The following is a 72,089-nucleotide window of genomic DNA, read 5'->3' on the forward strand; positions in this document are numbered from 1 at the left end:
AGCCTCCTCAGCTCTAAATTATGGAGTTAAGTTCAGTCTTAAAATTTCTTCCATCTCTGATTCCAAGGCTCAGTATTTAAGACTGCTTATAATAGCAACATAATAAGAACATCAACTGATATTCTGGTACTCCAACATGGCATACTAGATGATTCTCAGCTGTAGCCATTGTCTGGAGAGAAATTTCAAAGACCGAATGAAGAGTTAATCATGGGAGTTCAAGACCAGCCTGGCCAACATGGTAAAAAACCCATCTCTACTAAAAATACAAAATTAACCAGGCATGGTGGCAGGTGCCTGTAATCCCAGCTACTCAGGAGGCTGAAGCAGGAGAATCACTTGAATCCGGGAGGTGGAGTTTGCAGTGAGCTATCATGCCATTCAACTCCAGCCTGGGTGATAGAGTGAATCTCCAGCCTGGGTGATAGAGTGAGACGCCATCTCAAAAGAAAAAGAAAAAAAGTAAATGTGGAAGAATGGACATTGACCCGGTGAGAAACCTCTTTCTTGTTATCTTGTGGAGTTCAAGTTCTGTTAAAAAAAAAAAAAGTATTAATTAGCAACCAATTTCTGAATGAAAAAACTATATACAATCATGCATTGCTTGACAACAGAGATAGGAGAGATAGGGTCTGCAAAATGTGTCAGTAGGTGATTTCATTGCTGAACACCCTAGAGGGAGCCTACAACAGCCTTACCTGGGCTCTTGTCCCTGGTTACAAACCTGCACAGCATCCTGCTCTGAGTACAGCAGGAAACAGTCACATGGTGGTAAAAGTGTGTGTATCTAAACATATCTTGACATAGAAAAGGTACAGTAAAAATAGAGCATTAGAATTGTACGGGACCACTATGGTATATGCCGTCCCTCTGAGACTTGAGCTTTGCTGTGTAGTGCAGTACTGTAGGTATCTGTACATAATACAATCTCTGCAGCTGTCCTCAGGCCCTGGTCAGGGTCTCACACGTGACTTTACCTATCATCACATTTTCTTTTCTTTTTTTTTTTTTTTTTTTGAGACGGAGTTTCGCTCTTGTTACCCAGGCTGGAGTGCAATGGCACGATCTCAGCTCACCGCAACCTCCGCCTCCTGGGTTCAAGCAATTCTGCTGCCTCAGCCTCCTTAGTAGCTGGGACTACAGGCATGTGCCACCATGCCCAGCTAATTTTTTGTATTTTTAGTAGAGACGGTGTTTTCACCTTGTTGACCAGGATGGTCTCAATCTCTTGACCTCGTGATCCACCCGCCTCGGCCTCCCAAAGTGCTGGGATTACAGGCCTGGGCCACTGTGCCTTCAGGAGCTTATGTTTCTTGCCAATTCTAGTTGTGTAGTTGCACAGATGCTTTTGCTAATTTGCCTGTAAGATCTGTACAATACTGAAGAGTAAAAGATTCTTTCTCTTCCATTGTGTGCTCCATAAATTGCCCTGCGACCAATTATCTCAGAAACACTTGATTTTTCTTCATTTCTCTCTCACTCTCTCTCTCTCTCTCTCTCTCTGTCTCCCCGCTCTTCTCAACATTCCTACCACCCCTACATCTACTCCTGTTTTGATGGTGGAGTGGCTTTGTATACCTATGCTGTCCAACACACTAACCACCCATAGCTATTTAAAATAATTTTTAAAATATTTTAAGGTTTCAGTGTCTCAGTCACATTCATCTCATTTCTAGTATCCCAGAGACATATGTAGCCAGTGGCTCCCATATGGGAAAGCGCAGATAGAGAAAATTTCCATTCACACAGAAAGTTCTATCGGACCCCCTATCCCAGGCTGTTTGGGCCTTTAGGTAGGAATAGAGCTTTGAGGTTGAGATTAAGTGAGGAGGGGAGGCTGCCGGTGTTGCATGCAGGCAGCTGGCATTGCCCCCTGCACCACGGGGCTTGCCTCTCAGACTCCAGCTACAGTACCTCTGTTCAGTCATTTTAATTGTCCTATCTGTCTGGGTTAGACTGCAATCATTCCAAATTCAGTTTAAGCCAACGTTGAGATACATACACCAAAATACTCGATACAAGCCGGAGTTATATTAATGGAAATATGGAAGCAAAACGGAGCAGGAGATGGGTGTGGACCACTGAGTGCCACTCAGACAGCCAACGAAATATCATGTTCATTTCTCAGCAGACAGTCTAATCAGAACCCTGGCTCTGGTGCCTGTTCAGAGAAAAACAGAAATAAGGAGAGGACAAAGGACTGTATTGCACAAGATGATTAAAGGAAGTCTAAGGTTCTGATCTCAGAAAGAAAGGTTTAGAGGGACCTGGTGCGTGTCTTCAGACAGCCGGCAGGTAGCCATGACAACGACGAACCCCGCTTGTTCTGGGGCCACAGAACAGAACTGGGAGGAAGGCTCAGGCTGTGCAAAAATAGGTTTTCTGGCTGATACAAGGAAGGACCTTCTAAAATGGCCAGTATTCCCTGAAAATGAAATTGAACTTCTCAGAGAGGTTTCACCTTCTTTTAAAGAATTGTTCAGGATGGGCAGTCAATGGTTAAGAAGGTTGAAGGTGAGATTTGGGCCTTAGACTTACCTGGCTTAAGAGTAAGGACTGTTGGCTGGGTGCAGTGGCTCATGTCTGTAATCCCAGCATTCTGGGAGGCCAAGGCAGGTGGTTCACTTGAGGGCAGGAGTTGGAGAACAGCCTGGCCAACATGCTAAAACCCCGACTCTACTAAAAATACAAAAATTAGCTGGGTTTAGTGGTGGGCGCCTCTAATTCCAGCTACTTGGGAGGCTGAGGCAGGAGAAGCACTTGAACCTGGGAGGCGGAAGTTGCAGTGAGCTGAGATCGTGCCACTGCACTCCAGCCTGGGAGACAGAGGGAGACTCCAGCTCATAAATAAATAAATAAATAGAGTAAGAACTGTCATGTCCCTTCCAGGTCTGTGTTTCCTACGTCTGCATCCTTTGGAAAAGCACCACTCACTACCTCTAAGCACTAAATCAGTTCACATCTCTGAAACAGTCCATGCAAGGTTGGAACCCCAATGCCGTTCAACACCTAATTATATAACTAGCCATCTGCTCAACACACAACATCTCCAAGGAGTTAGTATTGTCTCAATAACTCACAGGGATCTCAAGAAATTACTGCCAGTAAAGGTCACGCTTTTAGCGAATTCGTATTTGTGAGAGCATTTTCTTCTTAGGTCATCCTAATTAAAAGGAATGGCAGGGAAAGGAGGGGAGGGTGTCTTCATTTTCTGGGGCTGCTGAAATGTGGTAACACAAACCAAGTGTCTTAGGAGAACTGAAGTTTATTGTCTCATTTCCGGAGGGTGGAAGTCCAAGATCAAGGTGTCAGCAGGGCTGGCTCTTCCCGAGGGTGTGCGGGAAACCTGTTCGTGGCTCTTCCCTGGATGCTCATGTCCCTTCCAGGTCTGTGTTTCCTACGTCTGCATCCTTTGGAAAAGCACCACTCACTACAGCTAAGCACTAAATCAGTTGATCCATTTCATTCCCTGACCGGGGGAAGCATCACCGCAAACTCTGCCTGTTCTTTGTGGGTGTGCACGTCTGTTCCTATCTCTGAGTTTGCCCTTTTGTAAGAACATCAGTCGTATCAGATTAGGACCCACCTTCGAGACCTGCTTTGTTTTGTTTTACTTTATTTGAGACAGGTTCCTGCTCTGCTGCCCAGGCTGGATGGAGTACAGCGGTGCAATATCAGCACACTGCAACCTCTGCCTCTCCGGCTCAACCATCCTGACCTCTTTTAATTTGATTACTGCTGTGAAGACCCATTTCCAAATAAAATCACATTCTGAGTTCGTGGGGGTTAGGACTCCAATATATCTTTTTGGGGGGAGGGTGTGGACACAATGTAATGCATACCAATGGGAAAGCAAAAGCATCCTTACTGTATACCCAGAGGAAACAGCAAGAAAATAAACAGAAAGTAACCCTAACTGCTAGCTTTTATAATGGAAAATCTAATCAAACAATTTCCTCACTTAAAACATTTCAGTTGCTTCTCATTGCCCTGGGAATCAAGTTCAAATGCCTTTCTGTGCCTCCCAGCACATGGCTCTCCATGGCCTGGTTCCGTCTACCTATCTATCTGTATCTTCATGCGTTCCCTTCTGCACATTGAGCTCTGGGCTTGCTCACCATCTGGGTTTCTGGAATGTGCCTTGACTCGCCAGCTTCAACACTCAGGGACACTTGGGTCCCTCTGCCAGGAGCACTTCTTCCCCACCTTCTCTGCACCTTAAACACCCTCTCCTTTCAAGAGCAGCTTAAACTTTTCTTATCTACCCATAGACTGGGCCAAGCATCTCTGTAGGGAGCAGTTACAGCCCTGAGTATCCACTGGTTGAGACCAGACTCTACCCTACACCCATGCCTTATATCCCCAACCTGAAACAATCCCATGTGCACTGTAGCAATGAGATCAGCAAACTGAGACAAGCACTCACTGGAACAAGCCAAGCAGTGAAGAAAACCACATGCACAGGCAGCCACCCCCCGCCCCTGCTCCGATGAATCTCAAGGATACTATTTTAAATGAAAGGAGCCACACATAAAGGGCACAGAGTATGATTCTGTTGACATGAAATCCAAATGCAGGCAGAGGCACTGTTTGAGGTGCACATGAAGGAACTTTCTGAGAAAATGAAAAGGTCCCTTATCTCACTCTGGGCCTTGGTAACGTGAATGTCTGCAATTGTCCAAAGTCATCTAATTGTATACTTCAGAGAAAAACAATTTAATACTGACTTTTTACTACACTGTCTTTCTCTAAGCATCTCCCTCCAGCCTGACGGGATATTTTCTCTCAGCAGAGGCCTATAGAAGTCATCAGTGCCTCCAGTTTTTAGACGCAGCTTTTCTTGCGATGTGCTCTTCTGAGCTGCCCCTCTGGGTGTGACTTTTGGCGGCAGCTTCTGGACTGACACATTCATCCAGGCTTCCAAAGCCAGGCTGCAATGGCCTCAAGTGATGCCTCTGTTGCCTGCTGAGTAACCAGGCTTGTCCTCATCAGACCTTTGGAAAACACTGGCTCTTGGCTCCATTTATGGAAATTATTCTACTTCCTGTTACATTGCATTTGGGAAATAATTTGGAGTGCCACCGCCCGTTGGTGTCGTTTGTGTCTGCTGGCTAAGCTTCTCTCTGGGTTCTTGGTGATTGCTCAATCTCTGCAAGGAAGGAAGAAAAATGAGAGGTAGAAGAATGATAGATGCGTGCACACACAGAAGCAAAAGCTCCAGTCCCTCTCAGTACAGGCCTTCTCCTCATTCCTCAGCAAAGCACAATGATTCATAAGCATGAAAGGCCCCGGGAAGAATGTTTAGTGTAGCATCGTGTCATGCATGATACTACATGTTTTCCCAAAGGTCTACTAGAAAACTGTATAAACAAACACTAACAAGAAACGGATACTATACAGACAACATAGAACTCTCGCCTTTTTAGGTAACTCAGTGGGAGGATTTAAATGGACCTTTGAAAATCTTCAAAACACAGAGGTTTAAAGAAAGACTGTGCCACTTAAGCTGTTCGGCCCATTGCACTCCATTTAGGAAGTGGATATGTTTCCTCCGGAGCCCTTCACGATCATATTTTAAAAAAAAGACAGATGGGCTGCAATAAACAGCATATTACATTACATTATTTACCAGTAAAATATTCTGCAAAAGGTCGTTATAACGAATTTATATCTTTGCATGATTTTTCATGCAATTGAGTCAGGGGCCCAATCCATTAGAACGTTTAAAGGATTCAAAGAGAGGAAACGTCAGGTAAGGTAAGATATATAATCACACCTTTTTTTGGTTGTGAAGTAATAGAAATGTAAAGCAAGCTTAGGTAAAAGCTTAAAGAAGTAAAAGCGATGGCTCTAATAAAGGAGTTAAATCCGACTTTCAATAGGACAAAGGAATCTTTCTAACTTGCATATTTTTATGTGGTCTTTGTGGTGAGAACAAAGCAAGTCTGGGGAGCTACAAGGATACGGAATTGTTACTTAACAGGTCATCTGAAAGAGTTAGAGGTAAAACAAAAAGGCTTTCCATAAAGCAAATGAAATGATCTGTCAGTGGGGGCAGTACAGGTCACCCACTGTCATCTGCTGGGGCAGGCCCAAGCTTCCAGGCTCGGTGTTGGAGAAGATTTCACCACACGATGTGTCAGTGCAAGTCTGAGAGTCGGGGCCCCAGAGCGTGCCCAGGGATGCAGAGAGAAGCCAAAAGTAGACCAAATTCACATCCCAGAGAGAGCGTTCCTGTGACTGAGGAACGACTGCATTGTGAATTATTATCAGTGTTCTGCATGCTGAGAAGTAGCTGTTCTTCTTTCAACAACTTTATTTCGACCGCATCTGCCATCGCCATGAACATCTGATGAATTATCACCTTGCGCAGTTTTAAGTGGCACAGGGCAAATGGGAAAGACTGCATTTCAATAATAGCTATAGATATGAAGATTTCATTTTAGTAATAGCTATAGATGTGGTTTCAGAAACAGTTAAGGAAGTTGATAGGCATATTTGACCATTTCTAATTCCTCAGTTTGTCTAGAAAACATTCATATTGCACAATATACACAATAGCATAAACAGTACAGGAATAGATTCATAACATACATGTGTGTCTATACCTATACATATATCTGTATAGTCATATATGCAGACATTTATGTACACACATGTGGACGTGTTTATATATGCCTATGTGCAACAGACATCATGGTGAAATATGGAGATGCCTACTCTTCAGATCCCCTGTTTACCAAAGACTTGTTAGGGGACACTAATCAATGTTGTCCCTTTCTGCTCACCACCCTCAACTAAAGAGATCCACCTTGCTCAAGGACGAGTCCCTATTTGGGGCAATCCTTATCCTATGTAACAACGGATCAATGAGGCGTGCAAAGGCCTTGAGTCAACAACTGGATAGGCCGTGCTAGCTTGAGTTCCCACGGAACCTCTGAGGTCTTCGCTGTGGCCACATCCGGTTTGATTTCTCCCTCTACCCGACTCTCATTTCCTTTCTGCTTCCTCACTTTCTTCAACTCCCACAGCTTTGAGCTTGAAGCCACCGGGGGAAAAGTTGAATACAAACCTCTGTTCCTCAAGGTCTGTTTCCCAGGGCACATTTATATATGGAAGGCCATATATGAATACATATTTATAATCTTACCACTGGTGGTGCTAGGGTGGAGGGAGGGAGGGAGGATTGGAAAATGTGCTTCCAACCGTGACGAGGAAATTAGTATACTTGCTAATCTCTTTCCAGCATGGACACTTGAGGGCCAGCCTGATCATAGAGAGTAACAGAGCTCAAGATCTGAACGCGGGTGTGTCCCTTCTCTATAGCAAGGCACACGGAGTAAAAGATGGCCAGTGGAAACCTCAGTCGCCTTTGCTAAAACTTGGAAAAGTAATGAACAAACTGTCACTTGAAAATTATAACAGTGTGTAGTAATAACTTAAATTTTCTTTGAGTGAAAAACATTTTCTAGTATTTACATGATTTTATTTCTTAATATAGCTTCACAGAGCCATGCTTTCCACTCATGTGCAGTCTTTTAGGTTGAAATTATGAAATTAAGAAGGCAATTATTGTCTGGGCACGGTGGCTCACGCCTATAATCCCAGCACTTTGGGAGGCCGAGGCAGGTGGATCATGAGGTCAAGAGATCAAGACCATCTTGGTCAACATGGTGAAACCCTGTCTTTACTAAAAATACAAAAATCAGCTGGGCATGGTGTTGCACACCTGTAGTCCCAGCTACAGGAGGCTGAGGCAGGAGAATTGCTTGAACCCAGGAGGCAGAGGTTGCAGTGAGTCGGGATCGCGCCATTGCTCTCCAGCCTGGGTAACAAGAGTGAAACTCTGTCTCAAAAAAAAAAAAAAAAAAGAAGAAGACAATTATTATTTTGTGATTTTTTTTTTTAAGCCAGAAGAACCCTCTAGGTTCTAGAATGGATATAAATGTTGGTGAGTGGATAGGAAGTCAGTTGGAAACAATGACAGCCACATGGACTCATATGCCAGATGACCATTTGACTTAGGGAGAAAGGAAGGGAGGGAGAGAACATAAGACTTGAGTGGTTCTGATGACTCTTTTCTGGCATGGAGAGGTGTGCACATGGGGCATGTGGTGCATGTCTCTGGAGTTAGCAGGCCATACAGTTGGCTTTATTATCTCTAATATTTTTTTTGTCAAACACATTTGTGATTTATTCTGGTTGTTTGTGGGGTAGGAGGCAAAACTCGACTTCAGAGGCTGGGCTTGGACACTAAACCAAATTGAGAACATCTAAAACAGGTCCTGGCAGAAGCAGTTCCCTATAAGACACATCTGCCAGCATTGCATGGCAAAACCTGGAAGTTACCATCCATTGCCATGGCAACCACCTGCCAACCTGAAAGGTATCACACTCATCCTAGAAATTCCTGCAGAAACCACCCCTTAATTTGCATATAATTAAAGGTGGGTATAAATACGAGTACAGCCCTGCCTCTGAGCTGCTGGTCTTGGACACTGCCTAAGGTGTAGCCCACCTGCAAGGGTCATTCCACCTGCTGGGGCTGTGCACAGCTGCCCCAATAAAAGCTGCTGTTTCATGCCATTGGCTCACCCTTGAATTCTTTCCTGGGCTAAGCCCCAACTTAGGGGCTAGCCTGTCTTGCATCATTTGGATGCCTGTTTATATTCCAAATATTCCTGATTTTGGGGGGTTGGGTGATGGTGAAGGGAGGGATGATTGGGGAAGAAAAGAAACCCTTTATCGTTTTATTTTGTTGGTGTTTTTTTTTAGTCTCACTCTCTTGCCCAGGCTGGAGTGCAGTAGCATGATCTCAGCTCACAAGACTCTCCACCTTTTTGGGTTCAAGAAATTCTCCTGCCTCAGCCTCCCGAGTAGCTGGGATTACAGGCATGTGCCACAACGTCCAGCTAATTTTTGTATTTTGGGCAGAGTTGGAGTTTCACCATGTTGGTTAGGCTCGTCTTGAACTCCTGACCTCAAGTGATCCTCTCACCTCAGCCTCCCAAAGTTCTGGGATTACGGGCATGAGTCACCACAACCAGCTGAAAACCCTTTCAAGAATGATAAACAATTGAAAACTTTAATAAAGTTTTAAAATATAAATTAAAAATTGAAACTCCAAAAATGTTTTCTTTTCTTTTTTTTTTTTTGAGATGGAGTCTTGCTCTATTGCCCAGAATGGAGTGCAGTGGCACAGTTTCGACTCACTGCAACTCTGCCTCCTGGGTTCCAGCAATTCTCCTGCCTCAGCCTCCCAAGTAACTGGGATTACAGGCATGCACCATCATGCCCAGCTAAGTTTCGTATTTTTAGTAGAGATACAGATGGGGTTTCACTACGTTGGCCAGGCTGGTCGCAAATTCCTGACCTCAAGTGATCTGCCCACCTTGGCCTCCCAAAGTGCTGGGATTACAGGTATAAGCCACTGTGCCCCGCCAAAAATGGTGTCTTTACGGTCAGATTTCTATAAAAAGCTAAGAAATTGTATTGTCAAAATAAACATCTTATGAACATACCGATACATTTTGTGACATGTTTCATAGAATACGTGATAAAAGACAATACCTCAGCTTTTAGAAATTCAGAAGTGGTGATAATAAAACACATGAATGGAAAGTTTTCCCATTTTGTTTTCTGCTGTGCTTTGAAGAGCAGTGGAGCACATAGTAAACCTGAATGGCTGCCCAGCGTTCCCTGTAGGAACTCTATCAGGTCAGGAGACACAATAATTCAAAGAAGCTTAAAATTTCCCCAGCATACATCCAAACACATGCATACACACGTGCACGCGCGCGCGCGCACACACACACACACACACACACACACACACACACAGCAAAACATGGAAGCAACCTCTACAGAAGAATGTGGGAAAAGAACTGCATGCCTCTGGAGTTTCTCCAAGGGATGCTTTTATATTCTCAGATGACTACTGAGAACTTTAAGATTATACAGTGCAGAACACCAGAATTCTGCAAGCAGTTCAGAGCAGGGGACAAGGAGGACCTGATGTTTTCATTTAGCCATGTGAGTGCTAAGGGTTGATCTGCCCAACAGCTTTGAGGGTGTGTCTTGAGGGTGAAAAGTCTGATTTGGGAGGTTTTAGAAACAGCAACTGCAGATTATAAGGACAGCAGATGGGACCATGAAGAAATAATGCAGGTAAGCAGCCAGCTAGAAAAATTCAAATAGTCTGAAAACTGAGAAGGATTAACCAAGGTGTGATGATAACCAGAAGATGGAGCCTCAGAATGAAGGGCAGCACTGTGGAAAGGAAAGACAGCCAGCAGCATCGCCTCATGCTGTGGCCCTGGGAAGGACAGCCTAAGACACTGCCCCAGGGCTGGCAGTTGTAACGTGACTCATGATTTTTAAGAGAGCAGTTTTATTAGAGGACGGAGCCAAATTGCAGCAGAAGACTCTCTCTCTGGGAAGTCAGACGCAGGACTTGACAGCTCAGTCTATTTCAAGAAATTTAATATCAAAGAGAAATGAAGATTAGGAAGTATCTTTGCAGTGATCTAAAAAATGCCAGTACTTTGTATATCATAAGATGCATATATTTTCATATTTTAACAGCTTTGAAAGCAGAATGCATCTGACGATTGATGGCATTTTTCTAGTTTAATTGGCAGCATGTTTTCTTTCTCTGTGGTGTATAATGTCGTGGTGCATTTTATTACTGATATTGCTTTAGACTTCATAAAATATGGGCGTATCATGAGTGACTAAGCTAAGGAGGGGAAACCCTCAAGTGGATGTGAAGGTGGATGAGAAGGAAGTGGAAACAGTATCTGGAAGAGTGTCACCATTCAGTAAACATCCGTTGGTGAGAATATGAAAGGGCTAGTGGGAGTGGGTTTTTAAACCCAATCCTATCCAGAACTAGAAAGAGGGAAGCAAGACAAGAGGAGGCTGGTGGATGAGGAGGGGCTGTGCTGTGAAAAGGAGCAATGCGCTCTCCCAGCATGAGGACGTAGGCAGGGAGAAGGGGTTCAGGTGTGTGTCCCTGGCAAGAGGAACTTCTGAGATAGACACAGGAGTTCCTCGTACAGGGGCGGAGGGGGGGCAGGGTGTGTCCTTTGAGTGGATTCTAGCAGTGAGACAAAGGTTGAGGTCGTGGGTGTGGAGGAAATTCATAAGTTTTGCAGGTGGGGTGCTAGGTGGGCCATTGACACATACACAGGTGAGTCATGGCATGAAATATTGGAGGAAATCCAAGTGTCCCCAAGATCCTCGAGGCCCACAGAAGAGTGACCCAAATGTAGCAATAGTGACAAGGATACAAAGAAATTGTGACTTTTAAAAGTGGGTAAGAAAATTAACTTACAGGAATAAATTCCTAGGCAAGGCGAGGAATAAACTCCTAGACAGCACCACCTGCCACGCCCTCGTTGGGGTCCCTCAGTCCTCGTGGAAACCCTGCCATTGCCTTACTGTCTGCAGCTCATGGACGAGCAAACAGGAACTCAAGAAGCTCTGCAACTAATGTCTTATTGAGGAATCACGTAGCTTGGAGGCCTCTCCCCAGAAGCCCGTGTGCTCAGACAGGGCTTCCCGACTAAGTCAATTCTGCAGTGAGATTGTATCAGACGAGGCAGCTACCAGCTGAGAAAGGGAGTCGCTCTTGGACTCAAAAGCAATTTCTCAAAAGGGCCTCATCTCCAGGGACTGTGCTCAGCCCACTATCTGCCTGGAGCTGCTGCTGAAAACTCAAAGACTGCACAGGGCAGGATCGGACAGGACAGGGTCCTGTCTTTGCTTTAAGTACTCTGAGTCTGGTTTCTGGGAGCTGCACGGAGTGGCGCTAGAAGGGAATGGAGTGTCCCCTGCCCCACTCCACACTCTCCAAACACCTCCCTGCCAGATCCCACTTAACTAGTTCATCAGATGCTGGGCAGACACCTGCTGTGAGCATCTCTGAGAGCCCCAGGGCTGCGGGTGGGAGGTGGGGCGCTCTGGGGACAACCGCCCAGAAGGAGGGAGCTGACATTATGGCTGGGAACATGAATATCTGGGGCCCTTGGTCTACTAAAATGTTGCGTAGTATTAATAGTGAACACAAGAAAATACTAAAATTGTCCATGTAAGAATCTTTTGTTTTGCGGTAGCATTTGTCACAATGATAAAAAGATGGTGTAAACCTCTGTTGGTGTCAGCTTAGAAGCGGTGTGCTTATTTTGCTCATAATCCTAAAACGTTCTGTTCTGTCTGGCAGTGAATGTCGTGCATAGGCCAACATGGTGTTGTGGTGTCTTCCTCATGCCTCAGCATTCACTGTTCCTTCTTTTATCCGAAACACAAACCACCAGTGAGGTGGGGAGGTGGGTCTTTTTTTTTTAGTCTTTTTTTAAGAGACAGGGTCTCGCTATGTTGCCCTCACACTCCTTTTTTTTTTTTTTGAGACAGGGTTTCACCATGTTGGCCAGGCTGGTCTTGAACTACTGACCTCAAGTGATCCACCCTTCTCGGCCTCCCAAAGTGCTGGGATTACAGGCACGAGCCACCACATCCGGCCAGCCCTCAAACTATTTTTCTCAAACTCCTGGCTTTGATCCTCCTGCCTTGAACTCTCAAAACGCTGGGGTTACAGGTATGAACTGTCAGATCTGATAAGTCTTATTTTCAGGGGCCATTAAAGAAAAACGTTTACTAAAGTTCAGGTAGCTAGTAAGTAGCAGAATTTGATCTTGATTCCAGGTCTTGAGCTTGAGCCTGGGTTTTTCTCAATCCCAAACTCCTGGATTATGATTGGACAGTATCACCCTCATTGGTTGTAGGCCACTATTCTTAGCCACACACCTTCACCCAGTCCAGCAGCATAAATATAGATGGTCTCATCACCAAAGAAATTAGGGGAAAAAAATAGTACTGCTCTATTGATGCTAATTAGAAACACGGTGCAATCATCAGCGCTTCCAAAGTTCAAAGGAATGGGGTATTAAATAATACAATGTTGCATACTTAATAAAAATCATCACCCTGTATTATTTTAATGAAAACCGTTCTTATTATATAGTTCACTGAAACCAGCCTGACTCACACTCACATCTCATGTTTATCCATGAATCACATTCAGATGGGAAAGTTTAGGTTAAAGATCCGTAAACGGCCGGGCGCGGTGGCTCACGCCTGTAATCCCAGCACTTTGGGAGGCCGAGGCGGGTGGATCACGAGGTCAAGAGATCGAGACCATCCTGGTCAACATGGTGAAACCCCGTCTCTACTAAAAATACAAAAAATTAGCTGGGCATGGTGGCGCGTGCCTGTAATCCCAGCTACTCAGGAGGCTGAGGCAGGAGAATTGCCTGAACCCAGGAGGCGGAGGTTGTGGAGAGCCGAGATCGCGCCATTGCACTCCAGCCTGGGTAACAAGAGCGAAACTCCGTGTCAAAAAAAAAAAAAACATCCGTAAACATAGGCTCTACACTTGGGTTTTCCTGCTTACAACGTTTTTTTTCGTCTACCTTCTGTCAAATAACCTAACAGTTTTTTTACACGGAAGTAAAACTATGGCAACTCTGCCATAGGGCTCGTGACAGCAGCTCGTGGGCCTGCTGCACGTGCTGTGCAGGGCACGAATCCTAGGACCTCGGCGCTTCCTTGGAGGCCGGTCTGTCCACGGCTGCCCCCTGCACTGTCACTTCTGACTTTGCCATACTCTCCGAGGGGCTGGGCGTCATTCTTTCTTGCACTGGTTCTCCAGTCAGCAGAGGAGCTGAGGCCCACAGGAGATGGTCAGAGAGAGAGAGTAGGCACGAAGTTCTGATTCTACCCCATCTTGAGAGGGGGTACGAGGGCAAGCCGCCACGTCAATGCAGGAGCAGATGCTGATGATGAGAAAGGAAAGGAGGGGCTGCTGAGGGAAAGCCGGGAGGGAAGCGGTTTTGTGGCAGTCTTAGTCCAGTCTGGCTGCTATAACGAAAGACCACGGCTGTGTGGCTGATGAACAACACGTGTGTATCCTCAGTGGATTCCTTGTGTATCCTCAGTGGATTCCTTGAGGCTGGAAGTCCAAGGTGAAGATGCTGGCAGATCTGATGTCTAGTGACAGCCTATTTCCTGGTTCACAGATGGCACTTTCTCCCCATGTGGAAGGGGTGGAGCCTCACTCTGTGGTCTCTTTTATAGGAGCATGGATTCCACTCACGGGGCCCCACCCTCATAATCTCATCACCTCCCAAAGGCCCCAGCTGCACATTGGAATTAGGTTCTCACATGTACATTTGCAGAGACATGAGCATTCAGTTCATTGCACTGAAGGTAACACCTCTGTCTATGTAGGACACGCTTACCACCATTCTACCGATGGCACAGGCAAGGAGTTACCCAAACCATGCCATGTCGATGCTGGGAGGAAAACCTAGAGCATACATTCCCAGCCTTCTAGAACTGTGGGGCCAAAGCCTTCTCAAGTGAAAGTAGAGTGATTTCCGAGGAGAAAACGGGCCATTACTGAAGGGAGTGGCTCCTTTTATCCTTCACCTAAGGGCTTTTCCATGATAGAAGATTCTAAAGACAAACAAATTCCCTTTTAAGTCTCTTTCTTTCTTTCTTTCTTTCTTTCTTTCTTTCTTTCTTTCTTTCTTTCTTTTTTTCTTTCTTTCTTTCTTTCTTTCTTTGAGTCTTGCTCTGTCACCCAGGCTGGAGTGCAGTGGCACAATCTCGCTCACCACAAACTCCACCTTCCAGGCTCAAATAATTCTCCTGCCTCAGCCTCCTGAGTAGCTGGGATTACAGGTTCCCACCACCACACCCGACTAATTTTTGTATTTTTAGTAGAGACAGGGTTTCACCATGTTGGCTGGTTTCAAACTCCTGACCTCATGATCTGCCCACCTCGATCTCCCAAAGTGCTGGGATTACAGGCGTGAGCCACCGTGCCTGGCCCTTTTTAAGTTTCTTCTTATCAACTCAGAGAGCCACACTCAGTAGCCTTGAGGAAAAAATCACAGAATGACAGCACGTGACTGGCATTTACCTGGCCAGTGGAGACAGGCAGTGAATATCTTAGAAAACTGCCCTTCTTTTCATTGCAATCGTCTTCCTGATAAAATGAAAACAAAATGGAATTTTAGAACTTCAAGGAAGAGAACATGCTATTTCTTAACCTAGAAGTAGAGATGGCTTGGGGAGCTGATAAAGGGATAAAAGAATTCTCAGACTGTGTCTGCCTGCAGTTTCAGTCAAGTCTCCAGAGGACCAGGAGAATAGATGAAAACAGCTGAGGGTGTCGGGAGGCAGGAGACCCCCTGAGCCACAGATGTGCTCTGTCACATGATGCAGGCACTCACCTGCTCGGGGACAGAAACAAACATTATTCCACAGCTCTAAGCCACTGTTGTTCTATGATCAGATGAGAAGACTTTCAAGCAAAATGTTTTTTTAAAAAATGTCTTTCCTGTTTATTAGATTCTATTATTATTATTATTATTAAGTCAATTGTGCATACACACTTGCAATTTTATTGACAAAGATCAAAAGTCTATTTAAAGCATTCAGTTCAAGACCAGGGTCAAGCACTCAGAGCCTCTAAAAGCTGTCACTCCCTCACCGGGTGGGGTGGCTCATGCCTGTAATCCCAGCACTTTGGGAGGCCAAGGTGGGTATCACTTGAGATCAGGAGTTTGTGACTAGCCTGGCCAACGTAGTGAAACCCAGTCTCTATGAAAAATACAAAAACATTAGCCAGGTGAAGGGGTGAATGCTTATAATCCCAGCTACTCAGGAGTCTGAGGCAGGAGAATCACTTGAACACTGGAAACAGAGGTTGCAGTGAGTCAAGATCGTGCCACTGTACTACAGCCTGGGTGAGAGAGTGAAACGCTGTCTTAAAAAAATAAAAAAAAGAGCCCTCTTCACCTCCATGTTTCAGGCAGAAGGAGCTGACAGAGACTCCAAAAAGCACAGGAGGAAAACCCAGCCACGGAGAAGGAGAGACCCTCTTGGAAACCCAAGAGCCCATGTTGGCTTCTCAGAGAGGCCTGACTCAGAGCCTTGCTTTCTGGATCCATCCCATCCCGAGCTCCTAAATAACTTCCCAGTCTCTCCCTTTCCCTTCACATTCCCTGTGAATTCTTCTCTCACACACTGATGGGTAACGCAGGCTCCCAATGACAAGGTGGCTTCTCCCTGAGGATGTGGCAGGGACCCCGGCTCCCACTCCCCATTACTCATGAGCTCAGGCTGCAGAGAGAGGGAGGGGGACCAGCAGGCCTGTGCTCCTTTGAGGGGGTGGCATCCAGCCCCATCCCAACCACGGCTTCTTCTAGGAGATTCCCTTGATGTCCCGCTACGTAGTCAAGAGAAGCAAAGATTTCTTGATATGCATTAGACATGCAGGACTATTGTGCATTTGAATCATCCGGAGATCTTGCCCACATGGTTTCTGGTTTAAGTGGTGGGGCAGGACCTGAGGACCTGCATTTTTGACAATTCTGGAGTAATGCCAGTCCTGCTGGGCCCTGGGCCACACAGGTGTGGGGCATTCACCTGTCAATATCTGTCCCATTCTTTCAGGCACATTCACTTGTTAACCAGAGACTGGGAGTTTTGTGGATTGCATTCAGAGGCCTAAGGCATTATTGCCAAGACCATGGCAGCCCAGGTCAGTTCTGTAGGAATCAGTTTCTGTCCTTAGAGTGAAGGTGATCTCACCACCCAGCTCCTCAGACAAGCCCTATCAACCCTCAGAAGAAGAGCCTGCCAGCCAGCCAGCCACAATGCCTCTAGAACAGTGAAGTGGCAGATCGGAAGGAATTCTTAGCAATTATGTCAGTTCTGATGTTAACATGAGGAATCTAAGACCACCCTGGGATTGACACAGCAAAGTAGAAATCCCAGCATATTCAGAAATGATTCCAATAATCCCAGCCAGAAACAATCTAAGGTCAGCCATGGATCAGAATACAAAACCAGATTTAGGGCTAGATTCAGCAGGAATGGCTTGAGGAAAGAGAGGAAGGAGAAGCGGCAGGGAGGGGAGACACAGCTGATGGCTTCACTGTAGATTCAGGATGAGGATCAGTTAGAAGCATCTGAAGAAAGGTCAAAGCTGTTATAAAAACATTCATATGCCATCAATCAAAATAAAGCGATGTGGATGAGGCGCCTCAGAACACACAGTTTGGCTCAACTGTAAACCTCTTCAGTAACGTCTCGCTCCCCTTCTCCTGGTCAAGCAACTACATTATTCATCTTCCAATAATAGATTATCACCTTGTTCCTGGAATGACAGGAGCGCCACAGTGCAGGAAAATAGCACAGCTCAGAACACCTGGAAGAATATACACATGACTTTCAACATACGTTAGAAAAAAATTACAACAAAACATCTCAATGACTAAAGAGAGACATTTCTTCCATTCACCATAAAAACCAGAAAGGCTATTTGCAGAAAAAGAGCCAACATATTTTCTTTAAGTCATTGGTAGGCTGTCTCTCCCTCAGGCAGAAATTCAAAGTCACAATATAAACATTCGGTTCAAGTCTTGGCACTTTCTCCAGAAAGAACAATGCCCCTCCCTCTCCCTGGTGGTAGCAGAACTGGGGGGCCTCTGGGCAGAGCCCACTCCCTCCCGCTCTGCCATACTGCCTGCTGGAAGAGTGGAGAGACGTCTAAACTTAGCACATCGCTGTGTAGGCAAGCTTATGCAAGCACGAGGAGACAGTCTAAGCAAGTGTTCTGAAATGAATCCATGTCTTCAGGATCAAGTCTAGGCTGATTTGCCCAGGCGCTCAGCACTCCCCTGCTCTTGTTTTTGAACGCTGTGGTCCTTGGCACCCAGTTAGTTTGTCCTATCTTCATAGACTCTGGGAAGGGGCCAGACACCAACGTGGCTGTCTATGCACACTGTGCGCTGGACTCTCCTGTGGGAGGGCGTGTGGTGGGTGTGCCTGCACATGCCCACGTGTGTGAGTGCTGCTTCTCCTGAAATATTTTTACCTCATTGCACATTCTCCTTCCTGCATAAAATGAACTGCTTCCATTTCTTAACCAAAATGATTCTTGCACGTCATTCAGGATTCAGTCTAAATGTCATTTTCTTATTTTCTTTCTCTTTCTTTCTTTCTTTCTTTCTTTCTTTCTTTCTTTCTTTCTTTCTTCTTTCTTTTTTTCTTTTTCTTTTTTTTGAGATGGAGTCTCACTCTGTTGTCCAGGCTAGAGTGCAGTGGTGCTATTTTGGCTCACTGCAACCTCCACCTCCCTCCTGGGCTCAAGTGATTCTCCTGCCTCAGCCTCCTGAGTAGCTGGGATTACAGGTGCCCACCACCATGCTCAGCTAATTTTTATATTTTCAGTAGAGACCAGGTTTCACCATGTTGGCCAGGCTGGTCTCAAGCTCCCTACCTTGTGATTCACCTGCCTCGGCCTCCCAAAGTGCTGGGATTACAGGCGTGAGCCACTGCGCCCTGGCCTAAATGTCATTTTCCTAAAGGTCTTAAAGGATAGCCTCAGATCACTGGAACCCAAGTAGGAATTTGGATAAATTATCTGATACCCCCTGTTCTTTTTCTTTACACATTTTTGCCATAATACATACCTTTGAATTTTTTTTTTTTTTTTTTTTTTTTTTTTTTTGAGACAGAGTTTCGCTCCTGTTACCCAGGCTGGAGTACAATGGCGCGATCTCGGCTCACTGCAACCTCCGCCTCCTGGGTTCAGGCAATTCTCCTGCCTCAGCCTCCTGAGTAGCTGGGATTATAGGCACGTGCCACCATGCCCAGCTAATTTTTTGTATTTTTAGTAGAGACGGGGTTTCACCATGTTGACCAGGATGGTCTCGATCTCTTGATCTCGTGATCCACCCGCCTCGGCCTCCCAAAGTGCTGGGATTACAGGCTTGAGCCACCGCGCCTGGCCACCTTTGAATTTGTAATTGTTTAATGCCTGTCTCTCACTAGTCTACTGCCTCACTGAGGAGGGAGATGATATCTGTTTCTTTATTGTTGTATACCTAACAGATAACAAAGTGCTTCACACCTAGAAGCCAGGTAATTAATAAATAGTTTGTCAGATAAATGCACGAGCAAGTGAATAGTAAAGATAATTCCATACATATACATGGAAATACATATTATATATATATATATATACTGTAGGGATTATCATTTTTACTTTTGCCATCATGGTTCTAATTTAGGGTTCAGTTTTTATTAATCATAAAATTTATTAATTTTTAGATTTACCATAGTATAAATTAATTATTACTAATACAAAATTATTGCTTACCAGTCAATTGTCACAAATAATTCATTATTATTGTAATAAGGAACTATTATAACTAAATTGTTATACATTATTATTATAGTCTACGAATGCAACAGGAAACAGCATCCCTTATTTTGAATTGGTGAGGGTTCTAAACTGGAGGGATCAGTTCTTCCTAATCCAGTTCCTTTCTACTCCTTCCATGGCATTTTTAAGGAAAACAGGCAGGGACGCATTTAGCATCCACCACGTTTTGGGTAAGAATATTTTCCATCGCTAGTCAGCTTTATTGGCCTTGCTGTGCTGGATGTTGGGAGCTGCGCTGAACATTCGCTGAGAGTAAACCATGAAAACACATCACCTTCCAACTCTGTGCCAGCCTGTGCTGCATGTTTGGCCCTGGGTAGGCTTAGCCTAAGTGACACCAGCCCAGCCCCTCCACAGGCTCCTTCCTCTCTTCCTGGCTCCCCTTCTTCCCTGCTGCCCCCCAACAAGTCTGTCACTCCTGCTGATCAGCCTAACCAAAGCTATGCACAATGGCTGGTGCCCGGAAGGAAGAAGATACGCTGGACACACAAGATAAAACAGAAACTCAAGACCCAGGAGGCACCTCAAGCCAATTAGATCAGAATCCTTTGGGCTTCCCGATGACTCCAATGTACCATGACAGCTAAAATGCCTGGAAAGGGGGTCACATGGTGTTCGGGTGTTAAATCAGACACAGAATGGAAGAAGCAATTGCTCTGCTTAAAAATAAGAGCCACCTATAATGAATGCTATTTTAAGAGGTTTTATATAAGCAAAATAAAGCATACATCCAGTGTCACTTCTTTTTTTTTTTTTTTTTTTTTTTTTTTGAGATGGAGTCTTGCTCTGACGCCCAGGCTGGAGTACAGTAGTACGATCCTGGCTCACTGCAACCTCCACCTCCTGAGTTCAAGAAATGCACCTGCCTCGGTCTCCTGAGCAACTGATATTACAGGCATAAGCCACAACACATGGCTAATTTTTGTATTTTTAGTACAGACAGGGTTTTACCATGTTGCCCAGGCTGGTCTTGAGCTCCTGACCTTAAGTAATCTGCCCATCTTGGCCTCCCAAAGTGCTGGGATTACAGGCAGAATCCATACGCTCAGCCTCTTTTTCTCTTAAAATAAATGTTGCTTTGTTACCGTGAAAATAACATCAGCTGTGTTACTCTATATGAAAATGTTTCCCTGCCTGGGTTTACAGCATCTCCATTCCTCCAGCTATAATTTTATATGATGCCTTGCTGGTATTTTCAGAGTGAAAATATTATATATTATATGTAGTTCTTGTGCCAAAAGGTATAGAAAGTTTTGTAAAACTATGGAAGAGGAAAGAGCAATAGGTTTATTTTAAAATCATAAAAATTTTATTTGTTTTTTTTCCCCCCTCTTTACACTGGTTGCTGTTACTTTAAAAGTCTTCTGGCATTTAACTGGCAATAAAAAGGGCAAAACAAACTGTTCCTTCCTGTAGATTGTGCAATTTTATTGCTCCGTTTTAAAGAGACCAAATGTGCCTTCAAAAAAAATGCATGTTTAACCACCTTCTTTGTGTAAAGCAGTAGGGCTGTTAGTGTAAGAGAGTAGTTCTGTGTGTGCCTGATGTTTTTCAGGGATACTTAGAAACAATCTGAAGTTAAGTGGCATGGATGGTCCTGGCTCCTAAGCCAGACAATTGCTTGCAACCAAATCAAAGACAACTGAGTTTTGTTTGAACCCACTCGCGTCTATACTCAAAGTAAATTCAGAGACACCTGGAAGGTCATAGTGATAATACCATGGCTCTAACCAGAGGAATCAGTGTAGAATTATATATTTACACTAAATTGGGAAGTCAGCGACCAGAATAAATGTTTTCACACTTAATCGATGTACACATTTGTGATCACCTAGGCAATGCTATCCAGGGTAAATTGTGAGTTCTATTTTGCCTTTGGTGATGTGGTGCTTTCTGTTTTCGCAGCATTCTACAAAAATGTTCACATAGATCAAAAAAACTGCAGAGGAATGAGTCAATACCAACATGGTGACTTGCATTCCAACCTGTTACTCAGGCAGAAAACACAATGTGGGTTTCATAGCAGTAAATGTATTTAAAAATGAAAGTTGGAGAATTTGGAGGATAAGAAGAATTTTTTTGAAACTATCTTTTGCCTCCAAGGGAAATAGAGCAATAACCTCCACGATTAGGTAGCTTTTCATTTGTTTCTCGTGTTTCCTCATTGCTCTGTATTTTGTGGTCATAGCAGCAATCAGAAATGAAGAGATTATTATTTTCTATGGGATGGTGGAAAAGCAATTCAAGTCTCTTTTCTCTACTATTGCTTTATCTTGTTACCACTTTTATCAAGAATGTTATGATAATAACAGTATTTAATTTGATAGAGTGTTTCCTGCACACTAGATAGTATGCTAGGTACATTGCCTACACTGTCTTACTTAACACATTCGAAAGCGTTTATCGGGCGGGCGCGGTGGCTCACGCCTGTAATCCCAGCACTTTGGGAGGCCGAGGCGGGTGGATCACGAGGTCAAGATATCGGGACCATCCTGGTCGACATGGTGAAACCCCGTCTCTACTAAAAATACAAAAATTAGCTGGGCATGGTGGCGCGTGCCTGTAGTCCCACCTACTCAGGAGGCTGAGGCCGGAGAATTGCCTGAACCCAGGAGGCGGAGGTTGCGGTGAGCCGAGATCGCGCCATTGCACTCCAGCCTGGGTAACAAGAGCGAAACTCCGTCTCAAAAAAAATAAATAAATTAAATAAATAAAATAAATAAATAAATAAATAAATAGCGTTTATCTTATTGTACCATTCTGCCATTACGATCCATCGGCAACTCAAGAAACAACCCAATGTTACACAGCCAGAGTAGAAACAAGCTCATTCTATTACATATTCTCTAATAAAATGTGGAACTCTGTTTTTCCTTGTTTTGCTAATATTTGCTTTTGAAACTTTATTAATAAGTGTATGTAAGCTTATTTATAGTTTCCTTGAGAAAACTGAAACATTTACGTAACATAATGACCCTCTCTTTATCTTTAGTAGTGGTTTCTGCCTGTAAGTCTCATTTGCCTAATAATAAGAGGATTAAATCAGCTTTCTTTTGTTTGTGTATACACACGTGTGTGCATGTGTGCGTATTTACATAATATTTATATACATGTGTATCAATTTATAACAGTGATATAGATAATCAGTTTATAAGAAGAAAAATTATTTTAACTGCCGAATTTTCTAAATTCTTGGAATTTGGATGTGTCTCTCGTAAATAGCATTTTGCTAGATGTTTTTTAATTCAGTATGAAAATATTTGCTTTTCAACCAGAATGTTAGGTCTATTCCCATTCAGTGTTGCAGGGAAGCGCGTCAATTGCCCACAGTTTCTATTCTCCATGTCTTCCTTCTACTCACAGAACTTTCTCCCAGGCCCTTCCCTGAACTGAGTGTGTCCCAGGAGTGCTTGTAGCTACCTATGAGCGAGCCGGGGGAAATGGAACACAGAAAAGGCACACAAGCTGCTGCGGGGAGAAAGGAGCTCCTGGGTGTCCATCATCTTCACCCGTTCCTGCTGACCCAGAAGTGGTCACAGCTGAACAGGCACCTTAGGGCCAGTGAAGCAGCCCAAAAGAATAGTGGGCAGAGTCATCCACCAGCCAGGTCCGCTCACGGGGATTCTCCAGAGAGGGAGAAACACAGTCCTCTTCTCTTCCTTACAGAAGTTCAGTCTGTTCTTCCATCAAAACCTTTTGGATGCTGACATAGCTGAATTTTATTTTACTATCTCATATTGTGCTTTCTATTCTTCTCATTGTGTGCTATCATTCTTTTGGACTTTTCCTCCTTCTTGACATTTTTTGAACTTAAAGGGTTTTTTCCTCTCCCTACGGTTAAAATTTTTCCACCAAATTGAACTTACAGTCCCTATTTTAGTGTTTAGTATTATTTAATAGTTCCATGCAGAAGTAAAAATTTAATCTCCATCTCTTCCCTTCTCCATTACAATGCATGGGTCTAAGCATATTGAATGTCTACAACATTTGTGTTCTGTATCTTAATTATTTATAACGTTTAAATTCCATAAACTGAAATTTTTCTTTATTTAGGTTCTGTTGGAAAATGCTCTCTGATTTTACGTCTTAATTTTGTACCCATTCTTGAAAAACAGTTTTAGTGAGCATTCAATCAGGTTGACTATTGATATGTTTCAACACAAATAGGAAGTAATTTTGACTCTTCCTGATGTCCCTTGTTGCATCTGGGAACTAAACTGAGTTCTTATTGACATTCCTTTGAAATTAATCTGTATTTTCTTGCCAAGGGCTTTAAGTAACTGCTCCTTCTCTGAAATTGTATTTTGAGTAATCTAGCTGTTGATTTTTTTTCTTTTTACTGTATTCTACTTGATATTGGACTTCAGAACTGGTGTCTCACAACAAATCTGGAAACTCCTTGCATGTTAATTACTCAAATTTTCTTCTGGAAATCTGGGTCGATGAATTTCAGAACTGCTCTTCTTCACCTGATCTCTTTAATTTTACTTGCTTTATCAATTTGTTTTATTATATCATATTTACTTCCCAATTCACTAATTGTTTCTTCAACTGTGTAACTCATAAGTGAATCTAAATTATTATTTTTTAACTTCAAACTCTTTACTTGTCATTTCTAAAAATTCTACTTGTTTTTTCCCCCTCAGATTTGTTTGGCTGTTTTGTAGAGTCCACACTGTTTTCTTATGCTCTTTAGTCAACTCTTATATTTAACTTTATTAAGCATGGATATAATATATTACCTTTGATTATTTATAATGTAATAGATTATATATAATTACATAAATACAGCATTTATAATGGTAATATAATTTATAATGACAATAATTTATAAGAATATATAATTACATAATATATAATTAGAACAATTTATAATGGTAATATGTATTTATTTATAGATATATTATAAAATATTTATAAATGTTTAATTTAATAAATATATGGTATTTATGAATATGATAGATTTATATTAGATATAAAATTATATAATATACTATAGCTGTATTAATCATACATTAGACATTACAGTGTCTAAGACCGTGTAGGGTTGGTTCTGTGGTCAGTCCCGTCTGCTGTGTCTCACTCACTGTGCCTTCTCCCTTGAGGTGTTGTATCTGGTAGCTATGAGCTCGTCATCTTTGAAACCTGCCACTGTACGAATTATCTGAGGCTGGGTTCTAGGTGTATCTCTGTAAAAAACAAAAGTTGTATTTGCTTCTTTTAAGCATATTATTTTAAACTTGATGCTTGTCTTCAAGGTCCACTGGACCAAAAATTTTGCTGGATATTTACTCAGACAACATACGGTTACGATCAGGAGTGTTTGGTTGATTCCTTCCCCTACACTCAGGGCCACCTCTTCATGGTGTTCCCTTCTGTCAGACGTGTTATAACTAGTTCACTCTCATGTTGAAGGTGCAACCATTGAAGTCTCCTTCAGACCCTGCCTGGTGGGCCTGAGCCTTGGCCTCTCCTCCCACAGACCCTCCACTGTCATCAGAGATGCCCTGGAGATGAAGGCAGCTTTGATGCTGAGCCTACCTCTGACTTTGACCTTTATTGTGTAGGTGACGGTGGCGGAACTGTGACCCTAAACTGCTTTTAGACAGTTTAGCAACAGTGTGTGTGCGTGTGCATTCATGTGTGTGTGATGATATGAGCCTTAAGATCTTCTGGGAGGAATGATGAGATGATATTTCATGTGTATTTGTGTGTGTTCTGTGTGTGTTATTTCCAGAATGGCAGAAAGCTCATGATGGCAGAAACATTTTTTTTCGTGCATCTGTCGGTGTTCTCTGTGCAGTTGGAAATGTAAATATCTGATTCTTACACTAAGGTTTCTATTGTAGATTCCCCCAATAGCTAATCAACATTGACACAGGTTGGCTCTGTGTTCCCATGCAAATCTCATTATAATTGCCATGCACGGAGGGGCAGAGGTGATTAAATCATGGAGTCAGTTTCCCCCATGCTGTTCTTGTGATAGGGATTGAGTTCTCACTAGATCTCTGCTGGTTTTATAAGTGTTGGACGTTCCTCCTTCACACACACACTCTCTTCCGCTGCCTTGTGAAGAAGGTGCCTACTTCCTCTTCCACCATGATAGTAACTTTCCTGAGGCCTCCCCGGCCATGCAGAACTCTGAGTCAATTAAACCTCCTTTGTTCATAAATTAGCCCGTCTCAGGTAGTATGTATATAGCAGTGTGAGAACAGACTAATACAGACACTATCTACTTCTGCAATGTATGGAAACCACCAAGCATTCCTAGCAGCCAAGCCCCTCTGATCAAGCCCATCTGATCAGCTCTGCCATTCAGACTCCTGGGTATCTTGAATCATCGAGGGAGAAGACCTTCTTTTTAATATGTTCATGAGTAGATTTGGAAAGAACAGTTTCTGTAGGCATGTTTTTCACAAAGAAGAAAAACACAGAAATCAGCTGATTATCCCTTGTTACGAAAGAATGTTCAGCTTGACGATATCTTAATAACCAGAAAATTAACTGTGAAATACTCTAGACTCTGGGTGGAAAGAGAAAACAAAAAGCAAAAAATAAAGCCACGTCTTAAGTTTGCATTTGTTTTTAATATTTTATGAATAAAGAGGTTAAATATGGTCCCGTGTCATGAGGATGAGAGAAATACTTTCTTGTCTTCTTTTTCAATAAGTATATTTTTATCATCTCTTTTTCTGCTTTTGAGAATAATTCATGGTCATACAAGATGTCAGGGTTCAAACACCAGCTCCACTGGTCACTGGTTTTATGAACTTGTAAAATTGCTTCAATTCTGCACGCCTCATTTACGGAAGCACGGAATTACTGTGATTCCGACCTCAGGCAGTTTTGTGAGACGTTAACCAAAAATGACTGTAAAACTTTCTAGAGGCTGGCACTTGGGAAACACAACCACACAAATAGTAATCAAAAATAATCTTACAGCATCTTGGTTAAATATGTGTATATATATATGTACACACACACGTATACACATATATAATCAATATAGAAAACCATAAATAAGTGAAATTGTAATGATGGCACACTGCGAATTAGATACTGATGACACAGTTTGTGTTTCTCCCAAGTATGCACCGGGAGCTTCTTGTCTTCCCTTTCCAGATCCTTTTCTTTGATGTTTGTGTTTGTGTGCAGCTTTTTTCTAATAAAAATGAGATACGCTACCTCACGTTTATTACCTTTTTATCAAGTAACAACATATTATGGTTATTAATATATGGCAATAAATATAGATCCATAATAGACGACCATTTTAATGGTTACATGATAGCCCATTGCACAGATACAGCATGATTTATTTGACCGATCTCCTGTTGGTAGGTTTTAGTGATTTTTATTGCTTCTTCTTCTCTTTTTCTGTCATGACTATTGTCAGTTTTTGTGAACTTGACTACTATTTCCATAGGATAAATTCTAAGAAATGTGACTGTACAATCAAATGGCCCAACTTGCTGAAGTTTTTCAGCTGTGCTTCCCGATTGCATTCCAAATATTTTGTAATTGCTGGGCACAGTGGCTCACACTTACAATCCCAGTTACTTGGGAGGCTGAGGCAGGAGGATCACTTAAGCACAGGAGTTCCAGAATGGCCTGGGCAACATAGTGAGACCCTGTCAGATATATATATAATATATATATACAATATATACACATACATCATTTACACTCCCATAAATGATGCATGAGTGTAGCCACTTGTTCGCATTTTTTTTTATTTTTGTAATTTTGGATCGTTCCTTAGACAAAAATACTCTCTTTGTTGTGGTAATTTATGTATTTTTGATTGCCAGTATAAGTGGGTGCAACCATGCAGCATTTGTAAAATTATGTTGGCAGCTTCTGTATGTGACGGGAGTCAGCGTCATCGCAGCAGATATTGAATGGGACTCCCTGTGCTGCGGCCAAGGCTTTCCCACCCCGAAACACAGCGTGATGCTGAGTCCTGCCGTTGGCTCAGGCTCGCTTGAAAAAGGAATGCAACATTTTCTAAAAAAGACAAGTACCAAGAACCTATCCCTGGTCCAGAATTCAAAATACAAAAACCTATTGAAGGTAAAACAGGGCAGGGCAGGTGAAGGGATCAGACCAAGGTGTGACATCCACACAACCAAGAGAAACAGAGAACCTTAGCTGGGAAAGAAGGTAGAGGAAGGTAGAGGCCGTGCTTGCTTCAGCAGCACATATTCTAAAAAAAAAAATTGGAACGATACAGAGAAGATCAGCATGGCCCCTGCGCAAGGGTGACATGCAAATTCACGAAGTGTTCCACTAAAAATAAAAAGAAGGTAGAGACCAAACTCAGCACAAGAGCTGGGGAAGGGTATGGGGGGAGAGCTGGTGTCATCCAGGCACATGGCTGAAGCTGAAACATGCTTCAGAAGTCACTGCCACAGCCCGGTGTCCCACTTCAGGGAGCAGTGCCTGAGAACCCGGTTGTGAACTGGGAGGGTTATATCCCAGGAGCCAGTGGGGGGGCCAGGACCCAGAACAGGATGGGGACTCCAACCTCAGTGGACACACCATTCAACAGAGCACTACAGTGATGGTCACAAGGGTGGCAGCGAACTGCTCCATCCTAGCTGTCCTTCCTCTCTGCCCGACATTCACACACGAACCCCCCAGGACCTACCAATCATTGAGAGGAAGTCTCCAGCGGGACCCGCTGTGCCATAGTTTCTGTTCTGAGCAATTTGCTGCAGAAAGAATAAAAAAGCATATGAAACATACCAGTCATATTAGCGCTGTTGATGTTTTGCCTGTTTGTTGACATTTCGAAATGCCTGTTTTGAGAATTTTCTGTTTATATCCTGTATCCATTTTTCCTCCGGGATCTTGCTCTTTTTCTCAGTGACATGGGAGAGCTGTTTATATGAGAGTGATGTCGACTGTTGTTGTGTGTTTTGGAAACATTAGTGAAGGAAAACAGCTAGAGAGAGAGAAAGCGAAATGGGAAGTAAAACAACTTTTAGTTTTTAAGAGTTTCTTATTTACTTGCCATTCTTACTAATAAATTCTCAAGTCGATTAAGTGAAAACCTTATAAAATTCTTCAGAAACCTTTCAGAACACTAGATCCTTAAAGAAGACTGGTAACTCCCAAGTTATTTAGGACAGAGACACTCGAGCAGATGAGCTGGGAGCTGGGGAGGAGAATGAGAGCGGAAGTAAAAGGAGGGTCTGCACTGACAGTGTCCCCAGATTCCATTTGCTTGTGAAAATGTGCGTGTGGTCACGCTATTCTTGACCATTGCAAAACCTGACCCACACCCACTGTTGGAATTGAGACAAGGAATACATTGTTCAGAAAACAAATTGACCTATGTTAGACAAAAATATAAACCCTGAAATCACATTTCAAAAGCGCTAAGAGTCGAAAGACTGATTTCAAGTTGTAGCATGAATGTTTACTTGTAGGAAACTGGCAGCAGGTTAATTATTCTTATATATTTAAGTGAGCACAGATTGAAAACCAGTCTGTTGCCAGGACATTGTGTCAACACCAAAATTTTAAAATGTGCATGAAATAAGTAATCTCCTTCAAGTAGATCAAATTCTATCAAGGAAGGGCAGATGTGTAAACAGACAAGTGCGAGGAGTATTAGTTAGAGAAGCAAAATGACAAACACACACAGCAGAGTAGTTGAAAAGCTGTGAAGACGGAACGACTTGGCTCCAGTTACTAGCTATGTGAGCATATGCAAGTTGCCTAGACTTTCTGTGCCTTAATTTCTCATCTACAAAATGGAAATAATAATAGAACCTACTACCTCATAGTTTGACCTTGGGATTGCATTCACTGGTTGATATCTGTAAGTATTCTGAATAATGCCTCCCCGCTGGGAGCACTTAGCGAGTGTTAGTTGTTAGGAAGCTCACAAAGAGCTTCAAATCTCAGTCTCTTCATCTGTAAAATGGGGATGGCAGTCCCTGACTGCCCCGGTGATGACTATGATGCTTCAGTGAGAACACGAGAAAGTGCAAAGGCTTGGAGTGTGATTAACACTGTTCAAAGGAAAAATGTGATTTTAACACATACAACTTCCTGCAAAGTATCCCCACCACATAAAAATAATGTGTGAGTTTCTGAATTACATAGCAAGTGCCATTTTCCTTAATTCCCTGCAATGGTTCACCTTGTGCTTTTATAAACATTGTCAGTAAGGAGGCTCAAATTGCTGTTTGGCTCAATTGGCGGGTCACTGCTTCACATGTCATGCATTTTACTAAACAGAAGCAAGTCAGGGTAAACATCCAGATGGCACAAGACTCTAGGCAAAGCCCCCTCAGTTAAGGCACATGCCAGGCAAGCCAGCCAGATGCACCATGCACATCCAGGTGTAAGGATTAGGACCATGGTCGATTTCCCTACCACGAAAATAAGGGCAAACACAAAGGCCTCCCAGCCCAGCCAAGGATTAGGATGAAGGAAGAGGAAGGACTAGATTTGCTGATTCTCATCAACTGGATTCACCATTCACTCTACTCAGGATCAGCTCAGCCAGCTCACCTGATTCTGTAGAGGAGTCTGATCTGGTGCCTAAAATCTGCCCCCATGACCAAATGCCCCCCCCCAATGAAACTTGGTCATGAAGACACCACCTGTTCTTCCTCATCCTCAGACTTCTCCTAGGCTCCCCATTCCATCTTCCGCTCCAAACTGCCCAGGAGGACTCACTTCGTATGCACGTAATGACAGCTTTCAAGCTTAAGCATGGAGGTGGTGGATTTCCAAAGCCACGTTCAAATTTTTTTTTTTTTTTTCGGTGAAACTTCACAAAACAGCAGACAATCGAGGAAGGCAGAATGAATAAGCAGCTCTTACCCGGCACCTTGAAAGATGTCCCGAGCAAGTGCAGCTCCTGGGCTGTGAGAATGCAATCATGGTTAATTTCACTCTGCTAATACCATGGGAAATGTTGCTAGTGATTAGAGAATAAAATACGACTATCTAGGGATTTCTAGAGTGAAATGGCTACTGTTCTCATAATTAGATCCTGCCATGTAAAAATAAAAGAAGAAAGAACATTTCCCCTTCTTTGCAGTGAATGGCCACCAGCCGTGTGCCTGTCCTCGGATTCTAACAGCTCTTTGATGGATCATGGAATGAGACAAAACGTGTTCCCCGGTGTGCTGGTGACTGATCTCTATCCCTGAAATCCATATCCTTATGTAATGTCCCATTTCTATACCCACAAAAACCCTAAACAAGGCTGTAAAGTCAATGCGTTTGCTTTCAGGTTTTTTGGCTTCCCCATTGTTGAATGTAGACTGTTTTAGATCACATTAATCAAAGACCGGTTAAGTATATAATTTCTAAGCATCAAATTAAGACTTTAAAAAGTATTGCTATTTGTCATAGTTTTTTTTTGTTTGTTTGTTTGTTTGTTTTTTACCATCTTGATCAGTGTTATTGAAGAGACAAAATACCATGGTCTTAGCCTTCTAAGAGCTCAGCATTTATGTAGGTCCCAAGGTCCACATTTACGAAACAATTAGATGGTAAAGATGAATCTAGGTTTTATGACCTCATACTTGAAGGATTAAGAACTGAGAGAGAAGTAGCAGTGACAGCTGGGGTGTCAGGATTCAGGAAGACCTTCTGGACTGAATTGCCTAAGCTGACCATATCGCCCTAGATGAGAAGATAAGATAGGACATCTTTTGCAAGTAAGGCCCTCTTGAGCTAAGGTCAGATGAGTCCAGGAATAAATCAGACTGGTCTGTGAGGCACTCGGATGGTGGGAGGAGTTTGTTTTCCAGAAAAGCAGAATCAAATCTTGGAGGACACAGAGGCTGACACAGTGCAGTGCACAGAGCTACTGGAAATATCTGAGCAAGGAGACAGATGAAGGTAATTTCTAAGGAAGATTTAGTCTGGCTGTAGTGCATAGAATGAAAAAGAATATGGAGAATCAGCGTTAGGCCATTCATCTGGGAGAAAGTTGCAATGATCTAAGGGTGACAGTTGCACACGCCACCAAAAAGACACGCTTAGAGTGTAATTTGAGGGAAAATAACAGAACCCACTGGTCTGCATCATGATAATGATATTATTTTTTGCTTGGAATATGTGATTTAAATTCTTTCCACAGAACCAATAAATTACCCTATTGGTTAAGTTTAGTCTGCCATTCTTAAAGGAAGCAGAGGTTCTGGTCACAAACCATCAACAGAATCTTAAAGGAATCTTTGGTTATTTTGAGAATTCTCCATTCCCTATATACCTACCATTTGATCTTTAAATAAAACATACTTCCATGTCATTGTGTGTGAGGTCAGTCTGCAAAGCAACAAATATCTCATACAGAATTTCACATCTTCTCGGAATCTTTGCTCCAAAAGTTGCCGACAATCATAGAAAGACTACAGCTCAGAACTGTAAAGAGTAAGTCTCTTGGGCCAAGCACGGTGGCTCACACTTGTAATCTCAGCACTTCGGGAGGCTGAGGTCAGGAGTTCGAGACCAGCCTAGCGAACATGGTGAAACCTCATCTCCACTAAAAATACAAAGAGTAGCTGGGTATGGTGGCCAGTGCCTGTAATCCCAGCTACTAGGGAGGCTGAGGCAGGAGAACCACTTGAACCCTGGGAGGCGGAGATTTCAGTGCGCTGAGATCATGTCACTGCATTCCAGCTTGGATTAAAGAGCAAGATTTTCTCCCCCCCCCAAAAAAAAGATAAAAGAGTAACAGTCTCATTATTAGGACCCCATCAGCAACCCCCACCCAGCAGCTATCTATCAGACGCTTACTCTGTGTGTTGGTATCTCACAGGTTGGGTCCCAGCTGTCAACGAGACAAACCCTGCCTTTATTCTAGGGGCTCAGAGCCTAAAACATCCCTCTGCAGATAAGGTGTTTTAAAGATTTCCTTTGAAAATTATCTTCCCAGATACTGAATGCAACTTGAAAGTGGGCAAGTCTTTCTCTACTTTTTATAGTGAGAAGAGATAGTAAATACTTCCCAGGGCCTTGTTCATTCATATAACTAAAATAATTGTATCTCAGTTTATCTTTATTTTCTGAGGCCTTAAGATTTGGCGCAGTTTGGGGCCTTATAATATATTCTCCTGGCTGAGCCCATTTTCATGTTCCAAGCTAATGGCAGAGCTTCTGGAAAGGCTGGGCCCATGCTTTCAACTTCCTGGAAAGGTGGAAGAGTTACTCTCACAAACCCAGTGCGGGGGTGTTGTCTGAAGGCCTTGTAGGGAATAAAAAGATAATTAATAGGGTACATGATACTGAATATAAATTATCCACAGCTGTGCCTCCCCTAATTAAACAGAAGAATGCAAACAAAGGGCAAGGACCGGTTTCACTTGCAGCTCTGGTTTTTCACATCTCAATGTTGGAGGCTGGCAGCTCTCCCTGTAAATTCTCTGCTTGGTGGACTCTTACACAAGTGTTTGTGGGAACAAGTCCAAATAGCTTGGTAAGACACTACACCCCAATTTGTTTCTTAAAACACAAAAAGTCAAAAATAGCCTAAAATGATGTAGTATACAGATCTGCAGAAAGGATGCTTAGATTTAAACTTTGATCCTATTTTGAACCAGTTATTTGGATATTATAAAATCACCCATTAAATAAAACGATGCAAACATCAGTGATAGAAATAGTCTTCATCTGAATGGAGATATCTAATAATTATTTAAAAATCTATATTTTGAATCTGTCATCTGATCTCAGTTTTTCTTTTTTTCTTTTTTTTTTTTTTAAATGAAATATCACACTTTCACCAGGCTGGAATACAGTGGTGCCATCTTGGCTCACTGCAACCTCTGTCCCCAGGTTCAAGGGATTCTCTCACCTCAGCTTCCCAAGTAGCTGGGTTTACAGACGTGTGCCACCACGCCCGTAGTAGAGATGGGTTTTCCCCATGTTAGCCAGGCTGGTCTCGAACTCCTGGCCTCAGGTGATCTGCCCACCTTTGCCTCCCAAAGTGCTGGGATTACAGGAGTGAGCGACTGCACCCAGCCATGAGTTCAGTTTTAAATGAACTGCTATTTTTCTAAAAAGGCATGCTTTGAAAATCAAAAGATGGTTTGCTGCGTGTAAGAAAATAACGTTATTAAAGATTTACTTGCCAACCAAAATGTTAAATACCCTAAAATATTCTGGGATTTTCCAGAGCTGATCACGTGTGGCTGCTGGATGCCTGTGCACCCTGGGCCTGCTCCCTTCTCTCTCTGCCATGGAGCCTTATCAGAAGATACATACTGCGTATATTTATTTCAATCTTGCTAGTTAATGAATTTAGAGTAGGTGCCTTTCTAAAATGTTTCTTATTTGTTAGACACCATCATTTTGCATTTCCTAAGATGGAAAGGAAGAGAAATGAATAATCAGGCCAAATGGAGACACCGCTATTTTATCTGTTACTTAGAACATGTGGTCTAAGAAAATCAGGTCCCTAGCCTCAGTTTCCAAAAGTTCAGAGCCATTGTCATATGTAAAAGTCTCATCAGAGCCAGAATCTGCTCTAACTTAGATGCCCCATACCCTGCCTGCGTCCCTCATCTGAATAATTTGTAAAGGTGGGAAGGGGATTAGAATATTTTCCATCCATGGGAGCAGGGCTTTTTAATGCAAAAAAATACAATGTTGATGACAAGCCATCATTTTCCTTGATCTAAAAAGGAACTCTTGGGTCAGGCATAGGGCATGGTGGCTCACACCTTTATTCCCAGCATTTTGGGAGGCAGAGACAGGCAGATCGCCTGAGATCAGAATTTGAGACCAGCTTGGCCAACATGGTGAAACGCGGTCTCTACTGTAAATACAAAAATTAGTGAGGTGTGGTGGCAGGCACCTGTAATCCAAGCTACTTGGGAGGCTGAGGCATGAGGATCACTTGAACTCAGTAAGCGGAGGTTGCAGTGAGCCGACATTGCTCCACTGGACGCTAGACTGGGTGACAGAGCAAGACTCCATCTCCAAACAAAACAAAACACACAAATAAAAAAACAATGAAAAGGAAAGAAAGAAAGCGCTTTTTAACTTTTTTCCCCCACTGGCTAAACTAAGGACATTTAAATTTTTAGAACCCCTACATCTGAAACAAAATAAAGGAAAAAAATAATTTTCCATGTCTCTCAAGGTGGAAAAAATGGGAAATAAATATTTCATGCAAAGGGAACTAGCTCCGGGGCTATGGACTGTTTCCCACAGCCTCCTCTGGCTGCTGCACTTCTTCATGAGTAGGATGCTGTTTATAGTGTGTCTGGGCACCTCTGGTCCATGTTGGACACATGAGAACAGGCTTACTAAAATTCCTGTTCTCATGTCTCACCTGGTTAGAGAGGTGGGGTAGGGGACTCAGACAAGAGATTGCCTTTCACTTTCAAAACACTCTGATTTAGAAGGATTTTTGGTGTTATAGACTGAATTAACCATGTTTCCCCAAAGGCCCTAATCCTTCATACCTCAGAGTATGGCTGTATTTGGGGATAGGCTATTTACAGGTAATTACGGTAAAATAAGGTAATTAGGATGGGCCCAAATCCAGTGTTACTGGTGTCCTTGTAAGAAGCGCTTAAGACACAAACACGGGTGGTGGAAGGATGATGGGAAGAGGCATAAGGAAAAGACACTGTTCACAAATCAAGGAGAGAGACCTCAGGGAACTTGGGAACAGATTGGTTGATCGGAATTCTGACACTGAAAAGAAATGACTTGAACTTGATACATAGACTAGTATAAAAACTTCTGCCATTTTTTTTTTTTTTTTTTTGAGATGCAGTTTCACTCTTGTTACCCAGGCTGGAGTGCAATGGCGTGATCTCAGCTCACCGCAACCTCCGCCTCCTGGGTTCAGGCAATTCTCCTGCCTCAGCCTCCTGAGTAGCTGGGATTACAGGCACGTGCCACCATGCCCAGCTACTTTTTTGCATTTCTAGTAGAGACGGGGTTTCACCGTGTTGACCAGGATGGTCTCGATCTCTTGACCTCGTGATCCATCCGCCTCGGCCTCCCAAAGTGCTGGGATTACAGGCATGAGCCACCACGCCCGGCCCGAAACTTCTGTCTTTTTTAAAGGAGACCCTTAGGGATTGATACACTAGGTTTTTTTCCTTAGAAATGGAATTTGACTTGTCATATCCCAACTCTAGGATTGGTTTCACTTCCCTCCTAATTAATGTTTCGCTGTGACAATCAAAAGACAAAAATTTTAATTTTTGTTCCTTTTCCCCCATGCATTGGAACAATTGGTTGATTTTTATTGTAATGTCTGAACTTTCCAAATTTTCTAAATTTCCTTTCTCCTTAGAAAGTTCAACAAATGGGAAAGAAACATGATTTACCATTTCAGAAACTCCAGATATATCTGAATCACAGAGGTACTCTCAAGCAGTATATTTCCATTGCTTTATCTATTTTTCTTAAAAAGTACTCATCTGCCAGATAGCAGCAGATCAACATGACCTCATCAACAAGCTAATTTGTTGTTGATGTTCAGCAAACGCTGACGAGATGCTGCTGCTTTTCATATTTCTTACTAATGAATGAAGGGGACAGAAATAGAATTTCTTGGCAATTGGCAAAGGGTCTCAGCACATGCAGTCACTTCCTCCTATTGCAGAGAAGGAAGCATCTGGATGAGTTGCTCCAGAAAGATAAGGTGCGCAGAGGGCTTCACATCGGGAGGAGGTGGGAAACCTGGAGCTGCGAGAACCAAAAATAGAGTCCAGGAGAATGGCAGGACCAGAGGCACCAATGCTGAAAGTGCCCTGCCTCATAGTGATCAACAGGCAGATAGTCGCCAAGAATCAACAGCCTATTTGTACCAGAGACACTGCTTCTGTGTTCATACAATGGTTATTACCCTCTGGTTGCCCTTTCCTTCACTGAATATTTCAACACCTCTTTATTCTTCTGTGTCAGGCCTTGTTCTTGGCTCTGCTGCTGCATGGTGGGTCAAACAGACAAAAATCCCATGGAGACAGTACAGCCTTATGAATAGGATGTTAGACTCAGGTCGCAGCATTTTTACATTGCAAATTAAGACGAGGTATGTTTTCACCTTGTAAGACCCCCCAAAGACGACAGTAAACAGTTCGTCTGTTTGTTGCTCAAGGCATGGTATATGTTCCCTGACTAGAAATGACTAGGCATCATTCTCTCTCCTCCACAACTTCTATTTCTCCAGTCTCACGGGGACTTCTAGCAGAAGAATGCTTTCTCTTCTTCTGGATAGTATGAGATGCATGTGCAATTTTTGGGAATTTTGCAGCCATTTCATCACCATGAGGGAAACAATCATGAGGATGAAGATGTTCCATGGAGTTTGGCAAATCCGTGAGAATCGCAGAGCACTGGAGGCAGGTGCCTGCTCAAATCATTTGTGAATCTCACCCTCCCTATAAACTTGCCAGTTTCACAAATCGTGCGGCTACTGCGTGGTGGTTTGAATATACACATACAAATTCTTTGCCACTTTTCCTTTCCAAGATGAAGCCTAATTTTCCTTTCCTCTGAAAGTAGGCCAGACTGAGTGACCTGCTTCCTGTGTGTAGAGTCTGGCAGAGGTGAAAGTGGCTTCTGAAGCAAGGCCACATCCATGTTACTGTCTCTTGGATGACTTGGTCTGAAAGACACTTCAGTGTGGGAAGAAACTGGGCCTCTCGCCAGCAGCCGCCACACATCGGCCACCACGGGAGGAGTTGCCCTGGAGGCTGATCCTCCACCCCCACTAAGTTCTTCAGGTCCTGAAGGCCCCGGTGGCCTCCTGAACTGCAATGTCTTCGGAGACTACAACTATCCTTGATCTTAAACTCCCGACTCTTAGAAACTGGGAGGATAATAATTGTGTATTAAAACTTTAAACCTCTCAATTTTGAGGCGGTGTCTTTATGCAGCAAGAGATAACTATTGTAGATTTTGGTAGCAAAAATGGATGCACAATCAGTGAGGAGTTGGAAAAATATTGAGGAAGGTGTAAGTGACACCCAGGGGAGCCTTGAAAACACTGAAAATAAACATCTGCTGGTTGTCATGAAAGGATACAGGGGAAGCTTAATGTACAGTGAAGGAAATGGTGTTGAAAATGGAAGAAAACTAAATCCTTGCTAGGTAGTGGTGAAAGTTTACCAATATTGGCACATGACATCATATGAAAATAAAAAATGCACCTAATAAACCTGATGATTGGCTAAAATTTCCAGATACAGTTTTCAAAATGCTTTTGGGCTGCTTCTTGGGAGAAGACAGAAATCAACTAAGGAAGATCAAATACTGAAAAAAGAAACAAGGACTCCCCAATTTTGAAAGTTATCAGCCTCCCCTGATGATAAATAATGCTAAAATTAAGAAATAACCCCCAGGCAAAGAGAAAACGCAGGGTACTATCAGAAACAGATGGCAAAAAGTTGAAGCCAGGTGTGATTTTCAAATACTTTCCAAAGCCTCTGAAAGATCGAAGTTGAAGTCCCAGAAAAACACTCACTCATACAATAAAGCTTTTAAGAAACCCAATACTACGTTTTCTCAGTGGTCTCCACAGGATCCCAAGGTCAAAATAGTTATCTTAAAGACATTTGTAGGGATGGCTTTGGTAAGATGGAATACACTCCAATAAGATTCATGGGAGACCCACACAATTTTTCAAGACAAGTGTAGCTACAGATAGACCACTAGCTTAGACTGAAAAGGAAGGAGTCAGTTTAAAAAGAAATGGCTTCTTAAGACCTCTAAATTTCAATAAGTAAGAAGCAGCCGATAAAACTACTCAGCTTGGCGCATTGGCCACATTTCATGGGGAGTAAAAAAGTTGACTCAGGAAAATTAAGATCCAAGAAGCCAGAGACAGACGGCATGCAGAATTACTCACACAGCTTGAGACCTGCTTAAAAAAGCACCAATATGTGTCCTGGGGAGTTGCAGTATTGCTGTGGAGCAGTGCTGCTATATGCCTGTGTAGTGAATGGAATTGTGCGTGGTGGTTCTTTTGTGCCCCTAGCACATTATACATTAGTATTGTGTTCTTTTAGCTCATAGGGCTTCAGATCAAGAGAGGCTGAACCTAAGCTGCTGAACTTCAGTAACAGCACCGAAGAGACTTGGAAAGAGAGTGAGTTGAGTGTATTTTGCATGTAAGAGAGTGCATTACTTTTTTTTCTAACCAAGGTAAGAATTCTATTATTATTATTATTGAGACAGGGTTTTTTTTCTATTGCCCAGGCTAGAATACAGTGGCAGGATAACAGCTCACTGTAGTCTCAAACTCCTGGACTCATGTGATCTTCCCAAGTATCTCGAACTTTGTGTGTGCCACCATGTCCAGCTAATTTTTTAAAGAAAACTTTCTGTAAAGACAGGATCCTGCTATGTTGCCCACATTGGCCTCAAACTCCTAGGCTCCAGTAATTCTGCCACCTTACCCTTGCACAACGCTGAGATTACAGCCATGAGCCACTGTGCCCAGACAAGAAAACAAATTTGAATCAAACTTTTATTAATTGGAATATCTCTAATTTGGCTTTTCAAGTGTTCTATTACACACATTTATGATATACATGGGGCTATGGATTAAACAGCATCCCCTGCTCCCACAAAAATTCGTATGTCGAAGCCATAATCCCCTATGTAACTACTTGGAATAAGGAAGTAACTAAGGGTAAATTAAGACATAATGTGGAGCCCTGATCCAGCAGAATTAGTGTCTCTATGAGACCCCAGGGAGCTCGCTCTCTCTTTTTCCACCACATGAGAATACAGCAAGAAAGCAGCTATTTCCAAGCCAGGAAGAGAGCCCTCCCCAGGACCCAAATTCAGGCACCTTGACCTTGGATTTCCCAGCCTCTAGAACTGTAAGAAAATAAATTTGTGTGGTTTAAATCCTCCCGCCAGTCTGGTATTTTGTTCTGGCAGCCCGAGTAGTTTAAGAATGTGGGGTCATTAATCTGAAACCCTAGGATCCTTGAGAATAAAAGTAGTGATGATTCTGGCCTCATCACACCTTGTTTATGAGTTTTGAGGGCTTAGTTCCTAAACTATATGACTTTGTCCGGGTTTTAACTGGGGACAAGATGCAACAAATGCACTTTTACTGTGAAGCTATAAAGTTTAAGGCATTTTTGGATCCAGCTCCAGGAAGACTGCGTTACAGGTACTTTTAGTTGGAGTTTTACTAGGATATAACTGCATGGCTCTTTGTCAAAGCTAGTAAGGGATCGCTTACCCCAGCAATAACAGGGGAATGCCTTGAAAGTGGACCCCTGCCACACTCATGTCAAATAACCTGACTTCAGGACGCCAGGTGTGGCAGGCTATGGGAAGCCTAGCTTAGCTTCTCAGTCTTGTTTAGAAAGTAACTTCTTTAATAGCATCTGAAGTCGTCCAACTCTTCAGTATTTTGCAAGTTCTTTTCATTTCAAGGTTGTCTCCTAGAAATGGATTATAGTATTCAAGCCTTAGTAACTGGATTTTGCAGTGTTTTAAGTACTCCCAGATATATGATATGTATTTGAAGACTTAAAGAAAAGAACACACACAAATAAGATGGAATAAGTTTATCAAAAAGATATATAAAACCAGAATGGACCATTATAATCTGATTTGAAGGATGTTTTGGAAAGTTTCAATGAAATTGGAAATTATGAGCTCCTTATTTATGCACATAGGATAGATATGCTTCAATCATTTTTACGTGTATTTATTAAATAGAACATGAAAGAAATACAGACAAAATAATAATGGAATATAAAACAAAACAAAAAGGTATGTGCTGAGAATGAACTACCTTGTCTGGCAATGAGACTAAAATGTAAAAGCCCATTTTGTTTCCAGATTAAACCAAAAACAGTAATTCATTGAAGCTGAGAAATAAACTTCCGGTGGAAGCCATGAAAAAACTGTAGAATTATTTGACAATAAGAAGAAGAAGGAGGAGTGTAACAGAAACACATTGTGAAAAGATTTAAAATCTTTCTGAATTTACGTAAAATACTGGCATTAAGTTAAAATGAAATATATTAGGCCATCAGAAATGGGATGTTTTTGGTAAATGGGTTAATGAGTCTCATCAATCAATCTAATTAATCATAAGTAAATGATTAATTTACTTGTATAAAATCTTGAAAGTCCTTGCAATCTTGTAAACTATGTATTTTTATGACAGATAACTCATTTTTTCTTATGTTGTATGTTTTTTGACAGAAGGTTTCAGAAATTGAACAACAGCCTTAAATGTACATGCCATTACCAATAATAAGTTGTAAAATTCAAAGACGTTTTTTAAAACTATAAAATATTCTATCAAGCATTCTTCAGAAAAATTAAATTTTCCTATTCATTTTATTTAAAAAAGACACAATAAACTTTTGTGCCTGAGAAGCTGCTCAACTAGAATTCCTACAATTTTTAAAGGACTCAGTCAGGTAAGGCAGCTATTTTTTTAAATTATGTTAATTTTCTGAATATTATAATATTTCCATAATTGTATACTTTTATAAAGATTGCAATATGTTTGATTTATTTTTCTTTCTAAATAAAATTTCACTTTCTAACTCATTTTATACTTTTTGTTTGAGATGAAGTCTTGCTTTGTAGCCCAGGCTGGAGTACAGTGGCATGATCTCGGCTCACTGCAACCTCCACCTCCCAGGTTCAAATGATTGTCCTGCCTCAGTCCCCCAAGTAGCTTGGACTACAGACATACATCACCATGCCTGGCTCATTTTTTGCATTTGTAGTAGAGACCAGGTTTCACCACGTTGGCCAGGCTGGTCTCGTAATCCTGACCTCAGGTGATCCGCCTGCCTTGGGCTCCCAAAGTGCTGGGATCACAGTCAATAGCCATGCGCCAGGCCTGTGCTTTTGCTATGTTGTCATTTTAAAGGGGCTCTTCAAAATTGTGTGTTTCTGGCCCTACCAAACAAGATTCATCCACAGTGCAAAGTAACATTTGTGACTAAGTACTGCTTCATTTTCAAACAATATATGGAGAAAATGGAGTTACTTCACTCGCGCTTTTTACTTCACTGCTTTACGGCTCCTGAAACATGCCATTGCAGTTCCCCCAAATAGATGACACTGTGTTAAACCCTCTTTATTTTTTTAAGAAAAGTAAAGGCAAAATTACTAAAGTACAGATCTCTTTAAATAAGTAAAGCAACAAAAATGAGGACATGAGACGTACTTATTTCAGTTAATATGGAATTCACAAATAAAGATCTGCAAAAATAAGAGAAAAAATTACTTCCCAAGTTATTGTGCTTGGAGGGATATGGATGGCAGACTCAATGGGAAAAAAAAACAAGGAGAGATGAGAGCCGTTTTCAATCCCCTCAGAGCCAAACTGGACCTCTCAAATCATCCTCACCTTGGGAGGATGGACTTGCTGTCCCTGGCCAGATGCATAGCCGTGCAGATGTGGGAACACAGCACAGCAGTGCAGATGTGGGAACACAGCACAGCACTAACATGAGGCATTTGGAGACTAGCAGGGTCACTTTCCTGTGAAGTCAGATTGAAGTTTCTGGTTGACATAAAAGTTGTATCTAGATAGAATGGCTTTTGTGGACCATGCCATGGAATTTAACTAGATGGCTGCTTCCCATGGTGGGGCTTTTAAGAGTAGTTAAAAGAGTTACATGCTGTGACTATAACAGGAACTTCTGCTTTGGTCCAAGCCAACAAATTGATTTTCGTATTAAATAATAAACTGAATATGATATTTTTAAAGTGAATATGATATATTGTAGCATCACTGCTGGAACTTACCAAGAACACTAATGTGTGTTTTTCTATAAAGATTTTTTTTTCAAGTGTAATTCTCTTTTATGAGCTACTTAACCCACCATATGCTTGAGATAATCAACACTATTAAATGCTCAACGGTGAAAGCATCTTAGGAAAATATCAAGTGGAGCTAAAACATAAGAAGAAAAAGAAGAGGGTGACAAGAAGAAAGATAGAGGGTGGAAAAAGGAGAAAAATGTGGCTGTCTCTGCAAGCTTTATAATATCACAGAGGAAATAGAGATAAAGCTCCATGAAGACACATCAGCAAACCATACACGATTAACCCATAATACGGACATTCTACAGGCATTGATCAGTGGAGAACACAGCCTCTCTATCATTCTGATTATCAGGTTTCAAAGAGAACCTGATCAATTTGTCAGCTGGTAGACTATGTTTTTTAAAATAACAGATCATTGACATATTTACGTCATTCAAAAAATGTTTCCATTACGTCAGTGAAATTCTATAACACTTCAAACCTTCTCAAAGTCTACATTTTAAAAAATTACCAGTAGTAGGTTTGATAAGAGTTACTGCATTCTGTTAAATATGCACTAATTACATAAGTTAATAAAAAAATTAACTTATTAGGATAGGAATTTCAAATTAAACTGTAAATCTTTATTTGCAAAATATAAAATTGTATATGTTTGTAATTGGGATCAGCCTTGCACAAATATTAATTATAATAACAATTCAATATAGAAAAATGTAACAGAGCTGCATGGGCAAAATTAAAATATTTTATTTTCAATGTATATATTTCTTTCATAGAAGGAATTACAAAACAATAAGAATGTTTTGAGGAAAGATTACATTAAGATAAAACCTATGGAGAAATAAAATTGGAATACAAGTTCAAAGAGGAAAAGGAATCATGTCCAATTTCCTGCAATTGAAGAGCTTGTTTGTGTATTTCTTTTAATAGGCAATAGTCAGTATCAAACCACTTCATAATTAGCATTCTACTGACTACATTTCCTAGAACAAGTTCATAGTTTAATTTTCATCTGTCCGTAGTATCCCAAAATTTGCATCATTTGCAACCATTTCAGCATAGGAAGGAAAATGTTGTACGCCCATTAAAAACAACTGAGAGCTTGTATTTTGCAAAACAGCAGGATAGAACAGTGGCAAACATTTGGAGATCAATGTTCTAAAGCATCCTGAAACATCCGCTCCCCAGCAGAACTGCCTGAAAATTCAGGTACTTTCTCTTCATTGGAACAGCTTTGTCACTTCTCCCAAAACAGTAATCGATGAGAAAAATAGCTTCGTTATATATTTCTATGATGGACTATGTATTATTTTGTTGAATTAAGTAACAATTCATCACTATTTTAAATGATTTTCTTTCTTGAAGCTATTATTTCTGATGAAGTTCACTTTGTTGAGATTTAGAAAACCCACTCAGATGGAATGTTTAAACTTTTATTTAATAATATGCTTTATATACAAGTTTTAACAGTAATCTGACAGCATTTTTAAAATTTCTATTGATTGATTGATTGATTGATTTTAGAGACAGTGTCTCTATCATCCAGGCTGGAGTGCAGTGGCCCCATCCCAGCTCACTACAACTTCAACTTCCTCCTCTTAGGTTCAAGCGACTCTCCTACCTCAGCTTCCTGAGTAGCTGGGATGACAGACATGCACTACCACACCCCGCTAATTTTTGTATTTTTAGTAGAGATGGGGTGTCACCAGGTTGGCCGGGCTGGTCTTGAACTCCTGACCTCAAGTGATCCACGTGCCTGGACCTCCTAAACTGCTGGGATTATGGGATCGAGTCACTGCATCTGGCCTGAAAACACCATTCTTAGCATCCAGTAATCTTACAACATTTTAACAGACACACACACAGGCACACACACACTTAAGGGGCTTTAACTTTGACCTCATTAGAAATATATTAGGAGTTATTATTTTAAATATTAGTTTCATTAAACATCCGAAAGAAAATAAATTAAATTACGATAGCTGATTGAAACTTGCAGTACATAGTGCATAGATGTAACCATCTGGACTCAAACTAGGAGGAGGAAAAATACAATCTTAACTGATATGCTCTAGTCTTAACAGATGTTTCCAACCCCACATGGAGGGTACAAATCTCTCAAAATAACGCAACGTGCCCAGGAGCAACATTAGAATTATCAGCAACACATTGCTGTTCACTAACCCTAATGAAAGTTTAAATACAGACAATGTCAGAAGTGCCTTCAGAATGGGAGAGGATTGTAATTTACTCCTCAGGTTTTTTTCCTGTATGTGGTAGGTGCCTAGTAAATATGTGTAAATGCAGCTGTACCTACGGTTATGTGAAGAAGAAATTCCCTTATCCTGAAACTAAGGCAGAAGGTCGTGTGTGCATTCACGTGTGCTAGCCATTCTAAATCAAAGGCATGTCACCCCTGCTAAAGCCCCCCCATCAGGAGCACTCAGCATTCCTTCTCTCAGCGGAAATCTAGAATAACATTTCTCTCTTCAAAAGCATTCCGTTCTTTCTTGCCCATGCACAGCCAAGTGGCCTTTCGATCCGACCCTCCATCCAGCTCCTTTGCCTGCAGGTAACTTTTTCTTACTTCAGGTGTGATGAATAACCCAGCAGTCCTCTTTGCCTTTAATTATCACCCGAAGTATTTAAAAGGGAAAACTGAAAGGCATCAATGAAACGGGGGGAACGAGGACATAGGACAAAAGCAATCATGAATAAAGACTGACATTGCTGTGCGTGGAACAGTGGCTGTTTACACTGGCTTTGGTGGGTGCCTCTTCTCTACGGCAGGAATGAAGCAAAAAGTGAAAACATACTTACTCCCCAGAGTGACAGAGTCCTGGCCTGGGAGCTGAAGTGTGACACATGAATCAGTCTCTGTTTCCGGCTAACAGGACTGGAGAAGCAGACATCACCTGGAGATCGGGTGTGGAACCCCAGGCTAAGTGAGCTGAGAGGTGCAAGGATCTTGGACGGAAAATTAGAATCCCCCTTTTTTTGTTGCTTTTTTGGGACACAGTTTTGCCCTGTCTCCCAGGCTGGAGTGCAGTGGTGCGATCTCGGCTGCAACCTTTACCTCCCTGGTTCAAGTGATTCTCCTGCCTCAGCCTTCCGAGTAGCTGGGATTACAGGCACCTGCCACCACGCCCAGCTAATTTTTGTATTTTTAGTAGAGACGGGGTTTCACCATGTTGGTCAGGCTGGTCTTGAACTCCTGAGCTCAAGTGATCCACCCACCTCGGCCTCCCGAAATGTTGAGATTACAGGCATGAGCCACCACACCCAGCCTTGGAATGCCTATTTTTAAAAAATCATGGACATCTAAGGAAAATAAAATGCAGGCTCCAAGTTTTTGAATTAAAGGGGTTTTAGAGCCTGCTAAGTTGACTGACTTGATTCATCCAGAGGTCAGGTTACCTTAATGGTGTGTCCACAGTGGAGTTGCCAGGCTCTCTGATGGGGAACCCACTTCTCCTAACTTCCCCATGGGAGGAGGTGGGGGGTGAGGAGTTCAGGCTGGGAGGCTCCGATGAAGGTCTGCACTCTAAAAGAGGATGCGTTCAAGAATATGGGCCAAAGGGTTCCAAATGCGCTGCGGTCTCAAAACCGTGATCATTTATTGCAGAAACAGGCTGAGGAAAACGAGGGTTCAAATGGAAAATCAGAGCGATTAGGAGAACCGCGGAGGCTCACACCAAACGGGCTTTGTTTTGTTCTGCAATGAGCCAGGTGCTCGGAAAAGGGCCCCAGCCTTGAAGTAGGGGGAGAAAGGGCCTCGGGGAGGGTCGGAGGGTGGAGGGATGAGAACGAGAAGGGAGTGGCAAGGACAGGGTGCAAGGGTCTTAAGAGAATCGAGAGAATCTTCAGCACAGTAAGCGAGCATAGGGCCTGCAAACTGCTTTCCAAGGGACACTCCCAGCGCACAGCCAGGCGGGTCTCAGCGCGAAGGAGAAAAGGGGCTGTGTTCCAGGGGCAGGTCTTTGGAGGAGAAAGTCCAGCGATCCTTGGGCAGTGAGAGCGGAGCCCTTCATCTTTCCAGAAAGGGTCCATTTATCTATGCTGGATCCTTAGAGCAAACTTCTCTCTCAGAACCTCTTCTCAATCTATCCAGGGTCCATCTCTGAATCTGACAGGTGGCCCCAGACCAACCCAGCTGTGGGAATTATTCTACGCTGTGTTCCAACAGAGCCCAGGACTTACCCCTAGTGCTGAGGTCCTGGGGTAGGAGCGCTGTTTTGGCTCCATCAGAAGCCATCTGTGTGTGTGGAGGGAGAGTTGCTCAGTTTCCCCAGCAGCAGTTACCTCCTGCGTAAAGTCAGGGCGAATTTCTAAGCCCTTCTCTAGCTTTAAGTTTTGATGCTATGACTAAGAGGACTTTTGTTTTGTTTGATTTGGTTTTTCAAAATGAGTTGTGTGTAAATTTTTTACTATGTCAGAGTCCAGCAGAAAAGAAACCAACCGAAGGGGGATCTTCTGTGACTGTTTCTAGTTAGCATTTAATGCAAATGGAGACCCAGGGCTTTCCTTCCCAGAGACCCAGGATCAGGGCTGGCCCAGCCATGGGCATAGTGATGCTGAAGAGAAGGAGGTGGACTCTGAGCCCCTCCAATGCAGTTTCAGGCCTGTCTCCAAAATGTGCAACGTTGGAGCTTTGGGAAAACCACTCACATTTTGCACCTCAATATTTTTATCTATAAAATGTAAATAAACTGTGCACCTACCTAGAAGGAATATTGTAAAACCAAAATGAGGTATTGCACAGAAATGGGTAGAAAAAGGGTCTGGCTCATGGTAGGTTCTCCACGCCTCTGATGATTGCATGCAAACACCTGGAAGACGGGAGTTCACACGGTGCACTGAGCACATTGAGGCCAGAGAGCACTCAAGCAAGGCCAGGAGCAAGAAACAGCATGGTGAATCATGGGTAAGCCTGGTGGGAGATGAGTGACACTCGGATGTCCAGGGGACATTCCTAGTGTGCAGCCAGGCGGGACCCAAAGTGAAGGAGAGAAATGGAGAGAGTGGCTTTGCTTCTCACAAGGGTGACCTGGCACCCCAGACTTGACTAGTCAACCCTCCACATCACCCTCTGCCTTCCCCCCTGTCTGGCTATAGTAATTGGAGGAAAGGTAAGCACGTTACACAAGCCCAAGGTGGCTGTCCACTGCAGGGCCACAATGCCACGTTACACAACCCCAAGGTGGCTGTCCACTGCAGGGCCACAATGCCACGTTACACAACCCCAAGGTGGCTGTCCACGGCAGGGCCACAATGCCATGTCCCGATAAGAAGCTGCCCTGTGATTTTCTGAAATTTCCAAACTGAAACTCAGAAGTCCTGGCCAGGCACAGTGGCTCATGTCTGCAATCCCAGCACTTTGGGAGGCCAAGGTGGGAAGATCACTTGAGGTCAGGAGTTCAAAACCAGCATATCCAACATGGTGAATCCCATCTCTACTGAAAAAGAAAGAAAAAAAAAAAAACTAAAAAAATGAGCCCGGCTTTGTGGCACATGCTGGTAGTCCCAGCTACTCAGGAGGCTGAAGCAAGAGAATTGCTTGAACCCAGGATGTGGAGGCTGCAGTGAGAAGAGATCCAGACTGGGTGACACAGAGAGACTCCATCTCAAAAAAAGGAAAAAAAGAAAAGAAGCCCTTTCAGGAGATCAAAGATGTTGGCAGGTCCAAACCAATGTAGTTTTGCAGAAAATCCAGAAATCAAAATCGGAGTAATCAATCAGCATGTCGTTCCTGTTGGCATCCGACCGTTCCTAACGTCAGCGCCTCTCCCAGCCCGCTCCTTTCCTAACCCTTACATGATTCGGTTTGAGTTATATGCAGCAGAGACTTGCCTAGCACACCTCCTCCTGCAGGCCCACTCTTGGCCTAATACCACCACTACTAAAACTCATAACACTCTGTTTCAACACAGAAATAGAAATACAGACAAAAGTATGTTGTTTGACTCCCTCCATCTCTATGCACTGGGTAGCATAATGTGGAACTGTATACGATGAAGTATATACGAGGTCCAAGCGACGCTTCATTCCAACACATTGGACTTGATTTCGAGTGCTCAATGCCAGCTATGATGCCAGCTTCGACCCCTGGGTTACTCCTCAGCACTGCCTCTTCTCACTGTTCCGATTTTAGCACTTAGCTGACTTGAAACCCTTTTACATGACAGATAAATAAGATTCTCCAAACATGTTTAGTTCAGCTTCCTGAAAGTATAGAAATATGATTTCCTAATACTGGGCATCAGATTCAAAACACCAACCAGTGAGAACAGAATCTCCCTATGGACCCCTGTTTAATTAATTCTACTGGTTTCCTGGTAGGAAAAGTCTTAGGCAGCACAATTTTAGCAATTTACCTGAAGTATCCAGATGGGGGGGGAAAGTGGCAATGATCTGACTGAAAACAGGTAGCAATCTCCCAAAACACTAATCATCCCTCCAACTTGATATTCTGGCCTCCCGAAAATCCTCTCTTAGACACACTGTGCAGCCCTCCAGATGAAGCAGGAATTCAACTTGTCAACATGTCAATCTTTACGTACAAAGATGATTGGAAATAAATAATTATTTTACCCTGAACATATGAAGATATTACAAAAAGCAGATATTTTTCTTTACGTAGGGGCTACGGGAAGAGAAAAAAAACTAAAATCATTCCATTTTATGTCTGGCATATTAAAATGTGCATGCTTAAATTAATGTGGGGTAAAAAATAAAAGACACACACACACACACACACACACACACACACACACACACACACACATATTTTTTGAGATGGAGTTTTGCTTCTGTTGCCCAGGCTGGAGTGAAATAGTGCTGTCCCGGCTCACTGCAACCTCTGCCTTCAAGATTCAAGCGATTCTCCTGCCTCAGCCTCCCGAGTAGCTGGGATTACAGGTACACACCACCATGCCCGGCTAATTTTTGTATTTTTAGTAGAGACTGGGTTTCATCCTGTTGGCCAGACTGGTCTCAAACTCCTGACCTCAGGTGATCCACCTGCCTCTGCCTCCCAAAGTGATGAGATTACAGGTGTGAACCACCTCACCCGGCCAAAAGACAAAAATATTAAGGAAATAATTCACCCTTGAAACTATATGCTGAAACCATTTTTTTCCTACATTTTTCTAAAGAGATCAACAATGACACAGGAAAGTGCTTTGACGTGATCACCAAACTAGAAATTGATGTCGGTGGTATCCTTTCTAAAATGACTAAGACTAACTTAATTACCATGATTTTAAAATTCTTATTTCTTCTATATTTATCATAGACTATTATTCCTAGTGCCTGCCTAGACCCTATTATTAGAACTTAATCAGCAAGCTTCCCTCCAAATTAGGCAGTATATCCCATTCATTTCCAGCAGATACATACAATCAAAATGGGTCACATTGTGCAGCTTATTGCTTAGCTTATAACAAATGTTTCTATCTGTAGGCAGCAATTATGATTTAGAAACAGAGCCGCAGAGTACATAACAGCAAATCACTGAAATTAATTAAATAACCCTTCAGCTCATTTCTTGGAATAAAAGTTTAACATGAACTCTGTGGGTAACATTAATTGCTTGAAAATGAAGAAAAGAATATTTTTATAAAGAATAATGTACAGCATTAAATAAGGTATTGTTTCCATTAAAGTGAACTTAATTAAGTAATAAAAATTAATTCAAAGATTTTGTTTCCTTTTAAGAGGGAATCTTCCTGTTTCTTCAGTATATTAACAGATGGAAGGAATAAACTAAAATAAATATGGATTCCACAGTGTTTAGATACAACTTAACCATGGCATATCACTGTCTGGTCAAATATTTGTGGTGCCGATCAGAGTACAGACTTGAGGATACTCCTTTAAATAAACAACCTCTTATCTAAATCTCGGAGGCCTGCAAAATTAAGTTTGGGATTTCCCAGCAGCAGGGAGCAGGCTTCCTACAAGCGTTTGGACTTGCATCTGCACTTGGGGCCAGGAATCTCTCGAGCCTGGCCTGCTGGACGCAGATGTCACTAATGTCCTTCTTCCTTCCTCAGTAACATCAGAGGCTGCCGAGCAGCGGTGCTCTGCTTTGGGCCATCAGAGATCCGTAAATTAGGTTTATCGTGCAGGATGCAAGCTTGAACTGGTATGTATCAGTCGCACTAAGCCATGTGAGTTGTTCTCAGTTCCTACCGCTCCTTCTGCTATAACTACTGATGTGCAATTTCTAAAGTTCATCTTTAGAGCACACAGCATGGAGTCCGAGCTCCTTCAGATGACTTCTCCCCCTCACACTCCTCACACCACCATTTCCAGCAGGCAGTCGGCATCTAGGTTCTGAGGTGGACATGTAAAGCCTCAATGTCTCTGGTTTCCTGGGACGGTCTTCTCTTTTGATGTCCAAATCATGAAACGAACAAGCCTTGGAGGACCAGTGCTTAGGGCGGGGCTCTGTCAGGTCATCCAAGCACCTCCGTTAAGACTTGCTGAGCAAATGAAATGCATAATCTACCAATTCATTAGGCTCCCTGTGGCTACATCAGCAAAAGTGTGGGGCTGACATGCCATTTTAATACACTTTTGTTGCATTGGGTGCTAACGAAAATGTTCATTTTTAAGTGAAAATACATAAATGTTCTGACTTTTCACAATTTGCTTCTGTAAGGCAATACGGTGGAATACTATTAGTTGGATTTTTATGTAAAATATTAAAAAGGAAGAAAAAACAAAAAGAAAATCATAGTTCTCTAAAAACAAAATAATTCTATTCAGTTACCACCCCTGCTTTCATAAGGAGCCATATATGTACTTCTAGTTCCCCAAGATTGACATTTTTAAAGGTTTTCTGGCTGGGTGTGGTGGCTCACCCCTGTAATCCAAGCACTTTGGAGGCCAAGGCAGGCGGATCACCTGAAGTCGGGAGTTCAAGACCAGACTGACCAGCATGGTGAAACCCCATCTTCAAAAATAAATAAACTAATAATAATAAATAAATAAAAATAAACAGAAATATTGTGTAATATTTATTATTCAATGCAGCCAATGGTCCAGCGTCCAGCTCAATAGCCCATTAGCTCCCTGCATAGTGGTCCCTGCAGCATGTCATGTTGGAAAACGAATACATGTTATATCGCTCCATCACCATCAGAACCTTGGGAGGCCCAAAGAATACTGTGCCCCAGGGCGCCTCGCAGACTGCAGAGCACTTGAATGAAATTATCTCCCCTGAAGCAACCACTGTGGCACCTATGCCATGTGATCCGCCTGTCAAAGACACTTGTGTTTCATTAGGAGTCAAGGATAAAGTTGGCAATGGACTGAGAGGTGTTTGTGTGCAGCGTGCAGTGATAAATAGGAGTGAAGTCATTAACATTTTGTCACCTGGATGATCAGCGATTAGCTGCTAGATGCTTTTGAAGCAACCGTTTTTTGTATGTCATAGGTCTTGGTGAAAACAATCTCACTGATATGATCAGTGAGCAGATCTTTAGAAAATGAAATGGGAATCCCATCAGTGAGTTGCACACACGACCTTTGTAGCACAGAAGGGAGGCATAAACTTGATGTTTTGCACCGAGATATTTGTGATGGTGCCAGGCGTTCAGAGCTGTCACTCATTTCCATAAAACCCCACGTTTTTCTTACAAATAGATGGGCCAAAGCAGCATGTTCATTGTTTGTAGAATACTTGTCATTGTTTACATAATACTTGTAATTCCTTCCAGTGATGAGGGATGATGTACGCCGGGAGAGAGAGGATGGAGAGGCCGAACCAAGCAGCTGTGAGGGGTCTCATACAATCGTGCTGCAAACATGGTACCCAAAGGGCTCTCCCACCAGGACTTCTGCACACACAGGCACCTGCTCAATCCTGTCCCAGGGGCAGGTTCTGGGCATTGAGACAAGAAGCGTATGCGAGTGGAAGCTACAACTGTTCCCTCTCTGTTCCCTCCAACTCCAGCTCTAACCACACACCCCATGCCCTGTACAGACACGGAGATGATGTCACCACAGTGGGTGTTTGAACACTGGATCCAGGAGTGGGGACCACCGTCTTTGCGTTGGGCACCTTCCTGATTGAAGTCCCTGTGATGAGATGAAGAAAAGCTTCAAGGGCCAACAGTGGACTTGAAGATTCTGGGCTCACCCACTAACCCATCTCCCTGACCCCCAGAGTCAGATGCCAGTTCCTCGGCTGCCTGCACCAGAGGCACGGGGCTGCCACCACCCACAGGCTCATCAGCCTCAGAGAACCATCCAGATCTGAGAGACCCAAAGTGCAATTCCAGCAGGGAAACCTTTAGAACCAGCCATTATTTAAAACTTCAAAAGTAAACAAATCCCTCAGGAATGCAGGCTGTTTCCTCATCTTCATTTTGGACCTGTCTCCTTGCAGCTTCCTTCTAAGAGAGAAGACCTTCCCACTCCAGCTGTCTCTGCTTTGCCGAGGTTACTCGGTCATTGGTGTCTTGTGCACTTCAATATGGAATTAGCAGCCATGTCTCCTCCAACGTGTACTTACGGAGAATGACAAATGCTTTATGTGAATACAATAAGAAAACGCTTGTGGACCTACAGCGTCTAGCATCCACCCCTGGCGAGTGCAAATTAAGTGGTACAGTTCCCCCAATTTCAATAATTTATTACATCTTTGCTATACAATGAGTAAAGGGGAAAGCCAGTCATTATCCATTTTAATATGTGAACAGGGACTTTAGCAGAGCCATGGGTTGCACAAAACAAAAATGATTGGGGTTGGAGCCCTCAGTGTTCTCAGACGTTTCACCTGAAAGTGATCTTCAGTGCCCACGAGCCCCTGGCAGCAGCAGGAGCCAAGGCACGTATGGCCACCCTCCTAGGAACCTGATATTTAAAATCACCAAGGATTTTACTAAAAAGGAAATCACATGTACAAAAGTAAAATACAAATTCCCTTTTTCTTCTCTCCTCAGAAGTGTCTCGTGATACGGCTGTATTCACTTCTCTGGTGGTATCTTTAAGACACGTATCACAGGTATCACAGTTGCAGCTGTGGAGCCTTCTTTCGGTGGTGCTGTTGGTCTGCAGTGCTCGCTAGTCGTGAGTGAGCCCGTCTTTCCCAGTGAAGGTGTGGGGGCTCCTCCTGTGTTTGCGCCCATGCACTGTGGCTGTAAGTGCACTGCCATAGCCGTTCCCACCTATCCCACTTGGTGTTCCCGTATCTGGTTTTATTCTTAGAGCCCTCCCAAGGTTCTTGGTATGTCCAGAGTGAGTTAACTTGTTGAAAGTCTGTATGCATCTGTTGAAGGTGGCTGATCTCTTTTCTGTAACTATCCCAAAGTTTCCCCATCTACCTCAGGACACGCCTGCATCCTGTGGCCAGTCCATCCAGAAAGCCTATGGAGGTGGCTGCCAGCTTAATGAATTGCATCCTCATAACAAGGGAAAGCTCGATGTTGGAAAAATTAATATATTTTCCATCATCAAGGTCTACACTGTACCAGATTGTGTTTGCCTAGTGGCTCGGATTGATATTAATGTTTGAGTAAAACTAATTAAATATGAAAGAGAAAGTTGAAAATGATCAGCATGAAAACTGACTCACTGGACAGATCTCAAGTCAAACGCATCCCAAGAAGATGTTTCTGCACTGACCATTTCTAACTATCTAGCATGGACTGAAGTATCAAGGTAGCAAGGGTGAAGCTATTTTTTTCAGATTAAAAAAAGAAATCTGTGATAATATTGCCCACCCCTACCCTAAATATTTTGCTACTGAAGAAAATATTTTACCTATAATAAAACATTCAGGCTGGGCATAGTGGCTCATGCCTGTAATCCCAGCATTTTGGGAAGCCGAGGCAGTCAGATCACAAGGTCAGGAGATCAAGACCATACTGGCTAATATGGTGAAACCCTCTCTACCAAAAATACAAAAAATTAGCCAGGCTTGGTGGCACATGCCTATAGTCCCAGCTACTTGGGAGACTGAGGCAGGAGAATCACTTGAACTTAGGAGGCAGAGGTTGCAGTGAGCTGAGACTGCGCCACTGCACTCCCTGTGGGCAACAGAGAGCGACTCCATCTCAGAAAAAGAAAAGAAATTCAGGTGAACATTTTTATGCAAAAGGGTCAGAGAATCTTAACCTAAATCATCTAAGTGTAATTTAAATTTCTTATTCTTTCTGTAGATGAGTCAAGAAATGTATCCTTGATTCTGAACTTATTAGAGCCATATAGCCAATCATAAAAACAATATGCCTCTCTCAACATTTTTACCAAAAAGGAGCAGGTTGAGGAGAGTGGACCCAGGCCTAGCCCTCCTGGGCAAACCGGGCAGATTCTGTTCAGAAGACATCTTTTTAAAAATAGCAGCAAGAGTTTCCCTTTTCATTTAAACATTGCTTTACCTACCCTCCGCTAACAGCCTGTTAAAATACCTTCCAAGTGACTGACATATTTGCAAAAATTGTTATAGTTCTGAGGCTCGTGGGAGGCCCCAACTGAGAAAACAATATGTGTCTGTCTTTGAGATAGAGCCTGAACTGAAGTCTCAGACCCAACACTGGAAGGCACCCAGGGAATAGGGGTGGCCCTGCTGGGAAGTGCCATTTCCTGCCCATATTCTCTCTCACCTGAAAGAGACGGAACAGCCCAGGGAGCAGGGTTCTCTGGCCCTGCAGGGAGTCTCCTCCTTCATGACCTCATTACATGCCTGTCCCGGAAGCTGAGTCACTTTGCTCCTGATTCGCAGATTCTGGCTTGTGTTCTCTTCATCAGGTCAGGTTTATCTTGATGCCTGTCATGAGGTATTCCTTGAAAGCCAGCATCCCTAAGATTCCTGCCGTTCCTGTTCTATTCCCAGGGGAAATGGACTGTGTTTCAACAACGTGAGGCACCTTTTATTAGGTGGAAGGAAGGAGAAAGCCTGGCTTGTTGACACGCTGCTGTGTCCTATTTTTGTCTGGGCTATGTGACCTTTAACGGAGTAGTGGACCTAGGCCATGTGGGAGAGGCCACCACAGCTTCCCAATGGGAGTGACACAATTCCCTGGGATGTCGGAGCCAGGCTGGCCCTGGAATGGACTCGGACCCAGAGCTGACGTCACAACCCCAGGGTTCACTATTTGTGGGATGAAGGGTTCTTAAATTTCCATCAGGATTGAGGCACTGCGCAGAGACTCCGAGAAAAAAACATGCAATAGAGGCTCGGCTGTTTCACGAACCTACCCTGTGATGGAGGCGAACAGGATTAAAATAGAAATAAGTGCATAAATAGCAATTTGAGGAACCAGACAGTGCATGATAGGAACATGTCAGAAAAAAACAGAACATCGCTGGTGTTCCTTCTGCGCAGGCCAGTACATAGGTGCATGTGGATATTCTACATTCACAATAGTGGTTCCCAATTAAATACACTCATTATTTAGTGATCTAATTAATTTAAATAGTATTAATAAGTATCTGTGCAATCTTAACTTGGACAAGTCACTTACACTCCCTGATCTCTCTTACGTTCTCTGAATAAGGATGTTAAAATTGATGAGAATGAAATTCCCTTCTAACATTATGATTCTAAGATTCAGCAATAATAATGGAGATCAAGGTAATTATCCCTGATCTAATTATGGTGTAATTAGGCAGCAGACGATGTGCCGGTGATAATGGCGGCTGATGGTTTCTCTGCCTGCCAGAGTCTCAAGCCCGTAGAACTTGCTCTCCGAAATGGATTTTGAGTTTGGAGTGGTTCACTGATTGCAAGACATTGTTATTCTGAGCCCCAGTGTCTGCTAAGTGGCATTCAATTAGTCACATGAAACGCTGACTCATCCGTTGCCAAAGTCTTCATTCAGAAGAGGAATGTCCATTCAAGTCAGATTCAGATTCAGCAAAATTTGTAATAAAAGGAGTTGTTGAGGGCTTTCCGTTCAGAACAGAACACGCAGGAAGCTAGAAGACGCTTTGCTCATTTCAGTCCTTTAAGACGTTTATTTGGTTCTTTGGAGATTGTATATATACACATTCACTTAGCACCTATGCATTTATAGATTTTGATTTCATCATGATAATTCTGGAAAATCAAGGGATAACAAGTTTCTATTTTAAAAAAGAAATGTAACTGTGAGGGGGAAAGAGATATATCTCATCTCTGAAAATCAAATTTACTTGAGGTTTTAGAGAATATATAAATTTTTAATAATTAGAAGTTATGTTATACATTAGAATGCAAATTTGGCAGAAATATCAGGATAAAGCTGGACACTGGAGACAATCTCTCGTGGCTGCCTTCATTGGACCCCTCGCCCTCCCTGATAAGACGGCTATCCAGTTTTGTCAGGAAAGCCATCCATTTGCTCATGAGAAGCTGCAGCTTAGTCTGTCCTGACAGAGCTCTGCAGCTGAGATTGCAGCTCTCTCCTGTGGGCAGTCGGTGAGCATCCCTCCTAGTCTTGGTGGCTGCTGAGAGGAGACACAGAGTCTTATCCTAAGCCACAGAGGCTTGAATATTTCCAGCTGTGGATTTTGAGCCATTTATGACGAGGCCACACTGTCATATAGAGGACATTTTTTTTTCCTGGATCTTTCCAATAATACCCTCTGAGCAAAAGTCTTCTCTATTTACCAACAAAAGACCCTCCAAACTGCAGGTTGTTCGTTGTCCAATAACAGAGAAAAACAATTTCAATGACTAAAAACCGCTTTGCATTCTATTTTGTCCAGTAAAGACTCCATTTTAGAAGGCGCTTTTATGTTATATAATCATGACCTGAAATTTTAGCTTACTTTTATCTGCCAAAAGAAGTGCTCTTATGCTCAACATGGTGAAACCCCATCTACTAAAAATACAAGCTGGGCATGGTGGCACACGCCTGTAGTCCCAGCTCCTCAGGAGGCTGAGGCAGGAGAATTGCCTGAACCCAGGAGGCGGAGGTTGCGGTGAGCCGAGATCGCGCCATTGTACTCCAGCCTGGGTAACAAGAGCGAAACTCCATCTAAAAAAAAAAGAAGTGCTCTTATTTTAATTTGTTCCAAATCTGTATAAACTAGTCCATTTTCTCCTATATCCTCTAATATTAAAGCTATCTTGGGGTATGATTTCCTTTATTTATTTATTTTTTGAGATGGAGTCTTGCTTTGTCACCCAAGCTGGAGTACAGTGGCGAGATATTGACTCACTGCAACCTTCGCCTCCTGGGTTCAAATGATTCTCCTGCCTCAGCCTCCCAAGTAGCTGAGATTACAGGTGTGTGCCACCATAATTTTTGTACTTTTAGTAGAGATGGGGTTTCACCACGTTGATCAGGCTGGTCTCGAACTCCTGGCCTCAAGAAATGTGCTCATCTTTCTAGGGTTTATATGACAAATGATAGAGAAGTCATGACCTGTCACGCCACTAAAATACAGCACAGTTTAGAACACAATTAACTTTTCTATTCCTGAGCTCTAAGCAAAGGTAATCTAGTTAAATAAGAAATGTCCAGAGCCACCTTGTAAATCTCCAGATTAGTCTTTTTTTTTTTTTAACCACCATTTGGGTACTGAAAAACTTACACAAGCGACAGACTCTGTGTGACTTGATCCCTTAAAATGCAGTCCTTTTATCCGTAAACAAACTCTGCTGTTAATACGGTGTCATTTCTCACTGTGCGACACTTAGGATGCACATTTGTTTACGCGTGCCATTTCAAATCTTTGAATCGTAGTATAGAGTAGTCTATCTTCAGTTCCAGTTACAATTATGGTCTAGACTAGTAATTTATCTAAATTAGGGTTATTTGATTTCACTGAGGTATATAGTAAAGAGACAGCCACAAATCACATATAAGAGAAAGCAGAAAATTGAATGGTTCTTCCTAACATTCATGGAAAATGGTCTTAATAGACCCCTCAACGTTCTGGTCCAAAGCAGGAAGAGTATTCAGTTTGTCGCACACTTAGATATTGATGCCAATTTAAGAAACTCTCGGTGTTTTTGAGCTGTGGTAAAATTGCCCTATTTTTATGGAATTTTCAAAATGACCCCTTTCAAAATTCTATAATCAGAAAGAAACATTCCGATTATAGATATTATTTATCTAGGCCTAGATGGAATAATAACAAATTGAAGGGATTGACAAGTTAGAAGTAAAGATTTTTTTATATTTATTCCCTTTTCAATTGACCATCAGAAACCATTACAAGTTATTTCAAGTAAATCTCTAAAGGTACAGCAAAAATGTAAATGGCCAACCTGCTCTGATTTGTGTACCTGTCTCTAACTGTCCACTGTTAGAAAAATCATCTTCCCATTTCTTCCTCTGCCCTTTGAGTGTTCACCAGTAGGTCACCGGAGAATGAACATTAGACCAAGTCAACGTCCAGGCACCGTATTTCCTTCATGAATCTGGCCTTATATGGCAAGGACCCACAGGTACACAGTTTAAACCTCCAGTGCTCAGACTTGGCCTCAGCCGTCCTGCCTTCAGTGCCCTCAGTTCAAATCCTCTCTCACTGCTGAGGGCCACCTGAGCCACTACACCTTCAATATGGGCTCCCTTTTCTTCTCACCTTTAATCAGTTCCTTCTGAGTTTGGTTTCACTCTGGGCTATTGATTTCTTCTGTTTCTTTCCCATTTAGTAGTTCTGTGGACAATCTTCTGGGTCCTAATCCATGCCTTAACTGGTTTTTGAAACTTCCCTTCTATAAAAATCGACTCAGGATGGATTAAAGGCTTAAATGTAAGACCTGAAGCTATAAAAACACTAGAAGAAAAGGTAGAGAAAACTCTCTTGGACATTGGTCTAGGGAAAGAATTTGTGAGTCAGACCTCAAAAGCACAGGCGACAAAACCAAAAATAGACAAAAAGCTTCTGTACAGCAAAATAAATAATCAGCAGAGAAAACAGGCAACCTATAGAATGGGAGACGGTATTTCCACAGTATGCATCTAATAGGGAACTAATATCCAGAATTTATGAGGAACTCAAATAACTGAACAACAACAAAATAATTTCAATGAAAAGGGGGCAAAGGACACGAACAGACATTTTTCAAAAAGAAGACACGCACATGACCGAAAAGCATATGAAAAAGTGCTCGATATCACCAATCATCAGCTACACGCAAACTCAAACCACAATAAGATGCTGTATGACAGCAGGTAGAAGGGCTGTTATAAGAAGAAAAAAAGAAAAAGAAGATAACAGGTGCTGCTGAGGATATGGAGAAAAGGGAGAACTTTAACCCCGTGGCAATGTGAGTTTCTGCCCTGGTCACATGTGCAGAGCACCATGGTATGCACAGACCCTGCATACAGTTGCGGTGGTAAGCCAAGTGACTGTGCTCCTAAAGAAGCTGGGACTGTGTCAGAACGCCATTTCCCATTTTATTTTTAAACGATTGCAAGCATTTGTGATAGTAACTGTTGATAATACATTTTCTCTTGAGATGGAAGGAGGAACACTGGCACACTGATTTACTGTTGTCAAGTTTTCTTACTTTTCAATCACTATTCCACTTTGTTTTGTTTCGTTTCATTGTTTTGTTTTCTTTTGAGACAGAGCTTTGCTGTTGCCGCGCAGGCTGGAGTGCGGTGGTGCCATCTCGGCTCATTGCAACTTCTGCCTCCCAGGTTCAAGAGATTCTCCTGTCTCAGCCTCCCGAGTGGCTGAGATTACAGGCACCTGCCACCATACCCAGCTAATTTTGTATGTTTAATAGAGATGGGGTTTTACCATGCTGGCCAGGCTGGTGTCAAACTCCTTACCTCAGGTGATCCACCCACTTTGACCTCCCAAAGTGCTGGGATTATGGGTGTGAGCCATGGTGTCTGGCCCATAAAAACCCATTTTGAAATCTCCCCTACTTTCTTTTAAACATCTGTCCAAAGATGGGGAGCACCACTGCAGGTTCCCAGCAGAAGGCAGCTCCAGGCAGATAAACGGTCCTTCCAAAATTAAAGGAACCAGAAATCAAACACAGTAATAAAGGCAGAGTTTTAAAATATTATTCCTAGAAATAAATTTTCTTTTTTGAAACTGTTGCTGAAACCTTAAAAGGGAGCCCAAGAGTCTTTCAGCAACAACTGCAGAAGAAAAAACATCAGGTAGGGCTCGGTGGCCCACACCTGTAATCCTAGCATTTTGGGAGGCTGAGGCAGGAGAATCGTTTGAGCCCAGGAGTTCAAGACAAGCCATCTCTAAATATAAATAAATAATAATAATAATAATTTAGCCAGACATGGTAGCACGCACCTGTAGTTCCAGCTTCTCAGGAGGCTGATATGGAAAGATCGCTTGAGACCAAGAGGTTGAGGCTGTGGTGAGCCCTAATCTCATCACTGCACTCCAGCCTGGGGGAGAGTGAGCCCCAAAAAATAAATGAATACATGAATAAATGAATGAATACAAAAAATAAATGAATACATGAATAAATAGAAAAAAAAATCCCAAATTGTTTTACTACTCGGTAAAATTAGGAGTCTTTGAATTTCCCAGTAAGCCCTTTTCCGTGAACTTTCGTCATTCCCTGATTATTGGAATATTTTGTTTCTGAAGCACTTTTGGGTTTAGAAAGTGACTTTCCACATTTTTTTCTTTGTTTTGATGCTCACTACTTGCCTCACTTTAAAAGGGAAGCATCCCAGGCTCAGGAAGTGAGAGTTCCCCGGAGGTGATGGGAGAAGCAGCCGGGGAGGGTTTTGAGATTCTGATCGCAAACCCTTGCCTCGTACTTTTTAAAGTTTTCTTGTCTGAGCTTTTGTTGAATTAATTAAAAAAAAAATTGGAGAACATGTTGCATTTTTTCCATTCTTAATTCCCACTATGCTGGAACTTCAGGATATTTTGGTTACGCAGGAAATTAAATTCAGCACTTGCTTGTGGACAATTGAAGAATGGGGCTTCTAATCTTTCCCCCTCTTCCAAATATGCGTATGTATATATATACACACTAGTTATATATGTATACTGTATACATAGGTATGTACGTGTATGCATACATGCAATATTGTATACACATGATTTCATATATATGCTATAGGTATATATTAGTTATAGATGTATGGTGCACATATGCATATGCACATACATGTAATATACACACACTCACATGCAGGTCAGGGTCTTTTACTCCCAGCACTGCTGGCATCATTTGCAACAAGGCAATGTTTCCAAGGGTGGTTTCTCTACACACTGTTGGATGTTCTATTCCTGGCTTCCACCTGCTTGATGTCAGAACCATGTATGTCATATGCACATACATGTAATATACACACACTCACATGCAGGTCAGGGTCTTTTAATCCCAGCACTGCTGGCATCATTTGCAACAAGGCAATGTTTTCAAGGGTGGTTTCTCTACACACTGTTGGATGTTCTATTCCTGGCTTCCACCTGCTTGATGTCAGAACCATGTATGTGCATATGCACATACATGTAATATACACACACTCACATGCAGGTCAGGGTCTTTTAATCTCAGCACTGCTGGCATCATTTGCAACAAGGCAATGTTTCCAAGGGTGGTTTCTCTGCACACTGTTGGATGTTCTATTCCTGGCTTCCACCTGCTTGATGTCAGAACCATGTATGTCATATGCACATACATGTAATATACACACACTCACATGCAGGTCAGGGTCTTTTAATCCCAGCACTGCTGGCTTCATTTGCAGCAAGGCAATGTTTCCAAGGGTGGTTTCTCTGCACACTGTTGGATGTTCTATTCCTGACTTCCACCTGCTTGATGTCAGAACCATGTATGTGCATATGCACATACATGTAATATACACACACTCACATGCAGGTCAGGGTCTTTTAATCCAAGCACTGCTGGCATCATTTGCAACAAGGCAATGTTTCCAAGGGTGGTTTCTCTGCACACTGTTGGATGTTCTATTCCTGGCTTCCACCTGCTTGATGTCAGAACCATGTATGTGCATATGCACATACATGTAATATACACACACTCACATGCAGGTCAGGGTCTTTTAATCCTAGCACTGCTGGCATCATTTGCAGCAAGGCAATGTTTCCAAGGGTGGTTTCTCTGCACACTGTTGGATGTTCTATTCCTGGCTTCCACCTGCTTGATGTCAGATCCATTCCTTTCCCAGTTCTGACACCAAAAATGTCACTAAACATTTCCAAATACCCCCTGGGGGAGCAAAATTTCCCTCACTGATGAAGAGCCACTGATATAGAAGCCTACTTTTTTCAAATAAATGTGTAAAATGTGAAAATTCCCCACATATCTAAAAATAAATGAAATATAATTGAGTTCTATCACCAAATTATCTGTTGGGGAATAAAAAAGAAAGAGCAGATTTAAAAAATCATTTCTGTTCTCTCATTACCTGCAGACCACAGTTTCCATAGTCCATCCGCCTGGCATTTTTACCAGGTCGTCACGATTCTGAAATCACTGTTCGCTCTGTATTTCAATAACACGAACAGTGTCAAATGCAAAAAGGGAAGCTTGTTCTGCATTTTATCTTCAGATTTCCTTCCAACTATCTTTGGACGTTCATCAAGTAAATGTGACTGTCTTGTGACTCTATTTATTCGTGTACCACTTCATGTGTGTCTTGAGATTATAATAGAAAACATTACTTACATCAAGAGACTTGTGACTAATTTTTAAAAGCCCAAAGCTCTCGTGATTCACAAGCCATGCAGTTGGCAGACCTGAGGGTGTTCAGTGTTGAGTAAGCACTGGTATAGTGGATACTGTCCGATGTGACCAGCAAACAGGCAGCCCATTCACCAGGGACGAGACCAGCCCCTGCAGACTTGCACCCACCTCTGTGTGTGCTCTCATGTCAACCCTCCCTCCCCCACTATGTCTTAGCCTCCGCCACTCACTTGCTTCCTGAGAAGATCCTCCCTACGAGGTTGGGGTCATTCAGTCAAATAATCCTACTGAATAATTCTATCCTCCTTTCATCTACTTGGTGTCAGCAAAAGCATCAAATTCCAGGCCCTGACATGAAGAATCTCACGGTCTAGTGGGCTTTTGATGTCTAACCCATCAAATTGCCGGAGAGTCAAAGTTTCATTCTAACCTTATAAATAACTCCTATTCAAGGAGCTGTGGTTTTCAAGGCTGCTGAACAAGACTGATATTCTCGAGTTTTAAAAAATGATCACAAAATAATCAAACAAAACATCCTGGATTGTTTGCTAAGAACGTCTTTGAGTAGAAATGCTCTGAACAGTAATGTTTCCTGAGAGCTAAGTGGAAATAAAATTACCCCGAGTTCATCCTGAAAACAGGCAGGGTTTGGATAACAAAACAAGGTTCACATAGATGGACCGAACTGTTATCAGACGTGAGGGGGAAGGTTACTCTTCCTGCCAGACAGGATTACTGATACTCACGTCGCAGGAGAAGACCCTGAAGGCGGAACCTCTTCGGAGGGCCTGAGGACCACAAGGAACCTGCGTGCTTAGAGCAAAGTGAGCCCAAGTGTTACGGCTGGGGGTGAGGGGAGCTCTTTGAGCACTGCAGCGGATTTGGCTCTTTCCCTTAGAGACTGTGGGACTTACCCATAAACTCAGATCCCTTCAGCAGGGATCTGAGTTTTCCTGCAATTGAGTTCAGGATAAAGCAAATGTCCCTCTGAATCTGGATTGCATTTTACCAGGTTGGATAAACATATATTCCAAAAAATATTCTTATAATCACAAGATGAATCCTGCTTCACGATGATCAGCAGTCACTCTCCTGGAGTATGAATGTGGAATGCCGGTCACGGGTCCTGGTGACACTGGCCCTTCCCAGCTTGAGTTTGGTGGCTGTGGAAGAAGAAGGATCAGTGTCTAGAAAATTAAATTTTGTCAACAGAAGCTCAAATTGGGACTTTACAATGCTTAACTATTGATTAAAAATTCTCTACAACTAAACCACGCCTGTACCTGAGCTGCCCCACAGTGAAATGGTATGAGCTTTGGGTGGCTCATTCTCTAGTGGCCAACGGGAGGCCAAGGCTCACAGAAACTCCTGGGGTCCTCAGTCCCGATTACAGGCTGCAGACAGAGGCCAGCCCTGCGACCAAGTGCCCAGAGGAGGATGCCCCACCGTGACCCAGAGTGTGAAGTGAGATTCGTCCAGTAATTCCGTCTCACTAATTGCCCTCCAACAGTGGCGAAGCTTTACACACTGAGGAGCCTCTCCTTCTATTTGCTGTGGCCTCAGTCCCTTTGGGCTGCTGTAACAAAATACCACGTCTGGAGGCTTATCAACAGCAGACGCTGCATCTCACGGTTCTGGAGGCCAGACGTCCACTGTCATGGCACCATCAGCCCCTTGTCTGGGGAGGCCTGGCTTCCTGGCCCATAGACAGTGCCTTCTCTCTGTGACCTCGCTTGGTAGAAGGGGCAAAGGATTTTTCTCTGGGGACAGTTTTATGAGGGCTCTAATCCCATTCATGAAGGCTTCACATTCATGACCAAATCACCTCTCAGAGGCCCCCCCACCTAGCACTCTCACATTGGAGGTCCAGCTTCAACCTATGAATTTGAAAGACACACAAACATTCAGACTGTAGTGAATCTAAAGCCTTAGGTATGTTCCATAACTTTTTTTCCAAGCACAATTGAAATCTGCTTCTCCAGGAAGCCTAACCTGACAACCTTCACTTACTTTTAGTTTTATAAAACATATGTCGTAGAGATCGAACTGTCATGTTTGTCTCTAAGTCATTTCAGCTCTCTAGTTTCCTTTTCATTTGAGACAGTCTCACTCTGTCGCCAGGCTGGAGTGCAGTGGCACAATCTCGGCTCACTGCAACCTCCCTCTCCCAGGTTCAAGCGATTCTCAAACCTCAGCCTCCTGAGTAGCTGGGATTACAGGCACGTGCCACCACGCCCAGCTAATTTTTGTATTTTTAGTAGAGATGGGGTTTCGCCATGTAGGCCACGCTGGTCTCGAACTCATGACCTCAGGTGATCCACCTGCCTGGGCCTCTCAAAGTGCTGGGATTACAGGAATGAGCCACCGCACCCGACCTCAGCTCTCTAGCTTTGTACACACACAACCCATGTTTCCTCAGTGCAGACAACATTCTACTTAATTTGAAAGAAGGCCTGCGTGTGTGTGTGTGTGTGCACGCGCACACGTGCATGCAGTGTTTCTGATGCCCACGTGACAGCTCAGAGTACACAGATCCACACAGCAGCCCTGAGTGATGCCATCAGGGCCACAGCAACACAGGCGCCACGTGTAAGGACATCATGCCCCATTGAAATAGCCACACGTGTTCTTTTCAGAAAAAAAACTACTGTGAAAGTATAATATGCCATGCGAACATAAATTGCACTCTACTATGATACTGAGGGGAAGTGCATGGCTTTCTTCCATCCAGGACCAAAACGTGTGAGGCTAAAACAAGTAGTTCTTCATGCCACGGGCTAATGAAATTAAACGCAGCGATCAGCCCATACCGATGAAAACCGCAGCTTTCCTGCTCACAGTCTAGTGATTGCTAGACCTATGCATGACAGATGCATTTCACACATTTTAGAAACTACGATATTAGTTCGTGTCCTAAAACTGGTTATCATAATTCAGTGGAGGCCAGCCGGTAACGCTGAAGATGAAAGTGTGATTTTTAAAGATAAAGACTTGGAGCGGGGAAAATGATTCTGTGCTTCTTCAGGCGGGACATCTGAGCATTTTTTTAAATGTGGGATGTGTTGCAGTCTCCTCTTAGACAAAGTACAGTGTGAAAGGAATGGGCTCTGACCTTTGTGTCTGAGTTGCTGAGTTGCTCCTAGGAACAGACACAGCTGCACTGAGGGCGCATTCGCACCGGGCCGGCCCCACATCTGCATCATCAAGGGATGCACCTTTGGGAAATTCCCAAATCTGTTTGTGTTCTGCTGATGAATGGGGCGCGTCATGTCCGTTCCGTGCATCTCACATAACTGTAAGAAGACCGTGTCGACGGCCTCAGACCTGGAGAACAAATCCGTCTTAATTAAATTCTATTTCGGTTTCATACACTCCGAGGTATTAAAACATAAGAAACAATATTTTTATAAACCAAAAGACAAAGTTATAAAGGAAGAAGAATGTGCCTATAAAGGCCAATGACAAAGACCATTTGTTTGGTATTAATAATTATGGTAAGTTCAAACCTTTATCATTCAACAAATATAAAAGTATGTTCACTTTGGGTCAGACACAACACAAAACCACAAGATATATATTTACACAAAAAAGACGGACAGATGTACCAATGGAAGTACAGTAATTAGATTATTAGCATACACCACGTGTCAGCACAGTAAATAAGTAAGTCATTGGCTTTAGAATGTCACGTTACTTCAAATGCTGCATAGGTCAGTGTGGCCAACATGGACCCACCTTTACCAGCCTTTCTGAAGAAATGTAGTGAAGTGTTTCTAAATAGCAGAAATCCTGTTGCAGTAACTGCAGCTGCTGGCGGCTTTGATGGAGGTTCAGCGAGGGTTTGCTCCATATCAGCTCTATTATCAGGAGTGATGGAAAATAAAGTCACCGAAACCAGTGATGTGCGATGTTGTGACGGTTTCTCCCCTACCTCCAATCCTGAGGCTCACTCAGAAACCGCTTCTAATTCTGGTCCTGAACCTGACTTATTCATTATTAAACGGTTTTTCCTATCAGCTCTCTATTTCACTCCTCTCCCTACAAGAACGTTTCTGTCAAATGTTCGGTGTCTTCTAAATCCAGGCACTGTCAGGTCTTTAGTCCTGGCAGCCGACACCCTGGGACGAGGCTGAGGGAGGGAGGAAGGAAAGCCTGGGGTTTAGAGAAGGGAGTCCCTGGGTAAGGCTCCACCTGACATGACCAGCGATAGGGCACCATTCCCTGGCATCCCCCAGAGGGTTTCCTGAGCCTCTGTGAACCAAGAGGAAGAAGCCACTTCAGAGAGTCACATCCATGGAAAAAGGTAAGCTTTGCCAGGTCACTTCTGAGTGCTGTGCTGGAGATGGAACCGTCTAAGCTGCTGGTGACGTGGAGAGAACGTCCTGCTTGCACCTGCCCGTAGTCGGCCGTTCCCACATCTACATCAGGTAGCTAGCAAGTCCTCGGCAAGCACAGCAATTCTAACCAAGCGTGATGGGAAATGCAGTGAAGTACGGGACCCAAAACCATTCTTGTTGGTGAAGCTGCCTCTGGAAACCGTTTTTCAATATTGTCTCCTGAAAGCGACAATAAATTATCCCCTGCAGTCAACATTTTTAAGCAATGGCCACAGGTATATTTCCATATCCCAAACATAGCATGGAGAATCAGGAAGGGAGGAAGGGAGAATGGAAGGGAAGGAGGAGAGAGGAAGTGTAAGGGAGAGAAGGAGAAAGTGGGGAAGGAAGAGCAGGAAGAAGGTAAAGGAAATGAAAGAAAGAAAGAAAGGAAGAAGGAGGAGAGTGAAGGGAAGGGAAGGGGAGGGAAGAGGAGGGGGAGAAGGAGGAGTGAGGGGAGAAGGGGAAGGGGGAGGGGAGCGAAGGGGAAGAAGGATGAGGAAAGGGTAGGAGAAGGGAAGGAGGGAGAAAGAAAGTGAGGGGGAAGAGGAGGGGAGGAAAAGAGAGAGGAGAAAGAGAGAAGAAAAGGAGAGAGAAAGAAGAAAGAGGAAGGAAGGGAGGAGAAAGAGAAAGAACAAAGAGAAGGAAGAAAAGAAGGAAGACGAGAAGGATAGAAAAGGAGGGAAAGACCATGAATTCTATTATATGAGCAAAAAGTAGAAAAATGACTATTTTCAAGTAAGGAATGACCTGCAGCGCAGCATGCATTGCATTATGGAATTTTAACACATAGAAAAGGAGTTCTTAGTGTCTACACGCACATTATTGGGTTGCTACAGAGATCTCATTTAACTCAAGCTAGCTCTGCAAATGGATTTCTATTTCCTACCAATTTCCCTAAACATCATCCATGACAATACCATGTCTTTGTTTCAGTTCGAGAGCTAGAGCATCAGGACTGGCAGAAATAGGGAAGAAAAGCTTGAACAATGCGTGGATTTCCGCTCTGCACCATCACAGAACAGCAGTATCGTGAGGCAAGAATGCGTGGATTTCCGCTCTGCACCATCACAGAACAGCAGTATCGTGAGGCAAGAATGCGTGGATTTCTGCTCTGCACCATCACAGAACAGCAGTATCGTGAGGCAAGAATGCGTGGATTTCCGCTCTGCACCATCACAGAACAGCAGTATCGTGAGACAAGTGCTTTCTGGAACACTTTGTACATTATAGGTTCATGATACAAATTAATTATGACATTTGTGTTGTAAATTAAAAATAAATATAGTAGATTAGTCTGTATCGATGCTCTCTGATATAGTAGCCATTGGCTCCCTGTGTCTACTATTTCCATTTTAAAATTTTAAATTAAATATTATTTGAAATCCTGCCTCCCACCATCACACTGGCCATGCTCCCAATGCTCAAGGGTAAGCTGCTTCGGCTGCCACGTGGGACAGCACAGGGGTGTCCGTCATTGTTCAGGGTCTGTCGGGCAGTCCGGGGCCAGGTCCTGCCCATCCAGGACCCCTGTGGCCCACAGGTCATCCCAGCTGTCTTCAGATTTGTACTCCCCGTCTGGTTTTTGGTATTCTTATTTTTTATAATTTATCTCTCTGCTGTTTTAGGGTAAGAAACAAATACACCCCTGGGAGCCATCGAGGTCCAACTGGAGGTTTCCTCCCCCTCTGAATAGAGAACTTCTGGGTTGGCTGCAATTCCACCAGGTCCAGAATTTTCCCACCATCACCCCTCACCCAGCTTTTTATCCACAATTGGTTTATGGATTGGTGTGTTTTGCTCACTTGCTTACATTCTAGTGTTCTCTGACAGCCCAAAGCTATGCTCCAGTCTGGATTCTACATATAGATATTAGATAGATCTAGATTCAATCTAGGATCACAGATTCTAGAATATATGACATTGAGTTGACTCGGTTGTGACTTCTTTCTTTCATCACGATTTAAATAATTTACTGAGAGAAGCATGCGTGCTGCTCAGGACTTCTGCCGTGTTTTACAGGAGGGTTACTCTTGTGAAGGAAGAGATTCCTTCTTCCCTGTCAGGCCGCCGGGCGGAGAATGTTTGTTCAGCGCCTCCTTCCAGGGCCTGGATAACACGCCTTTTTGACTCTCACAGTAGAGTCACGGACATTATCCAAAGCCTCTCCTTGAAGATCCAGGGCAGCCTCTTTGTTCTGGTTATTGCCTTTTACAGGTACACACTGCCAAGCCCTGAGTTCATCTCTCTTCCTGTTGGCGAGTATTTTCATCCATTACTTTCATTCACTGAGGTGGTGTGAGGAATTCGTATCACAAAGAGTGACTGGTGTGGCAAATGCCATGGAGAGAAGGAGGAGTTGGCGCTGATCATTAACGTAAATGACCTTGTTTTATTTTTCTATGGGTCCATTTATATCTCACCTAGAGGCGCTGGGTTTACAGATTTTCCTTTCTAATTTTCTTTAGGAATAGTTGTGGGTGTGGGTGTGGGTGTGGGTGAGTGTGAGTGTGTCCAGCTTTCATTCATAATTTTGTCTGTAGGATAAAATGGCCTTGGCTGGTTTCTAGGGTATCCTCTATTTTCTCACCTACTAAAAAAAAAAAAAAAAAAAAAAAAGATAATTGGCTGGGTGCAGTGGCTTCGACCTTTGGGAGGTCGAAGTGGGGTGATCACTCGAGGTTCAGGAGTTCGAGATCAGCCTGGATAACATGGTGAAACCCCTCTCTACTAAAAATATAAAAATTAGCTGGGATAGTGACACACAACTGTAATCCCAGCTACTCGAGAGGCTGAGGCAGGAGAATCACTTGAACCTGGGAGGCCCAGGCTGCAGTGAGCTGAAATCATGCCACTGCACTCCAGCCTGGGCAACAGAGGGAGAATCCATCTCAAAAATAAATAAAAATAAAATGGAGATTGACTGGGCATGGGGTAGCTCACACCTGTAATCCCAGCACTTTGGGAGAGGGTGGTGGGAGGACCTCTTGAACCCAGGAGTTTGAGACCAGCCTGGGCAACATAGCAAGACCCCATATCTATTTTTAAATAAAACATTTTTATTAAAAACATGATTAAATAGTACACATTTATTTGCTTTCACCCTAAAATAATATCTGTTATGTTATTAAGACAACAACACATGAATGAGGGCATCTCATGGCATGAGCGTGTTAACTGGTGCAGATGGCTGCAGTCAGGACATCGTGTCCTCAAACAACTGTGTCATCTTTATATTTTAAAGCATGCACTGCACTGACCTGTAAGTGCCGTGTGAACAGGGGACATTTAGGTTAAGTTCCCTACCTTCTTAGCACATAGCCTAAGGCTCTCGCTCACAGCAATAATGACATATTTCACTTAGAAACATCCAGAGCAAACACATTTCCTCTTCAGTTAGGATTTTGGTTCCTATTCCTATCAAGATGGTAGGTGTGGAGCAGACGCTAATAATTCCTATTCTAGGGATTTTCATCAGTTTAGTTTGGGAGTACATGGCTTCCGGTCCTGGAAGAAGTTTTCTTTTTGTTTTGCTTTGTTTTGCTTTTTAGATGACACCTTCAGAAAATAAATTAGTTGAAAAACTAAACAGCACTATGGACAGAGATTTTACAGATTGGCTCGACAGCTGTGAACACGGGACCCACACGCATGCACACATGAACCCATGCACAGACACAAGCACGTGGGCCTGAAAACTGTGAACAGGGGACCCACACACACACACACACACACACACACACACACACATGAACCCACACACAGACACAAGCACGTGGGCCTGATAACTGTGAACAGGGGACCCACACATACACACACACATGAACCCATGCACAGACACAAGCACATGGGCCTGATAACTGTGAACAGGGGACACACACACACACACATGAACCCATGCACAGACACAAGCACGTGGGCCTGATAACTGTGAACAGGGGACCCACACACACACACACACACACACACACACACACATGAACCCACACACAGACACAAGCACGTGGGCCTGATAACTGTGAACAGGGGACCCACACATACACACACACATGAACCCATGCACAGACACAAGCACGTGGGCCTGATAACTGTGAACAGGGGACACACACACACACACATGAACCCATGCACAGACACAAGCACGTGGGCCTGATAACTGTGAACAGGGGACCCACACACACACACACACACATGAACCCATGCACAGACACAAGCACGTGGGCCTGATAACTGTGAACAGGGGACCCACACATACACACACACATGAACCCATGCACAGACACAAGCACGTGGGCCTGATAACTGTGAACAGGGGACACACACACACACACACACACATGAACCCATGCACAGACACAAGCACGTGGGCCTGATAACTGAACAGGGGACCCACACACACACACACATGAACCCATGCACAGACACAAGCACGTGGGCCTGATAACTGTGAACAGGGGACACACACACACACACACACATGAACCCATGCACAGACACAAGCATGTGGGCCTGATAATTGTGAACAGGGGACACACACACACACACACACATGAACCCATGCACAGACACAAGCACGTGGGCCTGATAACTGTGAACAGGGGACACACACACACACACATGAACCCATGCACAGACACAAGCACGTGGGCCTGATAACTGTGAACAGGGGACCCACACACACACACACACATGAACCCATGCACAGACACAAGCACGTGGGCCTGATAACTGTGAACAGGGGACACACACACACACACACACACACATGAACCCATGCACAGACACAAGCACGTGGGCCTGATAACTGTGAACAGGGGACACACACACACACACACATGAACCCATGCACAGACACAAGCACGTGGGCCTGATAACTGTGAACAGGGGACCCACACACACACACACACATGAACCCATGCACAGACACAAGCACGTGGGCCTGATAACTGTGAACAGGGGACACACACACACACACATGAACCCATGCACAGACACAAGCACGTGGGCCTGATAACTGTGAACAGGGGACACACACACACACACATGAACCCATGCA

General features: G+C 43.1%; 1 long non-coding RNA gene and 1 other non-coding gene across 3 annotated transcripts; one reads left to right on the forward strand and one right to left on the reverse strand.

Moving 5' to 3' along the window:
- Positions 1 to 26,562: 26,562 nt before the first annotated feature.
- On the reverse strand, positions 26,563 to 55,127 carry LOC128928332 (uncharacterized). 2 transcript variants are annotated; one of them, XR_008473231.2, is made up of 4 exons: positions 54,679 to 55,127; positions 48,439 to 48,614; positions 28,052 to 28,250; positions 26,563 to 26,934 (listed from the first exon to the last, which is right to left on the reverse strand). It is a non-coding gene; the product is annotated as an uncharacterized LOC128928332 (long non-coding RNA). The 2 variants fall into 2 exon arrangements; XR_008473232.2 differs by having other exon boundaries at positions 48,439 to 48,656.
- Positions 27,497 to 27,599, forward strand: LOC118143388 (U6 spliceosomal RNA). Its single transcript, XR_004727609.3, has one exon. It is a non-coding gene; the product is annotated as a U6 spliceosomal RNA (small nuclear RNA).
- Positions 55,128 to 72,089: the final 16,962 nt, after the last annotated feature.

The sequence above is a fragment of the Callithrix jacchus genome, chromosome 7 (genome assembly GCF_049354715.1).
Source record: "Callithrix jacchus isolate 240 chromosome 7, calJac240_pri, whole genome shotgun sequence".
Lineage (NCBI taxonomy): Eukaryota > Metazoa > Chordata > Mammalia > Primates > Cebidae > Callithrix > Callithrix jacchus.